Source organism: Rhamphochromis sp. 'chilingali' (assembly GCF_963969265.1).
Source record: "Rhamphochromis sp. 'chilingali' genome assembly, chromosome: 15".
Taxonomy (NCBI): Eukaryota; Metazoa; Chordata; class Actinopteri; order Cichliformes; family Cichlidae; genus Rhamphochromis; species Rhamphochromis sp. 'chilingali'.
In genome coordinates, this window is record NC_137942.1 from 14,517,976 (window position 1) to 14,590,064 (window position 72,089).

At 42.5% G+C, this 72,089-nt stretch overlaps 2 protein-coding genes across 6 annotated transcripts; both read right to left on the bottom strand.

The window, feature by feature from the left end:
• Positions 1-5,984: 5,984 nt before the first annotated feature.
• ccnf (cyclin F) lies at positions 5,985-17,013 on the bottom strand. The gene is made up of 17 exons (XM_080906144.1): positions 16,746-17,013; positions 15,758-15,912; positions 15,543-15,649; positions 15,391-15,458; positions 15,071-15,267; positions 14,751-14,804; positions 14,300-14,404; positions 13,998-14,075; positions 13,394-13,548; positions 12,872-13,036; positions 12,653-12,776; positions 12,363-12,543; positions 12,118-12,205; positions 8,767-8,866; positions 8,506-8,639; positions 7,801-7,979; positions 5,985-7,616 (listed from the first exon to the last, which is right to left on the bottom strand). The coding sequence occupies exons 1-17, from the start codon at positions 16,756-16,758 to the stop codon at positions 7,162-7,164; spliced, it is 2,358 nt and encodes a 785-aa protein (XP_080762270.1). The 5' UTR covers positions 16,759-17,013; the 3' UTR covers positions 5,985-7,161.
• A 9,780-nt stretch (positions 17,014-26,793) lies between these two features.
• tedc2 (tubulin epsilon and delta complex 2) lies at positions 26,794-33,902 on the bottom strand. 5 transcript variants are annotated; one of them, XM_080905615.1, is made up of 10 exons: positions 33,774-33,902; positions 33,490-33,628; positions 30,327-30,385; positions 29,597-30,191; positions 29,441-29,497; positions 29,261-29,339; positions 28,952-29,090; positions 28,562-28,657; positions 27,567-27,760; positions 26,794-27,462 (listed from the first exon to the last, which is right to left on the bottom strand). In XM_080905615.1, the coding sequence occupies exons 2-10, from the start codon at positions 33,591-33,593 to the stop codon at positions 27,313-27,315; spliced, it is 1,473 nt and encodes a 490-aa protein (XP_080761741.1). In that variant the 5' UTR covers positions 33,594-33,628; positions 33,774-33,902; the 3' UTR covers positions 26,794-27,312. The 5 variants fall into 5 exon arrangements, with proteins under 5 accessions (XP_080761741.1, XP_080761743.1, XP_080761740.1 ...); XM_080905617.1 differs by having other exon boundaries at positions 29,954-30,191; positions 33,490-33,876; XM_080905614.1 differs by having other exon boundaries at positions 33,490-33,876.
• Positions 33,903-72,089: the final 38,187 nt, after the last annotated feature.

Below are 72,089 nucleotides of genomic sequence, written 5' to 3' on the forward strand. Positions count from 1 at the left end.
TGGCCCTGGAGGCCGCAAACGCCGACGCAGAGGGAGAAGATCTGGCGTTCTGGTTCGACTGAGACGGCGCACTAACAGACCACCGTTACCCAGTTTATTACTGGCTAATGTGCAGTCTCTGGAGAACAAGCTGTGCGAGCTTCGGGCACGGATCTCATTCCAGCGAGAGATGCGGGACTGCTGCGTGATCTGCCTCACAGAAACCTGGCTATCGGACAAGGTACCGGACTCCGCAATACAACTACCGGGGTTCTCCGTGCATCGCGCGGACAGGTCACAGGATCTTACTGGGAAAAGCAGAGGCGGTGGTGTGTGTTTCATGATCAACAACAGCTGGTGTGATTATGTGAACGTGCACCCAGTCAAATCCTTCTGCTCACCGGACCTGGAGTACCTGATGATTAAGTGCCGGCCATTCTGGCTACCGAGGGAATTTACAGCAGTGATTATTATGGCTGTTTACATTCCCCCACAAGCCGACACTGACCGAGCACTCAGGGAACTGTACAGCGCGATCAGCAGCGAGGAAACCGCACACCCAGAGGCAGCGTTTATCACAGCCGGAGACTTTAATAAGGGAAACCTGAAGAAAGTCTCACCCAAACTCCACCAACACATCCATTTTAACACTCGTGGAGACCGGCTACTCGACCACTGCTACACCTCTTTCCGGGATGCGTACAAAGCCCTCCCCCACGCCCCATTCGGCCAATCAGATCACTGCTCCATCCTGCTCCTGCCCGCCTACAGGCAGAAGCTGAAACAGGAAGCTCCAACCCGGAGGGCGGTGCACTGTTGGACGGACCAATCGGAGTCTGCGCTGCGGGACTGTTTTGATCACGCGGACTGGGAAATGTTTCACGTGGCTGCTAGGGACATTGATGAGTACACAGACTCAGTCTGCGGATTTATCAGGAAATGCGTGGAAGATGTCGTCCCATCCAGAACAGTTAAATCCTTCCCAAATCAAAAACCCTGGATTAACGGAGATGTTCGCGCGGCACTGGCGGCACGGAGCACCGCCTTTGCCTCCGCGAACACATCGGACTACAAACACGCACATTACCAACTCCGGAAGACGATCAAAGCAGCCAAACGTGAGTACAGGGACAGGGTGGAGCAACAGTTTGACAACCCCGACAGACTTTAGAGGGAAAACCAGCACACCGCAGACCACAGCCTCTCTGTGTGAGGATCTAAACGTATTCTACGCTAGATTCGACACAGCGAACACCATGAGACCGGACAGTGTGCGCACCGCGGATGACGTCAGTGCGCACACTGTGTCTGAGGAGGATGTGCGGAAGTGCTTCAGGAAGGTGAACGCACGCAAAGCTACTGGTCCGGACGGGATTCCCGGCCGCGTCCTCAGGTCATGCGCGGCTCAGCTGGCTGGAGTGTTCACGCACATCTTCAACCTTTCCCTCTCTCTGTCTGTAGTCCCAGCCTGCTTCAAAATGGCCACCATCGTCCCTGTACCCAAATCCTCCACCATCTCCTCATTGAACGACTGGCGACCTGTAGCCCTGACCCCCATCGTAAGCAAATGCTTCGAGAAGCTGGTCAGGGACTTCATCTGCTCTGCACTACCCGACTCACTGGACCCTCTACAGTTTGCATACCGCCACAACAGGTCCACTGATGATGCCATAGCCCTGACACTACATACTGCCCTGTCACACCTGGAGAAGAGAGACACGTATGTGAGAATGCTGTTTGTAGATTACAGCTCAGCATTCAATAACATCGTTCCCTCGAAGCTGGACAGGAAACTCCAGGATCTAGGACTGAGCAGCTCCCTCTGCAGCTGGATCCTTAGCTTCCTGTCTGACAGACGCCAAGTGGTCAAAGTGGTCAGACTGGGCAGCATCACCTCATCCCCCATCACACTGAACACTGGTGCTCCACAGGGATGTGTACTGAGCCCTCTCCTGTACTCACTCTACACCTACGACTGCACAGCCACTAACAACTCCAACATCATTGTGAAGTTTGCGGACGACACTACAGTGGTGGGTCTTATCACCAACGGTGATGAGACGGCTTACAGGGAGGAGGTCAGCGCCCTGTCCCACTGGTGTCAAGACAACCATCTCACCCTCAACGTCGCAAAGACAAAGGAGTTGATAGTGGACTTCCGGAGGTGCAGAGAAGTACACACCCCCATCACCATCAACGGCGCTGCTGTGGAGAGAGTGAGCAGCTTCCGGTTCCTTGGCGTACATCTGGCTGAGGATCTTACGTGGTCAGTACACACAAACAAAACAGTGAAGAAGGCGCAGCAGCGCCTCTTCTTTCTCAGGAGACTGAAAAGATTCGGCATGAGCCCCCGCATCCTCAGGACCTTCTATTACTGTGCCATTGAGAGCATCCTCACTGGATGCATCACCACCTGGTATGGCAACAGCACCGCCTACAACTGCAAAGCTCTCCAGCGAGTAGTGCGGTGCTCTGAACGGATAATTGGAGGTGAGCTTCCCTCCCTCCAAGACATCTACAGGAAGCGCTGCCTGAGGAAAGCGGGGAGGATCATCAAGGACTCCAATCACCCCAGCCATAAACTGTTCAGACTGCTTCCATCAGGAAGGAGGTTCTGCAGCATCCGGTCCTGTACCAGCAGACTGAGAGACAGCTTCTTCCATCAGGCCATCAGACTGATGAACACGTCATAGACACCTCAGCTTCACTACTGGAACTTTAACATTATGCACTCCATACTGTACAGTAATGCCACTGTTTTGCACATGTCTCAACTCTGTATATTTTTATATATTTTATTTATTGTTTACTCTATTTAATTTGTAAAATATGTGTACACACACACACACACACACACACGTAGAAAAATATTTAGTATACACATCCAGAAATGCATATACTATTATATATTGTACATATATTTATTAGTTTCAGATGTAGCCATTCTTGTATTTTGCTTGTTTACATTATTGTATTTTGCACAACTCTGTTGCTTGTGAAGCTCACACACAAGAATTTCACTCACATGTGCTGTACCAATGTACCTGCACATGTGATGTGACAATAAAAGTGATTTGATCTTTAAAATACCAGAATAGGGAGGATGGTGTAGGTTTAAGTTTATTAGATTGATCAGTATTGCTGAACTATGAAATATTTTTTTTGCATACAGGTATAACAGAATAGCTTTAGTGTAGTTGTTGTTTTAAACTTGAGTATGAACTTATACAAAATGCAGCACGATATTTAAAAAAAACAGTTTTGTTGATTAAAAAACACTATATCAGATTCATATCGGTATCGCAGATATCCAAATTTATGATATCGGTATCGGTATCGGACATAAAAAAGTGGTATCGTGCCATCTCTAGTTGTAACACTTCCAATTTCTCCAATCAGGGCTAAGTTTCAAATGATGTGACTCATCCTGTGCATGCCCAATTCAGTTCTGCTATCACATGTGAAAAATCAGCACATTTTGTCAAACACAGACAATTTAACACGAAAAAAAGTAATTTGTATGCCAAAAAGTAAGTTTTTCTACTTTATTTCAATTTCTAATAGCATTATTTGCTTTTCAGTTAAACTCATCAAACTTAAATTGTGTTATTTGTATGTCTATGGGGATATATTCTGTGTAGGTCTTCAGTGCTAATGTTTTAGCCGTTGGCTGTAATGTTAGCTAGTTCATGGCTATAGGAGTCTGGGTCAGTTGTAACAGCAACAGTCTGGGTTATTTGTAACAATAATGCAGATGTTACAACTTACCACACTATTACTTTAACTTGTATTAAACAAGTTGGGGCAGTGACATCAGCAGAGAGAGGTTCACTGGTCGCTTTTGTATATGCGGTTAATGCCATTGACAACACAATTCCTCCACTGTTTGTGTTCCCACACATACATTATGCAGACCACTGTGTCAGAGATGGACCAGTAGGAAGTACTGGTAGTGGAAATAAGTCAGGATGGGTGTAAGAAACAGATTTCCTCATCTTTCTGAAGCACTTTGCAAACCACACCAAGGTAAGCCATGATAAAAAGTAATGGAATTGCGATGCTGGTGAATAACTACATTTTTTCAGCTTCATTGTTATGTTCAAAATTGGTGCACGAGTTGTAGGTTATAATGCCAACTTAGCCAATGAGGCCAAACTCAAGGAAGACCAACCAAAATTAATGAAATATTCAGTTGCAGAAAATTCCATAACTTGTCTTTTTTGGGCAGTTGGAATATGTTCAAAAGCTAAATTTCTGCATTCTGTCACACACACACAGAGCTACATAAATGGCTCTAAGTGCATTCATGTGTTGAATAAACAAAGATTACATGTTAATGTTTTGTTAGTACCCTTATTTCATTGTGTTACATTTCACCCCAGGATATGTTACAACTAACCCAGACTATGGGGTTAATTGTAACATTTCACTCTTTGTGTTTGAGACCATACCATGCAATGGGTAATTGTGCTGCAGAGAAAATAGCTGCACTATTTAATAGCCGAGACATGTAAATACTTTGCATTACATTTTGAATCCTACCTTAAAAGAACTCCAATTTACAAATAATCTTGACAACTCAACTTTTAGTAATAATTGAAGTTCTTCTTAGATCACCTGTAGTTTACACCTTAGGAGCTTTCAAAAAACAGCTATGATAAATATAATAATTACCTCATCACAAGAAAAGGGGCATAAAAAATAATCATGAGCACAAGCATCCTTGGCTCCATTACTAAGTGGGCTGCACCAATGTTTTTTCCTTAAATTCTTTCTGATGTACAGCCTGTTATGATTCAGTGTTATCAGTGTTTGTTTTATGTGTGACTATTCCCAAAAGAGGATGGCTGTGAGTTTTTTCCTTTTCTTTCATGGGGGTGGACACCTGGGCGTGCCTGCTGAGTTGTTGGGTGGAGGTTGTTCCTGCCCTGGGATTGGACAATTGGTTGATCACCTCCAGTATTTAACCACCAGATGACAACCACCTGACCCCTCTCTCCTAGCCTCCACCACCCCAACAAAGAGCCTGTGTTTTTGATTTGTTGTTACATAAAGTGTTTTTACCAATTGACTCGCAAGTTTAACCTCGTGTGTGTGTCTGGCGTTAGAGCTTTGATCTTGTAAATAAATTTGTAAAGAAGCATTTGTGTACCTTTTTTTCCACTGTGTATATATTGTTCACTGCAGCAGCCTGCTAGGCGTGAGAAGCCATTTTTTGTTGATTCAGTTTTCTCCTGTTTTTCTTTTAGAATGTTAGGTAAGTGAACTGTCTTTTGGTTTGATTTCTTTTGTATAGGGAAGCATAGGAACCTTTAGGGAGTTTTGTATATTCTTTTGGCATTGCTCACTGCTGAAGCAAATAAACGGCACTTTAAAGGGTGATCCTGTTTTTTCTTTCTTGAGTAGTGTGTGAGTGGGGGCCAATTTCTTTTGCGTTCAATGCGCACCTAGACTTAGAACGATACAAGCCTTATTACACTGTTATCTACCATCTTTTTTGCTGGGAGCTGGAGTGGGAAAGAATGCAGAACCAACCCAGATCTAGATAATGTGAAATAAGATTTTACTGTGCAAATGTGCAGTGCTTCAAAGGTGACACTTAGACGCGCCATGATGTCTTGATTTATTTGAAAAACAGAAAAAAAAAATAGTAAAAAAAAAAAAAAAAAAAAAGTAGTACATATTCACATCAAATGTCTACTGAGAACACACTAAAAACAATTTCACAAAGAAAACTGCCTTTTTTGGAATGAAGCAAATAAAATTTCAAGTAGTGGCATTTTCTTTGTTCTTTTTTCTCATTTATACATAAAAACACTATGTACATTAAAAAAAAACCAACAAAAAAACAACACAGGCTATAACCAGTCTGAAGTAACAGTTTAAAATGCATTTACAGTCAGTCACAATCCTTTCAACATCATGTACTGGTCCTCCTGAATGTGGGATGAAATTCAGTGAAAACCCCAGAAAGAAAAGACAAAAAACAAAAACTTGTTTAGTGTAAAAAAAACAACAACAAAAAAACAAAAAAAACAACTTCCATTTGCGTCAACGACAGAAACACTAATGCATTAAAAACCACTTTAGTACTGATTGTTCAAGCGTGGAAAGTTGTTACATTGATTGAACCACCCTCCCTTCTGTGATAATTAAAGTGCTAGACCTTATACAGATGGAGAAAGAAAGAAAAGTGAGTAAAGCACTTTTTCACATCATCTTAGAGTTCTGTGTTGCGCTGGGTGCTGTGTCAGGTCTGCGCAAAAATAAGTTACAACCACACAACACCAAACATTTGCACAATAGTTGTTCGGCTGGTGGTTCTTGGTCATTGGCAAAACTTCACAAATGTATAGTGTATGAAAAACCCAACATTTACCACCTGATGTGATTAGTGTGTTACAGGTCTTAACACTGATCAAAACATTAAAACAGAATAAAAATTTATACACAGCACAACTGGTGTATAGTTACAAGACTACAGAGGATGCAGTTCACCAAATGAGTCATTTCACAGCTCTGCTTCTCTGAAGGTAGATGCCCCTGAAACGAGTAAAACAGACACCACCACAGTACCTTTGGCAAAGAACAAAAGTGAACGTGAAGGCAAACAATCATTGACGATCCATTAAGTAGATGACAGTGGTCACCTATGTATGAAATTCACCAAAATACAAGCTTACTTCTTGTACAGACAGTGCATATCAGCAACCAAAACAATACACCCCCCCAAAAAACAAAACATATCCATGAGGTTTCACTTTTTACAACTATCCAGCGTGATCTGAGATAGGTCGTTGTAGGAGACTGTAAAAATAGCTGAAATGGCAACCATTGTACCAGGGTCCTGAGGAAAGGCAAGTTATTTTCCAGTGGTATCAGAGCTGAGTGTGAGTCTCTTTACTGGAGGTATTTAATTGCTGCAAGCCTGTAAACATGTAAATGAAATGTAACACAATAGAAGGCATGTTTCTATTCTATTCATATACAGACGTTCGTCTTTCCCTTACTTCTCCTTGAGCCAAGTCTCTAGATCTTGTGGTGATTGACAGACCAGTGCAGACTGACATGAGTCAGCCTGCAATATTGAAAAGTGCTGGAATTTAATTTTTTTTTTGTGTGTGTGTGTGTGTGTGTTTTCTTAAAGTGTGAAAAGTCTGAGGCCATCAAAATAACCATGGTCTATAGGCTCAGAAACCCTGCACTGGCAGAATACTCTTCTTCCTCCTCTTCTCTCTCCACCTCGCATCCACTGTGAGCCGCTGTGTTCTTCCTTTTTACTTGTTTGCTAGATGTGCCCCGAGGCCTCTGCATGGGAACTAAGAGGCGGAAGCCTGGCTGGGCATTGGAAGAAGCAGCACCCAGAGAAGTGGTAAAGGTCTTGAATGTGCAAGCCCTGAGAGACGATGAGTAGGAGGAGGAGGAGCATGTAGATGAGGGGCTTACGCTCTGGACTGAGGAATATCCTGAACTGTGAAGGTCTTTAGAGAGGGAAACGGGCTCTTGGCCTTGGGAATCCTTGTTCACCTCCCTCCTTGCTTCACAGAAGCTGTCCTCATCGCTGGATAGAGCTCGGCAGTGCTCCCCCCTTTCGCCTGCATCAGTAAGCGGATCCAGCTTGATGGATATCATGGAACCTATTGGGGGAAAAAAAGAAAAGTGCTGCTTAGTCATCTCCATTTAAATTATGTCTTACTCAAGATGAACTCAGGCATTATTCTCCTGTTCATATAGTTTAGCTCATTTAAATGCATTAAAGAATTTGAGCCTGCTGGTAATCAGCACTGCATTAAGCGTGCCCTACCCCTCCTTCATACTCACAGTCATCCTCTCTCTCTCCCTCGCTTTCTTCCTCCCTGTCCCCCTCATAACCCGAGCAGGAAGTGTCCAGGCTCCAATCCAGGATGTCGCCCAGCAGCTTCTCCTCCTGATTTGATAGTTCTGCAGTGGGCGTGGCCACAAAGCTGCCTCGGTGCGCCTGCATGCTGTCATCGCGTCTCCTTCGGAAAAACAGTGGGACAAGCAGAGGGGTTGCTGTGAGTCACGGGAACTTCTCGCAGATGGCACAAAAACAAACACCTTCTGGTCAAGATGCTTCACGAGTCAGTTCGCCACAGCACACAGGTGACTCAGCCACGATAAGAGCTGCTAAATGAGCAAGGAAAGAGGCGGGGTGTGTCTCAATTCTCCGCATGTCCTAAATCCCATCACACCAGCACTCTACTAAGCTTGTATTGATTTTCTATATACATCCTGCACATGATGCAAAACTGGGTGCTACACATGCCACATCATGTTACATACTGGAGCTTTAATAGGAACTGTTCCCTGGTCTTTGTTGATGTAGTCAGTACACTTATCTAAAATCATTTGATTGCTCGCACAGGGTACATTGCGCAGCAAATGTTTTTACTGAGTGGCCAATTAATACCGATTTTCACAGTCATAGAAAGAGAAAATAAATGCCACATTACTCACAATTATGTGAGCTAATGATGTGTCTCTACACATTCAGACCCTGCTTACTTCTTGCTATCGCTTGATGGAGAGGCCAGGAAGGTATGGATGTCCGCTGGCTGACCAGTGGGACTGGGAGGCTCCATCTGAGGCACCACCTCAGGAATCTCCAGGATCTGGCAGAGCTCTTTAAAATCCATCACCTTGTTGAAACCATGAAGGGGAGGAAAAAATTTCATTCAGAAAAACCACGGCAAGATATGCCTTAACCATGCCTAACCCTTTTTTATAAAATTAAGACAATTAATAATAATAATACTAGCGCAGTACCTTATCTTTACTGATGTGGTGGTAGGCCTCGTCTTCAAACCGTTGCTTGACACCAGTGAGAGAGACGTGCCTGTAATCTTTGGGAACATCTTGACTGAAACTGAAGACAGACAGGGAGGGGGAAGCAGAGGGGAAAAAAAAAACAAGACCTGAGTATGATCCAGTTTACTTGCAGCAACACTTCAATCATCTCTTGGGGACAAATCTTGTTACTTGTCCATTTGCGAATTACAGTTTGTTGATACGATGCTCACCTATCAAAGAGACTCACCCCGAGGCACGTTTCTGTGACTCAGTTGCTGATTCACTGGTCACCCACACACACACACACACACACACACCCACACACACACACACATCCAACCACCTCCACATCAATAGTCCAAATGCTTCCCTCTGTCTATAAGACTCTGGCACTCTCTCCACTTTGGTTTTGCTTTAAAACCCTCACGGCCAATCACTTTCTTTGGCCAGAGTCATCAATCAATTCTTGTTATCTTCCAATCGAGGAAAGCACAGTGAGGCAACAGGGAAATACATTTTTGGCTCATCTTCTCCAATGTAGGTTCTGTAAAACTGCTGAGCTGTAAATAAACAGCTGAACAGGCATTTGCTTTATTAATTTGTGAGATCCAATAATAGGAGAGAAACTGGTGAGATTATTGGCCATGGGAGCACGTCAATAGCAATTTTACAGTCTGCTTGTAGTTTTGGAGTTCCATCGACCAATCACGTTTGAGCAGGGTTTAGGTGAATGCAGGTAAATCTCTTTTCTCCGAACATGGACGAACTGTAACAACGAAACCACCAATTATCATAAGTGACAGCTGGGAAACAAAAAAAAAAAAAACAAACGCATTGATAAAGAATAACCCAAAGACAAAACAGGAAGTTTTTGTCATCTGCTTTCAGTCAGCCCATTAGCCCACTCCTTACTTTGCCAATGCTGATTCCCCCCCCCCGTTTTTCTTGACTTAGCGTTGCTTCTTGCTTTACCATAACAATTTCTTAAGTACATAAAGAGTTATAAGTCCCTCAGCCGAACAACCTGTAATTAACAACAAGCTACAAGCAAGACGCAGCCTCCAGGGCTGAAAAGTCAAGCCAATAAAGAAGTGCCAAATACTGCAATCCTTCTAATTGCCACTTAAGTATGACTCCAAAAAACAAGTCATTTCCCACAGGCTGCTCTTGTTAAAATATCACATTTTAAAGTTTAAAAGCAGATTTACTGCCCGCTACAAACTGTTATGGCCTCTATGGATAGTTTCTTCCTTCATCACAACCCTACTGTGGGGCGATTTATTAAAGAAAAAAAACAAAAGAAAGAAAAAAAACAAACAAACCCATCCTCCATGCTGGAGTTTGAGGCATAGCAGCAGCATTTGTTATACTAGGCTTCACCTCCACAAACTGCATCTATTAACTGGACTTCTGGACTGTGCTCCAAAAAGAGCATTTTAATAGAACTAACTGACTAAGAATATGGCTCACTATTTAAAAACAGGCCAAGCAAGAAATTTGTGCTTCAGTTTTTTGCGAGTAAGAGTATGATGCATTTAGAAATGCATTCATTCCTAAATGCAATGATGTGAAAACCTCAAAGCCATTAAAAAAAAAAAAAAAAAAAAAAAAAAAAAAAAAAGAAGAAAGATCCCGTGTGCACAGAGATTTCTCCAGATTCTCAGGATGTTTTGATATTGGATGATTATATGGATTATGATGTACATGGTGAGATATTTTTGAAGTCTCCACAATGTTAAACTGATGAACCTCTGCTCATCTTTACTCATGAGAAACTGTCTCTCAAAGACTCCCCCTTCTCAAACCCAGTCATATTACTGTCCAGATGCCAATTAGCATATTTAATTGTAAAATGTTTCTTTTAAGTACTACTTTAATCTCCAAGCCGTTTGTTGCCCTACATCCAAACTTTTTTGCGCCACGTTGCTGCCAAATTCAAAATGAGCTAATATTTCCATTAAAATTACGCTCCCTCTTTTCTGTGATCTATTCTGAATAAAATATGGGTTTATTTGATTTGAAAATAATTGCATTCTGTTTATTTACATTTTAAGTGCACAATTTTTGGAATTTTAGCAATTTCTGCATACTAAAACCATGATTATGCTGTCTATGCAGACAGGTGGCGCATAGACAGTATATAACATGAACATAGCTATTGTGATGTTACTCGTTGATTTCCGAAGTCCCGTTTTGAAGCCCAAAGGTGAGTATAAACTGTCTGTGAAGCATAAACTGTGCATCTATTGGCTGATGACTTGTTGTTGAAACCTCATTAGCCAATGAGTGTACAGTTTCACGCCATAAATAATCCTCGATTATGAAAGATGGTATGACCAAGATTTACAAAAAAAAACTTCCTTTTTTTTAAATTTAATATTATCCCAAAATGTATGACTGAGTCCATCAGACTTGTTTACAGAGGTCAAATCAGAAAGCTGTTTTTCTAGACTTTATTGGATCGAAAGTCTTTCTGCAACTTCAGCTATCACCATCTGGTGGCCTTCAAGCAGAATGCAAGTTTAAGGCATTTCTACATTGGTTTCATTTTTCTGACGTGGAAGCTACGTCCATGTTTTTTTTATTGTTTATTGAGCTGGAGACACGATGGCTAAGTAATCATTCCTGTTGTACTACTTTGTCCACCTACTCTGGTACACATGGGGTTAAGTGCATTGTACTGCTAAGTCTCTGTAATGCAAAGACCGAGCTGACTCAGACGTGCAAAGTATAATCAAGGCTTTAAGCAGATTGCTCCTGTGTCGGTGGGGTGAACCAGTAAAGTTTATGCAGTTACATCTGTAGTTCCAATTACATGGATACTAGATAATGCTAAGACTTAATCTGGTTTTATAATTTCAATGTGCACGAGTTCTCTTGGGTTCCTGGAATGTGGAGGGTCCAAGGCTTCAAAGAAGTATAACAGGAATGATAACTCTCATGTTGGGTCTCCAGTTGTCCGTGTCCGTAACCAAGTATAACCCAGGGTTTAGTAGGATCTGCGCTAAGTAACGACTAATCAAATACAGTAGGGTAAAGCAAACAGCACAAAATAGATATGCCCATTTTATATTTCTTATTACACTTGCAGCTTATGATCTGAAGCATTTAAGATGTGCAAGTCACGGCTGCTCTGATGTCATTTGATGTCACACTCTGTGAATCTAACATGGCGTGATGTGAGGGAGTTTAGTTTTGCGTACACACACACACACACACACACACACGCACGCACACACGCACGCACGCACACACGCACGCACGCACACACGCACGCACGCACACACGCACGCACACACGCACGCACGCACACACGCAGAAACGTACCATTTGACATAGAGCAGCACTGAAAGGGGAACAATGTCTTGCTTGGAAAAGCCTGTGTAATCTGCCAACAAGGTGGGCCAAAGAGGAGCTGCAGAGAGGAAGAACACAGACATAATTTAAGATGAAGGTAAACTTAACACGAAACTAAACCTGTACATTCTGCTTGTTTGAAAAGACTCTTGAGTTACAGCCTGTTGTTAAAAGGCTGGAACGTTGTACGAGTGTGTATGAGCGAGTGTGTTTACCATAGTGATGTAATGCCCGTGTGAGCAGCAGTGCGGCACAGGCCAGTTTAGCAGGTGGCGGTGTGGCTAGAGCAGAGTAAAGCAGGGACAGCTCGCAGATGTAGCTAAATAGGTGAGTGGTTCGCCTCTCCAGAGGGAGCAGAGAGAACAGGACCTCGCCGTAGTCCAGCAGTGTGGGGCTCTGCAAGAAAGCATAAGCATTAGTCTTTGCATTAAAGAAGGTCGGGAAATACTTCACTGGCACCAAATACTAAACAATACACTAAACAAACGATGCTTGTTGTATTCACCCTGATGTTTCCCTCCAGCACAGAGATGACCTCTCCCATCATTCGAACCAGGTCCTCATATTTGTAGGTGTTGTCTGTCAACCAAACTGCTTCACGTATGGTCAGGATTTCTTTGCTGATGTATCTGAAAAGGAAAAAAAAAAGTTACAAAACATTTGCCTTTTAGATAAATAAATAATTCAGAAACGAACAAAAACCATGGTATGTGTGCATCCTTACCTTGTGCAGATGACCATGCAGGCGATTCCTAATAACTGAAGACGAGCTTTGGGGACAGACCGCAAAGTCAAATAACGGTCCACGCAGCCTACAGTCACATGCAGCGTCTGGCTGGTGAAGTCCTTCATTGTGGTCACCTCCACAAGCCAGTCCACCAGGATGTACCTGGAGACAAGCAGACAAAAAATTTAAAATCAGGTGCATCAGGGCAGTGTGCCAAGTTTTAACCATGTAATAATAATCAATATCGTAAACCTTTTAAGAATATAAACTGGGTGGCTTTGGAAAGCAGAAAGTGGCGTTTCTAAAACTTGGTAACAACAATTCAAGTTAACTCAGGGCATCAGACTCGGTCACATCTACCTCAAGTCGATGTGGTAACTTTTATTGCCGGGGTGTGTCATCCCTTTACTAATGTCATTAAAGAAGGGGAGGATAATCAGCACGCAGTGAGTCATCACAGGGACTAGAGATATTCATCAAGAGACAGTAAAATCATGACGTTGCTTCTGTTCGATCTACCTCATGCTGTCCTTGATTCCTTGTTTCAAGATTTCCTGAGATGAGGGCCGTGATGCTGGATTACAGGAGCTGAAGAGCTGGGCGACTAAATCCGAGCAGGCCTTCGACTCCAAACCCAGCGGATTGCCACTGCTGCACACTTTGGCCAAGGACAACTAGGGGAAGAAGACAAAGCACTAAAATAATTACACAAGAAGGCTTGACATCTTGCTGCTATGTAACGCTAGAAAGGCAACAACAAAGTTTAGTACTGTATTAGTTTCCTGATATAATTACAGACCTTGGGATTTAGCTGAGTCATACTTTTGTGATTCAGTGGGGCGAAAAAAAAAGAAAAAAAAGAAAGAGAGAACGTCAACATCTGTCAAGCCCTCTTGACTTTAGTTGATAGCATTTCAATAAGCAACTCCAACTCTGGAGAAATGTAGGCCCGGGTAATAAAAAACTAGAAATGAGAGCTGAAAGGCTTTCAAAAGAAAAGCCATTTGCTGCTTTTTTGTATCACCGCAGGGGAGTACAAAGAGAGAACAAAGCTACAGATTGACAGAGAAAACCGATCACAAGAAACCAACTGAAAGTTGGTGAATTGTCCTCAATCACGCACCTGTGCCTCCCAACATCCTTTCCCAGCATAGTCCCTGAGGGTTCGCACACACTGCAGGTACCTTCCTGGATCTGCGATCTGAAACACATACACCAAAAAAACCGAAAACAAAACCGTAAGCTCATGATTGGAGTCAACGTGAGAATCTTTCTAGAATCTGTAAAGCATTTACTATGTTAGCTGGTTATGTTTGACTGACTGTGTAAATAAGAAATAAATCCCAAACAAACAGCTGTCTTCACCAAAGGCGCATGCTTCTGAGAGTAAATCTCGAAACACGGTAATGAGAGAACCTGACTCACAGCTGCCTTACGGCTGTGCTGCCACATCAGGTATGAGCTCTGTAGACAGCCAGCCTGTGACGACTCCTCCAGCATGGATATGGCTTCTGAACGCTTCTCATCATCCTGGACAAATGAAACACAGTTCCTTAAGGTTAATGATAGCAGTAAAGGTAAACTGTCTGCCGTATGCTGTCTCTGCAACATATGAAGGCTCGTGACATAGTTCTGCTTTGTCACATTGGTAAATAACAAAGCATACTGAAGCTGTGAGTAAGAAGAAACAACAAGGCCTGTAAGACAACAGAAGCTGCATGACAGGGACTTATTCCATCTGTGGTGCTAATGACCAACTGGTCCAACAGCCCCTGTGACATCAGCTCAGTTTTAGGTTTTGGTGAAGGGGTGGGGGTAATAGAAACTGGTCTAACCACACCTGGATTGAGATACAGCCCCCCACAGTCTCACTCACCTCAAACAGCTGCAAAACTTTGGCCAAACAATGCAACAGGGGACCCCTCCTCTCCTGCAGAGAAATCACAAAAGCAGATTGGTAAACAGTTTTGCACATGCAGTGTATGGCACTGTAAATCATAGTCAACTAAGAAGAACAGAAGCCAAGCTTTAGGGACAGGGTGTTCAGGCAGCCTTCCAAATATTACATTTTTATGTAATATTTTGTCTGAATTAATGATTTAAGAGAAACCCCAACTTAATACTTTAAGACCAAATCAGACATCAATGGAGATTAAATTTGCACCCCAGCTGGTCAAACAGGAACTCTGAGCCTACCATGTTGTTAGCGCACTCAGCCTTGAGGTGATCAAACACCACGGCCTTGCAGCAGCTGCCGGTGGGCGACCACGGTGGACGGATGAACACCCAGATGAAGGGATCTGCTGTGTGGGAGCGCAGGCTCTCTGCGAGGCTAAAGAAGTGGGAAGCCTTTCGACCACACACATCTGCTCGGCCCTCGTCACTTAACAATGCTGAAGGCGAGAGAGGATGCACATTTTTAATCAATTAGTTCAATTATTTAAAGGGTTTTCTGTTATCTGTGTTTATATATGACTCCCCATTTAATCTCTGACATGAACCAACCAACAACTTACGTCCTTCATTGTATAAATATGCAATTCCAAGCTTCACAGCAGCTTCAAAATTCCCTTTGTCAGCAGCTCTAAAGGAAGACAAAATTTAAAGTAAAGACTCAAATTGACAAACAACATATATATAAGTACACTTTTGACAGTAGGTGATGTACCTTTCAAAAAGCCATAATGTGTTTGGGGATGGCCACGTGTCTCTGAAACTGACCCTGGCCCAAACACTAGAGTGGTTGTCAACAATGTCCCGCAGCTGAGAGTGAACCTGAAACAGGCATTTAAACAAATAAATAAAAATAATTAGAACCCCAGCAGAGGAGAAATCTCAGGTAATAAAGAGTTTAGCTGTGTCAGAGTGTGCACTTTTACTCACAGCTCGGATAGACAGGAGATCCTCTGCAGAGAGATACTGGAGCACACAGAGAAGAACCTCCTCAGGAAGAGACAGCAAGGTGATCCCAGAAGATCGCTTACGTACCCGCTTCCGTGCTGGAACCGAGTAGCATTTTGAACAACGGCAGTGGACAACTGAAAGAAAAAAAGCAAAGAGGAACTGCATATATTACACATCAAATGTTTTGAATACTTGAGCATCTTTCCCATATTCACCCTGCAAGCAACAGCACTGGGAGGAATGCTTTAAGTGTACACAATCAAAATCACAAATCACTTAAAATTCCACACCTAAGTGCAAGATTGGCTAACTAATTCTCACATTAATGACAAACTAATATTTGCCTTTCATTGAAAGCAGGTCAAGTTGATTTAGACATACAGTGATGCACTCCAAGATGAAGGTTGCATGGCTCCACATTCAAAACTACTAACGTAAGGCATCTACGGGTGGTCTACTCAAACTCTCTGTGAGTGAGTGGGAAAATGTTTAAATTAATGGAAAGATCATCACCTTAAAAGTATTAAAACACATAAAAAGCTAATGTTTTTTTTCTGCAGATGTTAAAAATCTAACGGCGGTGAACTGAGCAGCTGAAGGAGGAAAGTCAAAGTCGATGAGCGCCCAAATTTCCCTCCTGTAAGTTCCACGGCAGTAGTAACGATGAGTTTCAATTAGGTTTCAAATTCGAACTAGTCTAACGCTAAGTATTTATTTTTCAATGACCACAAAATGCTCACAAAGTTAAAAGAAGAGACGTTTTACCTGCATAGATATATTGCCAATATGATTTACCATTACTTCCCGGAGGCTATACCAGTTAACGTTTGTGGTGAGCAGCAGCTAATCACCAATGCTAACTGTGTCAAACTTTAGTGCTCTGAAGTAAGACCGCAAACACTTGTTGCATATTATAGTAATTTCCATATATCGGTGTTATCAAGAACAAGTTGAAAAAAGTACTTACCGCCTGCTTTCATTGCAAGTACAGGGATCACTCCTCAAACAGCGATGTCTTACTGTAGATGCAACTCTTGAGTAGCGATTTATATACGAGACGATGTTGGCTAATGTTACTCACATTCAAATGCTCACACTAATTACTAGAAAACGAAATAGGCAGTGTTACAGTGTTGTTTCCTGTGTCTGTTTTGCTGTGATAGTTGACTAATGTCTCCGTAAGTTGTTAGCTATTGCCTGAATTCAAATCCAAGCACGCGTCCTCACTTATTGGACCCGCCCCAAAAGATGCTCTCTAGGACCGCCCGCGCTCACCGTTTAAACTATACGTTCAATCTGATTGGTCCTCACTGATGATGCCTTTATTTAACATTTTAGCCATTTGATTGGTCAGCGCGAAAAACGCTCGCGACGATTGGTCAGACGGTATAAAACTGTAACATATTAAACGCTCATTGGAGAACGTAACGACATTTCGAAGTACGCGCTCGTTAGTGAAGGTATATAATTGGCTGACCCGATTTAGAAGCATGCCCACCGAACAACCTTTAAACAGTGGACTGTGGGAAATGTAGTTGGATAGAGAATATTTTTTAAAGGTACGGTGTTTAAAGGGACAGGTGCGTAGCGTCAGCTTTGAAGGATGTCAAAAGACATCCCCCAAACACATTGTTAGCCATGGGACTTCATTGTAACTTTTTAATCATCTTCTGTTGTATATATATATATATATATATATATATATATATATATATATATATATATATATATATATATATATATATATATATATATATATATATATATATATGTGTGTGTGTGTGTGTGTGTGTGTGTGTACATTAAGCTAGATGTTTCTTTACGTCCTGATATGTAAAATATTTGAAATGACAGAAGATGCCAAGTCAAATCAAAGTTTATTTTTATAGGACATTTAGAACAACCTCAGTTGACCAAAATGTATGGGTCCATATAGGTGTATAGGTTATGCGAAATATTATATAATTAACATTAAACCAGCTCACTAATAAATACACTAATATACACAATAAACTCAATAAAACATCATGAGATAAATCTCAATAGACATAAATAAGACCAACTGTAATAAAAAAAAATGCAATACCCTGCTCAGCAAGAATAAGCAGGCTTTAATGTGTGTTTTAAAATGACTGAGAGTTTGTAATATGATATGTAATATGATTATATTTGTTTGCTAAAACAGAGATGTAACTAAAAGAAATTAGCGACTGGTTCAGCTTCTGAAGCAGCTGCCTTTAATTAGATGACACCCTGATTGTAATTATGATTATTATGTCCCCACTGTTATTTGCTATACTGTCTCAGTTCAATAGTATCTCTTCATTGCTTGTCTTTCTGAAAAGGGTCTTAAGGGAGCAGCGTAACCTCCCAAGAGTAATCATGTGTTCCTTTCAGGCTCTCTATTGATCCACACATCACCTGCTCATCCAATCTAATCATCACTAACAATAGCCAGTGCTCAACATTGCCTCTTACACTCAGTAGGTTCCTTTAAAAAAAAAAAAAAGAGGAAAATGCCTAAATAAGTTTACATGAAACTTTTATGTAATTCACAAAAGCATTAAGACAACACATCTAGGCATTCTTCTTCTATAATCATGAGCTTACAAGTGTTTAAATTGCTCATTTGCTCATTCTTAGGCTATTTAAAACTGGAGGTGCAGGATGATCAAATTATCTTGTAGCGGAGTGACCTCAGAGAGGGCAGGGGCTGTAACATCCACAACTAGATGCAGCAGTTTCCATAGAAACTCAGAGTAATCTTAACCGTTTTCTCAGTAAAACACAAAGTAACCAGGGAGAGGAGATCCAGTGGTGCTTTGAACCTTAACAAAAATAATTAAAGCTAAAGCTCAGTGTGCTCAGAAAACTGCAAGATCTGTCATTTTTATTGGTAGTAAAAAAGTTTATTTATATATGGGAAGTAAATGGGAGATGACTTCACATTTCAGTGACTTAATTTGCAAGCTTTATTGATGAGAAAAAGATTGCTACTATCTGTTTGTAATTTCCAGTGTTGATGATGCCCATACAGAAATACCTAAAACTAAGAACCAGCATTTAGTTTGTGTCACTGTTGGATTATTAAAGTATTCTCAAGTCTTTGAGTGATTAAGCCCAATGTCTTCTCGTCACATTTGTTTCTGTTGCAATAGCTACACACAGACTGCAGCTTAATGTCATTTTGCTTGTGATTTAATCTGACCGTCTGGCCAGGCATGTGTAATTTCATCTACAACTGTCTCCAAAACAGCTCCCATAATATCTGGAGATGAACTGAAATGTAACTCCCTCCTGCTACAAAGGTATTATGTGGAACCAGCCTTAGTCGCTGGCTAATTAAATACACCCAGATTTGTCTTTTGAACAGATGGTGTTGATCCGAAATTTGAATAAAGTATAAATAAAGTCATGGGACACGAGATGTCTCTTTAATGTGTCAAATTGTGCTGTTTGCTTCTTTTTTCTGTTTTGTATATATTAAACTGAGTTTTATATAATTCAAAGTCTGATAAGGAGCCAAATAGTGCTGAATGTTTTGGTTTGAGGCCAAGTTCTGGATAAAAAGAGGCGGACGACTTGTTTCCGTCTGGTTTCCTGTAATCCGTGCTGACCCTAGCAATCCAGCTGACCACTTCCACCTCGTCTGTACTTTGCCCCTCAATGGCCTACCCACCCTTTTATCAAGACCTAAGCACTGTTCCCTCCACACCCACGCTTTACCAGCTGTAATTTAATTTGATGAAATATGTTTATACCCAGAAATATAAAATTAATTCCTGCAGAACTGTGACTTAATAACAAGTGAGAGTACTTGGCCTACTTTATTCTACTGCCAGTAGGTGGTGTCATTTATTCTGATTGATGTTGGCCAGTCTGTTTTCTTAACAACCAGATTCCTCATCCCCGGGTATCTGAACAAGTCATCCTAGCTGGCAGGGCAACACATGACAGCGCGTCTAAATACAGCATCGAAATTTCAAGCGAAGGCTGTCAACTGAAGACAGGTTTTGCGTTTTGTGAAAAAACAGAGCGACGGTTGTAATTATTGCTCACACTGTTCGAAATAGAGCCAAAACAATGTTGTTCTCCTTTGTATCCACTGTCCACTCTCCACTTGTCTTCTGTATTTTTAGCCCTGTCAGAGATTCTTCCAGATTGACCAGGACAGAGTTGAATGGTGTGACGGTTCACACTATTCTAAATTATTTTCCAAAGCAAACAAGTACAAAGACATACAATGAATGCATAAAGGTTCTTTCTTTTTACCTTTAGGCTATCACAAACAAAGGTGCTTATGTGACATTTGTTTAATACAGTGCTTACATGAACAATTCAAATTTACATATGAGTAGAAATATACAGTACAAATAGAAAAATAATTGTATATACAGCACCAAATATTAGTGGGCACACAAACCAACGTATTTTGTGTCACTCGCTGGAGTGACAAAAAGCATAGGCTGACAGCATGGCTGTCTTCTGGGAGAGGGACATTTTTCCCCGCAGCAGAGAGAGGTAGGTTTTCCCTTTAATCTTTCAGAAGGCAGAAGGGAAATCACTTCACATCTCCAAGAAACAAGAAACAATTTCTGGTCACCTTCCATCATTTTTTTGTTTTTGTTTGTTTGTTTAGTGTCAATATACTGGCACGATATAGCTTTAAAATGAACAACAATGCGGCCAAAGTGTACTACATATATAATGTGGACTATACAGAGGCGAGAGTATAAGCGTATACACGTTACCTATCTTGTTTTTGGCATCCTTTGTTTCCCACAGTAAACTGACGAATAACCATCTTTTTTTCCTCTCTGTGCCACCAAACATCCTTCTCTTCCACATCTGTGACAGGTCCACCACATCTGTCCACAACTCATGCCCATCATTGTTAGAGCAAACCCTAATCCGGGTGAACGGATCTGATAGCAAAGCGAGACAGCCCGTGTAATGTAAATCTTAACTTGTCTTGATCAGAGGATACTAAAACAATGGCCCACCTATAAATACTTTTATGAGCTTTGTGCATTTGACATTTACCTTAAAAAAAATTATAAATGCTTGCAGTATGCCGGTGTTTGCAAACACACTGATCTAAGGTTCAGAGAAGACTTATTCCTCTCCTATTCAATTTAAATTCTCGCCATGGATTCCAGTAATGCATCATGTTCCTCGACAATATTACTGCTTTGTTCAGGATGGCTGATCCTAATCTAACTGCTGGGGCAACTACTCACTGCCACATGTAGTGAAAGGAATGACTTCCCAGGTTCCTTGTTTTTCTCCATTACCTCCTAACTATATTTCTCTTCCTTCATTAGCATGCAAGACAACATCTAAATGCACACTGAGCCGCAAAACATGTCAAAAGAAAAGGGGCCGACTCTTTGCAAGTGTACTGAGGTTGGGCAGGATGACAGATGCAGCCTTGAATTTGGCAAGTTGGCCTTCAAAAGGTCCTCGGTGGGATTGGCATTCGATGTTAACTGTTACCCCTGGGTATACAGACACATTTTCCTTAGCAAGCTTGACTAAACCAGTGGAGACAATCAATGCAACAGTGATCTATAGTAGCTCTCAAAGGTAAAGAAGTGTCACTAAAGTCCTTCGCGTGGAGACAAATTGTCTTCTCTGAAATTGCTATACATTGTATACATTGCACTTACTCCCTGCGGGAGTTACGTTTTGAACCTCATGTTACATTCAGTCACACAAAAGAGAATGATTAAGACAGAGTAAAATGCCATTGTTTATCTCATCCTGTGAGAAAGCACCTATTCACAGATGTGGCGCTGAGCGCAGCTACATTCACTCACTCTTCCTAAAAGAAAATGTGAAGGAAAAGGAAACCCCAGAGCCACTTAGAGCCTACCTATTACTCAATTTTCACTAGAGAACAGCCTTGTATCCTATTTTCACACAGGATTTTGCGACTCACTTTTAATCAACATTTTTTCCACAGCTGGGGGAAAAAATTAAAACAACCAATTCCTTTGGCACAGATAGATAAAGACTGCATGAATGTCTGCGGACTGTGAGGTTGTCGTGTAAGTGTGTGTCTTAATTTGAGCATAATAAGTCTGTCCACACATCTCCTGGGCTATACAACAATGGAAAATGAGTGTGATTAAGTCAGAAGCTGGCAGTGTACAATGAGAAACAGATTTGAAGAGTCCTGTTGGGTAAAGAGAGAAAGCAAAGGGGGGTAACTCTTGGAGTGGGGGAATGTGGCAGAGCTTTTTTCCATGAGTGGTTGCTCAAGGCACCAAACGGGAGGGGCCCTAGGGGAGCAGGATCAGTCAAAGTGTCCCTGCCGTGGCATGTCCCCTATGGCAGTGTCCTTCAATAATCCTGGACTCCTTTGTATGGAGTTGAGGTGTCCCACAAAGACATAGGGCTGAGTGTAAATGCTCACTTATTGAAAAGAAAGGCAATCAAGTCAGTCATAATTAGGTCCCCAGTCCTTTGTAATGCGAAGCTGAAGCTACAAAAGGCCTTTCAGGGTATGTCGCTTTACTTAAAATGCTTTCTTGTTTGCCATGGACATGGCCATATGTGCAAATCTCTTTTTCCTTCATTGTGAGGACCAAATTCCAAAAGTCTCTCAGTTGACCTGGATCTTAATTTGAGCACACACAAACACTTTGCACTCCTCCAGCAGGTCCTCTACCCTCTCCAACTGATCGTCCACACAGATGCCAGTAAGATCCAGCAGGACTCAAGTTCCAATCTCTCATTGCGCAAAAAAAAGCCCCCAACACATTGCTGTAGTGTCACAGGACGAGTGAATGACGTTGGCCGCTGACGTGGGTGCGTTGCTTTTTCGGCTGGGTATCAGGTTGCCGTCTTTGGCCCGTTTGTGGCCTCTTGGAGAGTCACCTGTCCTGATACAAGGAATGCTGTGACTGACGTGCCTAGTGACGCCAGCACTGACTCCAGCAGCAGCTCTGCATAGCGTGTTAGGTGTCTGTGTGAGCTCCCGCTGTAACTGCTCGTGCGTAAGTCATCAAAGGCCTGTTAGTGTGTGTAAATATGCATGCAGTGTCCAATGCATATTTTGCACATCTCCTCGGAGGTTGTTTTGACACCGGACACCTGCTGTCTGATGATAAAAGAGCGTGTGAGGCACTGGTGATCTCTCATTGCCAATCCAAAAAAATCTGATGCAGACCTCACAGACTAAACAGATCTTCGGCGTTTATCTGTCCTTTTGACCCAAGCTATCTCCAACATGATTTGAATTCAACTTTGTAACTTCAGAGAATGGAGGGACGTTGCATTGGGAGGTGAAGTGAAGAATTTCTGGCCAAACCTTGAGCTCCCAGCTCTAGGCATGTTCCTCTATCATACCCCTGTGTTCACTCACAGGGGACACTGCTCAGACGTGAATGAGCCCCCCTCTTTCTTTTTCCTTCTCTTCTTCTTGTGGACAGTCCAACAAGCAGTTGCCATCATTAACAGCAAAATACCCATGACGAGTAGCACAACTGACACCACTTTAGTCTGAGGCAGGTCATTATAAGTGTAGGTCACTCCTGTTCCTGCTACACCGATAACTAAAGAGATGATTCCAAATGGAAAGATGCAGCGGTACCAGGACTTCTCCATTCCTCCAGTAGCCTGAGATAGACGCTCCAGAGAGGAGAGCACCTCGGGCACTTTGGCCCCACCAGTCTCTAGCGATTGACCCTCCTGCCCCAAGTTGGTCTGCGGCTGTGGTTGGCAAGCCAAATGGCCTGTTGTACAGCCCATCCTGACTGTGTGGGCTGGCGTATCCTGACAGGATCAGCAGCGTTGGCTTCTGGGATCCTACTTGTAGGTAGCTCTGGCCTGGAGAGACAGAACGAGACAAACGGAGGCGGAAAAAAGGAGAGGAAGGAGAAGGAGGTCTGTATGAGACCAAAGAAACGACTTGAGCAGGTATGGCTTGAACATGTCCGATGAAATCTTCTAAAATCAGCTGAAATCCACTCACACTTTCCTCTTCTCTGCCTCCCTCTCTTGCTGTTTCTCTGTACACTGTCTGCCGGCTCTCTAGTAGCACATTGTACACTCTGCAGAACGTAGTGAGGGGGGCATATATATATATAAAGGCTTAAGGAAAGAGGAGGGGCTAGGGAGGAAAAACTGGGAAGTCCAAGTGCTACGATTCGTTAGCTCATTGGTGACATCAAACACTGAAGTAGGGAGAACATGGGTTGACGAAACACAGGAAGGGGGAGGGGAGGAGAGTTAACTGCTCTCTCTATTCTTCATGCTCCCATCACTGCCTCTCAAATGCAGCATCTTTGTTTTCCTGCAGTATAAAACGTTCCCCATGGGAACGCAGAAGCCTAGTGTTGACTTGAAATTAGACGCGAATGGGAAATCCTTATTTATCTCTATGTTTACTGAAAAAAGAAAAGGGACATTCCCCATATAGATCGCTACAGATGTGTCATCTCTTCATGGGAATCACACAGTCACAGTGATTCCATCCCCATCACGTCAACATGAGTCAGTCATCAATTTATATATATATATATATATATATATATATATATATATATATATATATATATATATATATATATATATGTATGTATGTATGTATGTATATATATATATATATATATATATATATATATATATATATATATATATATATATATATATATATATATATATATATATATATATATATATATATATATATATGTATGTATGTATGTATGTATGTATGTATATATATATATATATATATATATATATATATATATATATATATATATATATATATATATATATATATATATATATATATATATATATATATATATATATATATATAGGGCCTCTATTAATGTAAATACAATGATGAAAATATTGACTCGTGGCAGAAATACTCATAAAAAAATACAGGCAGCCTCCACCTTCCCTCCCACACACACATGCACACACACGGCTGGAGCCAGTTCTTTCTGAATGGAAAGCAGCCTAAGTAGTAGTTAATCCCCTTGTATGCTCGCTCTTCCACAAAAAAAAAGAATTAAATAAAATCAATCTAGACACCTTTCATGTCCAACGTTTGCTAATCTTCCTCCTCCACATTTATAAAGCTACGTTTGTGAAGGACACACAAATCTGATTGTCTGTTTTATCTTCAGGCATTACTGGGTTTTCTACGACAGCATGTTAGCCTTTTAATGCTTCCAAGATTTATTTTTTTTATCAGCTCAACTTATTCTTGATAATATGATAATCAGAGATTTTACCAGAATAGAAAATACGTCATGCTCCCTTATAAATGCCAAACAGGCTTCCTTCTGTACAGGACAGCTGCTGTTAAGACCGTGTATGGGTTGTCTTGACAGAAAAATTCAACTTGACTGCCTGATCAGTGGGGGGAAATCAAAAAATATACCCTAATGTTGCCTAACTGATGACTACATTGACTTAACAATCTCGGCTGTAGCTCAATCAGCAACAGCTATTTAGAACAGCCAAAGAGAAATAAAAGAGGGGAAGTGAGGAATGTCTTTGTGAGGAGTGGGGGCGCAGTAGAAAAGAGACGTTCAAGCGCAATGGGCATTTGAAGGACAGAAGTGGATTCTTGGTAGCTCTGTTGGGTTTCTGGGGATTTGTGCTTAGACTCCAGTAAGCGATTAAAAGTGAGATGACTGGAGGAAAAGAAAAAAAAGAGTGGAAGCTCCAAAGTATTTGAACTTTTCCCCTCTGTAAGTGTGTGTGTATGCGTGGCATATGGCAGTAATTTCCATGAAGTTTCACCCACGGACAGTAAAACTGTCTTGCATCTTCCATTATGTGTCACAAAGAGGCGTGAGAAAAATGGGATAAAGGCGTGAGGCATGCATAACCTTGGGAGGACCGGGCCATGCTGGAAGAGTGGAAGAGCTCTGCTGGTGACAGGCAAAGCCAGGCAGCAGCTGATGCATGCAGGTCACAGGAAGGCTGAGCTGCATGAGCACCACTCCCACTAGGAACTATGTACAGTGTTGACCCAAGGATACTTCCATGCCTCCTTTTTTTACCTCCCTCACACACATAGACAAACACAGATCTAAGACTATGTGAGGCCATAAACCAGCAGCACTCTGATCCAGTGCCCTGCAGATGACTGCAATCCAAAAGTAGTTGGACATTTCTGTGTGAACAGGTCTTGTAAACCTGCAAATGTATTCTTCTTTGAACCCAGGAACAGACGTTCAAACCATCAGGCCCTTGTTCTTTTGGACTCATCCAGCCATCTGAGGCTGAAATACTCCTCCTTTGTTCATATAATCATTTTTTTGTCCCTCTCCTCAGGGAAACATGCCATTTCCAGCTTGCAGCATGCTGCGATGCCAGGCACACCTTCTTTATGACTCAGCCGGCTCTGGGTGTGCATGTCTCCCTGTTTGTGTGCGTGCGCATGAAGGGCCGGTGCAGCAGGGCTTCAACACCCACGTCCTGCTGCGAGAACCCAGCGCCACCTGTCGCCCAGTCTGGCACAGCTCCTGCCATCCACCCGTCATCTGTGGGCACGAGCCTCTAAGGCTCCTCCAGGCGCTCCTGAATCTCACGTACAGCCTCATAGCACATTTGATCGTGAATACCATATCACAGAAACACAGTGATGGCCCCATATATGCGATCTAGCAGATGTATGTATGAAAGATTATGCTGGCTCAATATGGGGGATCAAAAACATATGGAAAAACAGTATGGAAGTGTGTGTGTGTGGTGGTGGCACATTTCTTCTTTCTTTTTTATTTAAACACTGAAAATGAATGATATGAAGTGAAACACACAGGTAAACTTGCAAGGGCATCTTTGATTAAAATGTAATTTGGACTCTTTTTTTTCTGTGAATTGAGTGCCACCTGCTGGCAAAATTCACCGAGTGACTATTACACTTCTGAGGCATCAGTTACGATGTGTCAGAATTTAGCAAAAAGGAAAAATTAGAAACAACTCAAACATATAATTTAACCTACAGCTTACATCACAAATACACACACTTAAAGTCACTGTAATATTATGTATCTTTTATTACGTTACTCTGATCAATGGTGATACTTAAAATTGTGCCTGAGGCATTTATTCAGAAGCTGCGTTTAAGAGACAGGATTAATGATCACAGTTTTATACAGTTGTGACATGACATGAGACACTGACATAACACAGCGATGCCACTATTAAAAACAGATTCTTCAAAATAATCATTCGTGATGTTTCAGTTACCATTTTATTAGGTACACCTGTTTATCCATCCATTAATATTTCCATGATATCTTTAGGATCACGAGGTGTAACACAGAGCATCGAACCCCTCCAGCAGAACCTCCTGAACCACAGCTGCCCTCTGAGGCTGTTCACTCAATTCAGTTCCCCCCTTTGTTTTTTTTTAACCATGTCCTTGTTTTGACTATGTCAGAGGGGTTTGATTTCATCAGTGTTGCACCAGATTGCAGCATACCACGAGGCCTTTAATGTATTCATACCTGTTTCTAAACTTACAAACCTATAAGTCAATTTAATGTGCTCATTAGTCATGCAGGCTCAGAGTCCAGGACTATAGCTGGGAAACGTTCCCCTCCTTCACCCAGCAGGGAGTACATGTCTCTGAGTACACTGGGGCTCAGACGTTCAGGCCCAGGTACGACAGCCGAAAACTGAGGGGACAGGGTGTCCAACAGAGCCTGTGGGACATCAGAAAAGACTGTCAGCCAGTTCCTAGCTTCTACTAAAAAAGAACATGCAGGTATGTAAAACTCACGAGGTGCTTTCAGAACACGTCACCTACCTGTTCAAGATCAACCTCTTGTTGCAGCAATGCCACCCTCATCCGCAGCTGCTCAAGCTCTTGCAGCTCTGCCTCTGTTGCATATGTTATAGTCAGGGGCAGGGGTGAAGTTCTCCCATCTCCCTGCACACCATTTGCCCCAGTGGGGCAAAAACAACCTCCCTCTGGCCTCCATCGATCCCATGCTTTCCACTCTGACGGAAAAAAAGGTTATTTTTAGAGCGCGAGCAACCATACCCCTAAAACTTTTTTCTTTCTGCTCTGTTGCCTCAGCTTTAAATAGCTAGGCCCTTGCTTAGTGGCATCAGGACAGACAGCTTTAAAACCCCATCGTCATGGGGACGAGGGGGTGAGGGGGGTCTGTTGAGGCCAAGGAAAGGACTGAGCTGGCGCTGAGGGTTCACGGCAGCTCTGCTTTCATTTTCCATACGCCAAGATGGAGAGGCTCCATTAGCGCGTTAGCACGCTGCACTCACCATAATCATTTTCTAAATGCTGTTAAAAAGCAATAAAAGATAATTCCCTCCCTGGATATTACAACGCGGTGAAATAAAAATACTAACGTGAGATGCTAGATTGGATGACACCAGACGTGTGGACCTATTCATTACTGGAAACTTCTGTGAATGGAAAATCTCTCGTCATTCAGGTTCTTTATAACTGCATCAGTGGAGGAAATGGAAATGCTGCTGTGCATATTGTAGGTACAGACTCAAACTGGGATGCCCATAGACGATGATCCACATGGAAAAGAAATCGCAAAATGTATGTAACACTGGTTAAACACAGCCAAAAACCATGTCATGATGTCTCCACCAGCATCTCCTTTAGGAAAGTCAGTGCAAAGGAATAAATATTTTTGATAAGGTGTCTTCCAGCTAATGACCACCTGTCTACAAACAAAGATCAATGATCTGCAATTAATGCTGGAGAAACAATTATTTTACAGAAAGGTTTATGATGTTTATTATGCTGCGTACAAACAGGATTCTTACCTTGTTTCACTTGATCTGCAAAATTCTTGAGCTCAGCTGCTGTGAGCTGCAGCCTTTCCAGCGACATACAGGAATCATACTTGTCGCCTGTACTAACTGTAAGAAAGCACATTAAAAAAAGAGAGTTATAATAGAAGCTTACTGAGAAGCAAGTGGAGTTGCATTAAAAGTGTGTTTACAGTCACTCTTAGCGCATGAAAGTTGTTACAGTTATAGAAAAACGTCAACTTCCTGATGGTTCCTGGCAAAGGAAAGTCTTGATTTGTATCAGTCGAAATAGCTCGCACAGTCACTTCCTGCCAACTCCCACATTGTTATTTTGTCACCCACTGACTTATGGAATCAGTCCCTTTCATTTCTCCCGAATTCACATAAAAGCTTCTCTATTACCCAGTCTTAATGTTATCTCTGGCATCTGTTTGGTTAGAGGCTCCCCGCAGAGCTGTTTCAAGTCTTGAGCTTGGTGAATCAACCTGTCCAGCAGAGCCCTGGTCTCATACGGGCTGCCAAATGGCCAATTCCTGGGAAACTAAACAAAGCAAAGGAAAAATGGTGTACAATGAAACACAGGGGTTGTTTAGAGAAATTAATGTATATTAGCTAGAATTTCTCATTAATACACTTGGCTGGTTTTCTAAATTAGAGCATAAATTCCAGTTTAACATGACATCATGGCTGACCCCAGCTGATCCATTTTACCGTAGCTCTCATTCTCTCCATGAAGTGACTCTTCCCAGGCCCAGGGTTCGTCTGTAGGGCAACGGCTTTATCCCACAGTCTGAAGATAATGTACAGAAGGAAACTTTGTGAATAAAGGAAAAATGTACAAGGAGGAATTTTGTTTTTATATTTTTTTGCATTACAATGCATTGTAGGCACCTGCTCTGCTTGCTCTTTAAAGATTTCCATTTTGTTGTTTGCTCAGAAAATATCCTGCTGAAGCAAAGTCAAACAGAATGATTATAATATTACAGAACATGTTTTTGTTTTTTACAAAGCATGGTTATTTTCATAGTGTAATTCTAAAAAACATGCCCATTCTGTTGAGGGAAACTGCATGCTCCTGGCTCATTTGTTTGTGAAGAGGACACTACGTTATTTGAAGAATTTGCAGCGACAGGTGCAGCTTTCCTCAGGTCATCACCACTCAACATATTGCTTCTGATAGTCTTGTTTTTAGAGAGCAAGCTTGTGATGTGATCAGGAGAGACAGACGGCATGACAGCCTGCTGCAGTTTCCTATAAGCCTGGTGATGCAAAGCGCCAGCTGATGAGGCAGGATGGTTTTGGATCGTGTTTCTATTATCTGTTCTTTTGGTCTGTCCGGGGTCGGCGCTAGCTAAAGGTCCCGAGGCTAGTGAGGAGCATACTGATAATCCAGGCCGTCCGTACCCTTTTCTGTCAAGGCTGGCAGATTTAGTGGATGACCTTATCGTTCTTTGGCTTCCTCTAGATGCTGCAGATGAATGTGTGATATCCACAGGCCTAGCACCTAAAGTCCCCGTTTCCTTTCCAGGTTTGGGTATTTTGGATTCTTTTTTAGAAGGTTCTGAGCTGGTGCGCACACGGAGGGCTTTCTCTAGAGCCTTCTCAAGCAGTTCTATGTCTTCCTTATCACATGGGGAGACACCTGTTTATGAAAATAGCAACATGCAAATATGTGGTTACTACTTGGCAAGAGAAAAGAAATGTAAATAAACAAATAGGCTATTTTGTTTTAACTATCAGCACCTTGACAGACAAATAAAAGCTATTTTTTAACTACCTGTAGGAGCAGCACCTGCCAATTCTGTTTCCTCAAAGCTCACCTCGGGTTGGGGTGTTCTGTGGGAAAATACTTCATGTGAACACACACTAAAATTAAAATAAAAGTTTTAAAGTCTTTAAACATTCCAGGACAAAAATGATGTGACACAACAGATGAGCATCAGCCACTGCCATTTTTAAATGTCATCTCATTTGCAGAAAGGCCGCTGGCAGTCAGAATGGATGCTTCATTCATACAGTATATTGCATTGGTGATCTCTGGCAGACATAACTGCTTAATGATGAAACACACTGTTAAAAAAATAGAAGTCCTAGTGTATCTAGGTATGTGCAACTCTCAGAATCTAGTGTAATAGTGCACAAAATTAAAGAGGTTTTACAGGGAGTGCAGAATTATTAGGCAAGTTGTATTTTTGAGGAATAATTTTATTATTGAACAACAACCATGTTCTCAATGAACCCAAAAAACTCATTAATATCAAAGCTGAATGTTTTTGGAAGTAGTTTTTAGTTTGTTTTTAGTTTGAGCTATTTTAGGGGGATATCTGTGTGTGCAGGTGACTATTACTGTGCATAATTATTAGGCAACTTAACAAAAAACAAATATATACCCATTTCAATTATTTATTTTTACCAGTGAAACCAATATAACATCTCCACATTCACAAATATACATTTCTGACATTCAAAAACAAAACAAAAACAAATCAGCGACCAATATAGCCACCTTTCTTTGCAAGGACACTCAAAAGCCTGCCATCCATGGATTCTGTCAGTGTTTTGATCTGTTCACCATCAACATTGCGTGCAGCAGCAACCACAGCCTCCCAGACACTGTTCAGAGAGGTGTACTGTTTTCCCTCCTTGTAAATCTCACATTTGATGATGGACCACAGGTTCTCAATGGGGTTCAGATCAGGTGAACAAGGAGGCCATGTCATTAGTTTTTCTTCTTTTATACCCTTTCTTGCCAGCCACGCTGTGGAGTACTTGGACGCGTGTGATGGAGCATTGTCCTGCATGAAAATCATGTTTTTCTTGAAGGATGCAGACTTCTTCCTGTACCACTGCTTGAAGAAGGTGTCTTCCAGAAACTGGCAGTAGGACTGGGAGTTGAGCTTGACACCATCCTCAACCCGAAAAGGCCCCACAAGCTCATCTTTGATGATACCAGCCCAAACCAGTACTCCACCTCCACCTTGCTGGCGTCTGAGTCGGACTGGAGCTCTCTGCCCTTTACCAATCCAGCCACGGGCCCATCAAGACTCACTCTCATGTCATCAGTCCATAAAACCTTAGAAAAACCAGTCTTGAGATATTTCTTGGCCCAGTCTTGACGTTTCAGCTTGTGTGTCTTGTTCAGTGGTGGTCGTCTTTCAGCCTTTCTTACCTTGGCCATGTCTCTGAGTATTGCACACCTTGTGCTTTTGGGCACTCCAGTGATGTTGCAGCTCTGAAATATGGCCAAACTGGTGGCAAGTGGCATCTTGGCAGCTGCACGCTTGACTTTTCTCAGTTCATGGGCAGTTATTTTGCGCCTTGGTTTTTCCACACGCTTCTTGCGACCCTGTTGACTATTTTGAATGAAACGCTTGATTGTTCGATGATCACGCTTCAGAAGCTTTGCAATTTTGAGACTGCTGCATCCCTCTGCAAGATATCTCACTATTTTTGACTTTTCTGAGCCTGTCAAGTCCTTCTTTTGACCCATTTTGCCAAAGGAAAGGACGTTGCCTAATAATTATGCACACCTGATATAGGGTGTTGATGTCATTAGACCACACCCCTTCTCATTACAGAGTTGCACATCACCTAATATGCTTAATTGGTAGTAGGCTTTCGAGCCTATACAGCTTGGAGTAAGACAACATGCGTGAAGAGGATGATGTGGACAAAATACTCATTTGCCTAATAATTCTGCACTCCCTGTATGTCAAATATGACTTTATATTAATCACTTATTTTCCATATGTCTTACTGGCTTTAGGTGTAGGGAAACCCATATGGAAAAGAAATAGGAAAAACTTATAAAAGACTTGCATCAGCTTTAGCTTGCTTCATATAGTGAATCATATAAGGCTTATATGATTTACTCATGAAAGTGGCCACTTTCTCATTACTTTCATAAAGTATCCAAAACATACAAGTTCCATTTATATTATTTTTCAAGGGATCTTATATTTGTTTTCACTCTTGTATGCTTTTCAAACAAGTTTCACACAAGACAGACACAAACTTTATAAGATTTATATATATCTTTTCCATATGGGAATATTAATATTCATTACACAAAAAAGGCATACAAATGATAACAAACCATATTGCGAGTCAACAAAGCCATTATTTAGTCAGTACATTATGATATAATTCAAAGCAAACAATCAACAATTACCGCTTGATATCCAGATGCTGTTTAAAATGAAAGATGACATACACCGATTAAGATTAAATGATATTTTTAAAAACAAAAGATTAGGACCAGTATAAAATGTTGTGTAGCTGTTATGGGTATATGCAGAGATGCTTCAGATGCTTACAGCTCATTTGTAGATGGAATTGACATAAATTGTTTATTGTTTCTTATTTCTTATCTCATTACTTAATATTTATTTTGTCGTTATTCTGAATGAAATGAGTTTAACTATGTAGTTGATTTGATATGCGTTGTTGGGGCAGGTGTCATATAAGCTCATTTACAACAGTAAATAAGTCATGAACTCATTTAGTGTTCTTGAATAGTCCAACAAAACTAAAGAAAAATCAACCAACACACATTTTGAGATAATGTAGAGTAGCTAATACACACACACAGCCGTCTCGTGTAGCAAAAGGCACTGCTGGGATTCGAACCCAGGATCTCCTGTTTACTAGACAGGCGCTTTAACCAACTAAGCCACAGCGCCGGATGGTTAACCAGATCTGTATATAGCCTACGTAAAGAGTCACTCAACTACCGAAGGATTCCCCTACAGATTACTACAAGTGGCACACAAACATCACAATACTTTGGACCTATGTAACTTAAGAGGATTTTTCATAAATGTTTATAGAGAGTCAAAAATCCAGGATACAAACTTCAGACATCGCAGAAACTGGATTTGTTTTTAAATTTGTTATAAGAAGAAAACAGCTTGGGGGGAAAAAGTCAAGCGTGTACTTACAGGCTCTTTAATAATTCTCTGTAGAGTTGAATGCGGTGATTAACCTTAGCTTGTTCCACTTTGCATGACCTGACAGCTTCCTCGACTGCGCACAGCATCGACATTATCGTGTCTGGGTGTATAGCGGTGGTGACCTTCTCTGCCACGACAACACGAAAAACAAAACGTTCACGTACTTGTTTAACACTGATTAATGACTTATTAGAAACAGTAAGACTTGGTCAAAAAGTGCAGAATACGTCGTTGTTAGATCCTCTTTATAATGAAAGCTTTTTTGTACAGACCCGCGAAACACTCGAACCCGACGGATGCGGAAGTCACATTTCTCCCCCTCTGACTAAAGAAGGTCACCGATTAGTAAATATTCAGTAGGTAATCAATGCGATGAAACCTAAGTGACTTTAGGTGAATAGCTAAAGTTTATATATATATATATATATATATATATATATATATATATATATATATATATATATATATATATATATATATATATATATATATATAAACCTGTCAGGCAGAAAAAGAAACTTTGAGCATTCGTAGAAACAACGGACTCGCTACTTCTCGCGAGAAGTGTGATGGTTACCAGGGACGCTGTTGTCATCTATACTGCCTATCCGGTTGTTAAGTGATGACGTGACGACTCCTACTTCCGGGCCTAAAGTAGTCTGTTTAATATGGCTTTTGTGTTGTTAACATGTTTAATGTTTTGTATTTTCTTCTATTTAATCTCAAAAAGCTCCTAAAACAGTCAGTGATCACTGTTGACCTCCCTCGGCTTTTATTACCACTAATCATTTATTTAAGCTCAGTTTTTAAAACCTTAGGATGTAACTACAGCCCAGCCCATGCAGCAGTATATGAATGACTAACCTTGTATTGTGGATGGATTATCTGAGTTGTTCTCCTGGCTGAAGTTTGGTCCTTTTACAGCATCCTGCCATGCGATTACATTTGTTCCTGACCACCGAGAACACTCACGTTTGAGTGGAAAAATTTTAGCTTGTTTATTATGCTAACATAGCTGTGTCGCTAGCGGTCACGTAGCACATCATTATATACCAGCTAGCCCAACTTCAGTAACCCTACAAACATCACCGCTGTTTAGTTTTCTGTCTTCGTTTATGCTGGAAGTGATAGCAGAGCTGTACGTTTTAATTTGTTTCCAAAACCCCGCAGTCAGGACATGCTATATTGTATTTAGATAGAAGCTAGCGAGCTAACTCCCTGCTAACTTCTAACTCCGTTAAATGTCATAAATTCCGTTTTCATGGATGCCTGGATGTTAAACTCAATTGTTACACCTGGTAAAGCAGAACGCTGATCATTTTATTTAAGATGAAAGACTTTAGACAGTTTTTCAACTCTCAGTAATGCCATAGTGATGTTTGGACCTGCAGCGGAGTTTAGGTCCAGACACGGCTAGTGACGTCAGACTGAACGACCGGATTAGATTATTGAATTCTTTATTACCACGTTTCTATTCAACAGTACTCACCCAGTCTTAATTTCTCATTTGGTACTCATACAGTTGACTCATAAACATGTCATAATATATGAAAGTTTCAAAAATAAAGAACACTGCTGATTATTTCTGATAACCACAACCATTAAACGTTCCAGTAACATTCCCAAGTAACCTGCTTACACTTACAGCTGTCAGTCTGAGTGAGCCTCATGAGAAATGTCTGGAAAGCAGGTGTAAACAGAGGCAGATTATGAGTAACTGTTGGATAATTTGCTGCTTATGAAGTAAAAATACACATATGAGAACTGAGACATTAAGCACAATCAGATGTTGTTGGAGCCAATAATTCCTCTCATAAAACGTTTATCAAGCTTTGGTGGATTTCATTTATATTTACCAGGTTTGCAGTATTGCGCGTTCTGTTGTAAGGGCATGAATGTCATTACTTGTTTAATTTTTGTTAGTCTATAATACACAATCTTTTGCCACTTTATTAGGTAGAAATATTGTATCAGTGGATGCTTGTGGTGGTGGTTTAATGCTGTGGGACTCATTGAAAGTCTCATTAAAAATCTCTTTCAAGAGAGTCATGGCCAAGAGTGCGATTAGAAATGAGAACATAACACAAAATAATATAATAAGTAAGAAGGAAATGAAACTGACATTCAGTACAAGTGGACACAAATATGTAAGTCATATGCAATAACACATCAAGAGCAACATCAAAAACAGTCACACTGACCAAAAGAGCTACTTTCTCACTCCTTTTAAATGGACTTAAACTCCCCCACTGTAACCAGTTCTGGAAATTTCAGAACCAAGTGAAGATTATTCCAAACGTTTTCCTGCTCTGACTCTTGGGGCAAACATTTAAAATATTGTGAGAACATATACTGTACTACTTGTATTTTTTGCACACATAAATATTCACAAATAACAAGGCATTAGCCCAAGCAAAAAGTTATATACAAAAACCAACTAATGAGGAAGTCTCCAGACATACAGAGATACCTATTTAGCACCAGTATACAGAGAACTTTGATGTGCCAGATTTTCATGGCCTGCAGTAAAACATACAGCACAATGGTAGATGGTATCCAACCTCTTTAGGTACTGGCCACATAAATTCATAATCCAATAAAGGAACAAAAACGTTGCATATACGAAGTGTTTCCTCAAGTGGAGTGACAAACATTTAAAGATGTGACCTTTAAATGATAAATTCTGACCTATAATGATGCCTAAATACTTTTGTGGCCATTTCAATTTCAGCTCCTTCAGTGGTTTTGATTTCAGGAAGTCTGAGCCCTTTAGTACCAACTGAACCTTCTGTGGCATCCATTTATGGCCGCCATCCTCTGATGGTTGCTCCCAGCAGGATAATGCACCAAGTAATAAAGCTCGAATCATCTCAAGCTGGTTTGTTGACCATGACAGGGAGGTCTTTGTCTTAAAAAGCTACCCACGGTCACCAAATCTTAGTCCAATAGGGCACCTCTGGGATGCGGCTCTATTCACATCACAGATGGGCAGCCAATCAATCTGCAGCAATCTGATGCTATCATGTCAACATAAACAAAAGTCTCTGAGGAATGTTTCCAGCACCATGATGAATCTATGACTTAAAGAATTAAGGTATAATTAAGGTTCTTAAGGCTAAAAGAAGGTCTAACCTGGTACTAGGAAGACGTACCTAGTGAAGGGGCTGGTGAGCAGCTGCACCAATACAATATCCCCAGCAATAGAAAAATGAAGAGAAACTTCCAGGAATAGACACTACTTTAAATTCATTTATTCCCCTTGTTTGACAGTTATTGTTGCCACTTTACTGACTGAGGAAACTCAGTGAATTTAATTGAACTTTAAAAAGACGCTCATTAGTTTGTAAGTTAAACTTTTTAATAGAGGTCCTAATGAGTGAAAGGAATGGGCTTTTTCTTTTGATTTGATTGACATGTCTTCTTGGTGCGCACCACATTGTTTTTCTTGCTTTTAAAAGCCTGCGCTTGATGTTCCCAGCATGACATTTCACTTTCCGATTAAGTCATGCTCATTTAAATCCCAACAGTTGTGTTATTCTTTTTCTATACTGATCCCAAATTAAGGGGCTTCACACTTCTCTTCATTAACAGGCAGTTTGCCTCGTTAATGCAGGGAAGGAACTAAGAAAACCTAATGATGACTGACAAAGTACGTCCTCATCAAAGAAGGCCATTTTTACTTATTTTTCCCCCACGTATGTCATTGACATGTGAAGCAATGCAGATGTAATGTTTCATTTTTCTGTATTGTTGCCATTTTTAGGACAAACTTAGTAAGTTTTTTAATGTGTGGCAGCCATTTTTAGATCATGCATTAAAACAAATTCCTCTTTGATCGATAATTCAGTCTACCACCCTAGCATTTCATTTTTGTATCTTGCCAGTGTTGAAGTAGGATCTTTGTTGATGCAGTGTGATTTTTTGCCTTTTTTTTTTTGCCCTTGCTGTTGTGTTGTCTGTTTTGTTTTGTTTTCTTTATATCAAAAATCTTAATAAACATATTTTTAAAAAAATAAATAAATAAAAATCAGATCCCAGCAGGTACCATGTCAGATAGTGGTAGGGTAAAATGGACTGCGTGCTATATCTCAACCACAAAGGGAATGCACAGGAAAGCAGAGTAGCAAACAAAACTAAGTAGCCGTGAAACAGGCTGAGAGACTTATCAAGCTGTCAGTGCAAAGAAATGTTATGGTTTGTGTGGAAAAATCAGCTTTAAAGCTAACATTTCTTCTTTTAAACTGATCCCCCCCCTCCGCTCTGAACGGTATCAGTAGCTCAAAAGCACTTCCCAAAGCAATTTCATCTAATGGCAACAGCTTTGTGGCCCCATTGCAGGGAAGTGAATCATCTTGTTATCCTCCCCACCAGGCTCCTGTGGCTCAGCAGCAGAATGAGGGGGAGAGGCACTCAACTGCCCCCCTGCCAGCCACACATCTGACAATGCAGCCGGCTTGCCAGACTAATATTAGGCTCTGACAATCACATTTGGACAAAAGCACACACACACGTACGTGCCCTCACAGCTACAACATGCAAGTGGGCTTTTAGCCCTTTACTAATGGATCAATCTTCCAGGCAACATTAACAATCACTTTGTACACTGGACCACTGCTACACTACGGTCAAGGACGGCTACAAGGCACAATCCCGCCCCCCGTTTGGCAAATCTGATCACGCCGCCATCTTCCTCATGCCAAAATACAAACAAAGGCTGAAACAGGAAGTTCCGGTTCAGAGGAAGGTCGCGCGCTGGACGGATCAATCGGTGGCCGCGTTACAGGACGCACTCGATGACGCAGACTGGGGCATGTTCAGAAACAGCTCCGACGATGATGTCAACGTGTTTACGGAAGCGGTTGTGGGATTCATCGGGAAACTAGCGGATGATACCGTGGAGACAAAGACTATCACAACGTTTCCCAACCAGAAGCCGTGGGTGGATAAAACCATCCGCGACGCTCTGAGATCCCGCACCGCTGCCTACAACACGGGACTCATGACGGGGGACATGGACCCGTACAAAGCCGCGTCATATAACGTGCGGAGGGCGGTGAAAGAGGCGAAGCAGCGCTACGGGAGGAAACTAGAGTCACAACTCCAACAGAGTGACTCTAGGAGCCTGTGGCGGGGACTAAGGACAATAACGGACTATAAAGCACCAACAACCGGTATGACGAACGCGGCCGTGACTCTGGCAGACGAGCTGAACACTTTCTATGCTCGCTTCGAGGCTGCAGCTAAGGTCTCCAACAATGCTAGTGTTAGCGGCGCTAACGGCTGCAGACAGGAAGATACTGCCAGCACCGGAAACGTGCTCGTCATCTCCGAGCATGAAGTAAGGAGAGCCTTCAAGAGAGTGAACACCAGGAAAGCAGCAGGACCAGACGGCATCCCAGGTCGTATCCTAAGAGACTGCGCATACCAGCTAGCTCCTGTGTTCACTGAGATATTCAACATCTCTTTATCTCAGTCGGTGATCCCCACATGCTTCAAAGAGTCCATCATTGTTCCTGTCCCGAAGAAACCCCACCCTGCTTCTCTCAACGACTATCGCCCTGTAGCCCTCACCTCAGTAGTGATGAAGTGCTTTGAACGCCTGGTCAGAGACTTCATCATTTCTTCACTACCAGACACACTGGACCCACTACAGTTCGCTTACCGTCCAAATCGTTCCACAGACGATGCCATCTCTCATCTCCTCCACACATCACTCACTCACTTGGACACTAGAAGGGGGAATTATGTTAAAATGCTCTTCATAGACTACAGCTCTGCATTTAACACCATAATTCCCTCCACACTCACCACCAAGCTGGAGCATCTGGGACTCAGCTCATCTATGTGTCAGTGGATCTCCAACTTCCTAACTGGCAGACCACAGGCAGTAAGGATGGGCGGACATGTCTCAGCCTCCACCACTCTCAGCACTGGAGCCCCCCAGGGGTGTGTTCTGAGCCCCCTGCTGTACTCTTTGTACACATATGACTGTGTGGCCACTACCAGCTCCACCACCATCATCAAGTTTGCTGACGACACCGTCGTGGTGGGCCTGATCTCTGATAACAACAAGACGGCCTACCTGAAGGAGATTAGGAATCTGGAGAACTGGTGCCAGAGGAACAACCTCCTTCTAAACGTCAGTAAGACAAAGGAGCTGATAGTGGACTTCAGCACTAAGCAGGAGAGGAACTACCAGACCCCCGTCATCAACGAGTGCCCAGTGGAGAGAGTGGACAGCTTCAAATACCTCGGAGTTCACATCACGCAGGACCTGTCATGGTCCTGTCACATCAACACCGTGGTGAAAAAGGCCCGACAGCGTCTCTACCACCTCAGATGCTTGAGAGACTTCCAACTGCCCTCCAAGGTGCTCAGGAACTTTTACTCGTGCACCATAGAGAGCATCCTGGCGGGAAACATCTTAACCTGGTTCGGGAACAGCACCATGCAGGACAGACGAGCTCTACAGAGGGTTGTGCGGTCAGCTGAGCGCACCATCCGCTCCGAGCTCCCTGACCTGCACTCAATCTACAGCAGGCGGTGCCGGACCAAGGCCAGGAAGATCGTGAAGGACCTCAGCCATCCCAACAACAGACTGTTCTCTCTGTTGAGGTCAGGAAAGCGATTCCGCTCCCTGAAGACCAACACAGAGAGACTGAGGAGGAGCTTCTTCCCGCAGGCGATACGGTCTCTCAATCACACCACCACACAGTACTGACCCACACATATGGTTCTTACACACACACTGGACTTTCTGGACTTTGGTTTTGCACAACACTGGTCACTATATTCTTCATTTCCGGTTAATACTTGTACAGCTGCTGTTATTGTGTATATATTTATTTATATTTAGATTTCTTCATACATTCTTATATAGTTCTATATTGTGTATTTTGTTGTACAGTTATTTTATTTTCAACTTTAATTTATATATTTTATCTTATTCTTCCCAGTTAAATTTACCCTTCATTCTAATTTGTGTTGTACAGTTATTTCATTTTTAACCTTAATTAGGGCCCGAGCACTGATAGTGCGAAGGCCCTATTGTAATTGCTCTGTTTATTATTAGGGCCCGAGCACTGACAGTGCGAAGGCCCTATTGTAATTGCTCTGTTTATTATTAGGGCCCGAGCACTGACAGTGCGAAGGCCCTATTGTAATTGCTCTGTTTATTATTAGGGCCCGAGCACTGACAGTGCGAAGGCCCTATTGTAATTGCTCTGTTTATTATTATTATTATTATTATTATTTCGGCAAATGAATTGGCCGTTTGAGGGCCTAAACATGCTCGAAAACTCATGAAATTTTGCACACGCGTCAGGTCTGGTGAAAATTTACGTATTTTAATGTTCCCAGACATGGCCAGGGAAAATTAGCTCAGTAGCGCCACCTAGAAAAATGAAAAACGCGAGCCCCCGATATGGGTATGACCTACATGTTTGAAAGTCGGCACACCTATATAACGTTCAGAGTCGAACAAAAAAGTCTATTATGGCAATGTCCTAAACCCAACAGGAAGTCCGCCATTTTGGATTGAAGGTGACATTTTGGCTCTGATTTTACCGTTTCCATGCCTCGAACTTTAACGAACTCCTCCTTGGGGTTTGATTTCATAACCTTCATATTTGGTCAGTGCCAACTACACCCTTGTGCCATGTTAAATTGCGGAGCTTTTGAGTTTTCACAATACCATGAGGCCGTGGCGCCACGGCGAATTTCGATGACTCGCCATGAAAATCTTATTGCCTCTCATTTTGTCATACATTTTCTGACCTTGACCAAAGTGAACACATATGATAAGGCTCCACCCCTGAACATATTTCAACTGCCATATTTGACATCAAGGACAGCGCCACCTAGTGGGAACAGGAAATGTCATGTTTTACACTTTGGGGTACAGTATTGTGATGGGTGACATCTGCAGCCTCAAATTTCTCCAGGAAAGCCTTAAGGAGTTGGTCTTGGGTTACAGTGAAAACTGTGACTTTTCGCCAAAGGGTGTGACCCCAGCAGCATGGCGAACTTTGATGTCACGCCATGAAGAAACAAATTAGTATAACTCAATGAAATCCAGTCTGATTAGTACCAGACTTTACAGGCATGATGTCTCACCCGCCCTGAACAGATTGATGTGCCCATTGTCAGGAATATGAAGAGCGCCACCTAGTGGGAAGAGGAAATGTCATGTCTTACACTTTGTTGTACTGATTTTCACAGGTTCATAGTGGCCACCTCAAAAGCGGTGAATATCACCATCAGTCCCTCGTGATGCTTCAGTGCAAAAATTGTGACTTTAAACTGAACGGCGCACCCTGGTGGCAACGCGGTTCATCATGAAAGATGAAGTGGCTTTTGAGGGGCTTGGAAAGTTTATAGAGGCTTGAAATTTGGCACACACCTCCAAATGCATGAAGGCATTGTTGTTATGTAACCATTTTCCTTGAATAGCGCAAAATGGCTCCACAGCGCCCCCTACAATATTTCAAAACATCAGCCCCTGCTCTGTGTTTTATCTATGAGTCTGAAACTTGGTAAGCGTATAGGAGATATCAAGATCTGCAAAAAAGTCTCTTGGAGCAATATCCCAAATCCAACAGGGAGTCAGTCATTTTAAAATTAATGTGTAATTTTGGCGACATTTTCTCCTCTTTTCAGGCCTCATACTTTCACGAACACCTCCAAGGGATTTCATCAGATTGAACTATTCTTCAGTGTGTGGAATCTAAAGACCTTTGTGATGTTAAATTGCGAAGCTTTTTACGTCCAGGGAAACGGGGTGGTTATGGCGGCACTTAGAGTTTGAATCACTCGCCAAAAAGCAGTAATCTGCTGTCACTCAAAAACACAAAGTCCAATCTCTCCCAAACGTCTCAGGTGTGATTAGACTCGAGCTCGGAAGTGTTTGTTATGCCATTTGTACATAATGGTTAGAGCGCCACCTAGTGGAACGACTAACTAATCATGAATGAATGAGTTGAAATGTTAGCTGGTGGTTAAATGCATGAATTCCATCAATGTGACATCAGATCGGACGTGCTGGTTTTAGGTGTTGGGCGTGGCTCGACGCGCCGGGGGTGCGAGGGCCCTCATAACGCTGCTTGCAGCTTTAATTAGGGCCCGAGCACTGACAGTGCGAAGGCCCTATTGTAATTGCTCTGTTTATTATTATTATTATTATTATTATTATTATTATTATTATTATTCCGGCAAATGAATCGGCCTTTTGAGGGCCTAAACATGCTCGAAAACTCATGAAATTTTGCACACGCGTCAGGTCTGGTGAAAATTTACGTATTTTAATGTTCTCAGACATGGCCAGGGAAAATTAGCTCAGTAGCGCCACCTAGAAAAATGAAAAAGGCGAGCCCCCGGTATGGGTATGGCCTACATGTTTGAAAGTCGGTACACCTATATAACGTTCAGAGTCGAACAAAAAAGTCTATTATGGCAATGTCCTAAACCCAACAGGAAGTCCGCCATTTTGGATTGAAGGTGACATTTTGGCTCTGATTTTACCGTTTCCATGCCTTGTACTTTAACGAACTCCTCCTTGGGATTTGGTCCTATAAACTTCAAATTTGGACAGTGTCAACTACACCCTTGTGCCATGTTAAATTGCGGAGCTTTTGAGTTTTCACAATACTATGAGGCCGTGGCGCCATGGCGAATTTCGATGACTCGCCATGAAAATCTTATTGCCTCTCATTTTGTCATACATTTTCTGACCTTGACCAAAGTGAACACATATGATAAGGCTCCACCCCTGAACATATTTCAACTGCCATATTTGACCTCAAGGACAGCGCCACCTAGTGGGAACAGGAAATGTCATGTTTTACACTTTGTGGTACAGTATAGTGATGGTTGACATCTGCAGCCTCAAATTTCTCCAGGAAAGCCTTAAGGAGTTGGTCTTGGGTTACAGTGAAAACTGTGAGTTTTCGCGATAGGGTGTGACCCCAGCAGCATGGCGAACTTTGATGTCACGCCATGAAGAAACAAATTAGTATAACTCAATGAAATCCAGTCTGATCAGTACCAGACTTTACAGGCATGATGTCAGACCCGCCCTGAACAGATTGATGTGCCCATTGTCGGAAATACGGACAGCGCCACCTAGTGGCAACAGGAAATGTCATGGCTTTAATTTTGTTGTACTGATTTTCACAGGTTGATCGTGGCCACCTCAAAAGCGGTGAATATCACCATCAGTCCCTTGTGATGCTTCAGTGCAAAAATTGTGACTTTAAACTGAACGCCGCACCCTGGTGGCAACGCGGTTCACCATGAAAGATGAAGTGGCTTTTAAGGGGCTTGGAAAGTTTAAAAAGTCTTGAAATTTGGCGCACACCTCCAATGTGGTTAAGGCTTTGTTGTTATGTGATCATTTTCATTGAATATCCCAAAATGGCTCCTCAGCGCCCCCTACAAAATTTCAAAATCACAGCCCCAGCTCTGTGTTTTATGTATGAGTCTGAAACCTGGTAAGCTTATAGGAGATATCAAGATGTACAAAAAAGTCTCTTGGAGCAATATCCCAAATCCAACAGGAAGTCAGCCATTTTAAAATTAATGTGCAATTTTGGCAACATTTTCCCCTCTTTTCAGGCATCGTTCTTTGACAAACTCCTCCAAGGGATTTCATCAGATTGCACTATTCTTCAGTGTGTGGAATCCAAAGACCTTTGTGTTGTTAAATTGCGAAGATTTTTACGTTCAGGGAAACGGGGTGGTTATGGCGGCACGTAGACTCTCAATCACTCGCCAAAACGCAGTAATCTGCTGTTACTCAAAATCAAAATGTCCAATATGTCCCAAAGGTCGCAGGTGTGATGAGACTCGAGCTCGGAAATGTTTGTTATGTCATTTGTCAGTAATGGTTAGAGCGCCACCTAGTGGGACGACTATAATCATGATTGAATGAGATGAAATGTTAGCTGGTGGTTGAATGCATGAATTTCATCAATGTGACATCAGATCGGACGTGCTGGTTGTAGGTGTTGGGCGTAGCTCGACGCGATGGGGTGCGAGGGCCCTCATAACGCTGCTTGCAGCTTTAATTAGGGCCCGAGCACTGACAGTGCGAAGGCCCTATTGTAATTGCTCTGTTTATTAGGGCCCGAGCACTGACAGTGCGAAGGCCCTATTGTAATTGCTCTGTTTATTATTATTATTATTATTATTATTATTTCGGCAAATGAATTGGCCGTTTGAGGGCCTAAACATGCTCGAAAACTCATGAAATTTTGCACACGCGTCAGGTCTGGTGAAAATTTACGTATTTTAATGTTCTCAGACATGGCCAGGGAAAATTAGCTCAGTAGCGCCACCTAGAAAAATGAAAAACGCGAGCCCCCGGTATGGGTATGACCTACATGTTTGAAAGTTGGTACACCTATATAACGTTCAGAGTCGAACAAAAAAGTCTATTATGGCAATGTCCTAAACCCAACAGGAAGTCAGCCATTTTGGATTGAAGGTGACATTTTGGGTCTGATTTTACCGTTTCCATGCCTTGTACTTTAACGAACTCCTCCTTGGGATTTGGTCCTATAAACTTCAAATTTGGACAGTGTCAACTACACCCTTGTGCCATGTTAAATTGCGGAGCTTTTGAGTTTTCACAATACTATGAGGCCGTGGCGCCATGGCGAATTTTGATGACTCGCCATGAAAATCTTATTGCCTCTCATTCTGTCATACATGTTCCGATCTGGACCAAAGAGCACACATATGATAAGGCTCCACCCCTGAACATATTTCAACTGCCATATTTGACATCAAGGACAGCGCCACCTAGTGGGAACAGGAAATGTCATGTTTTACACTTTGGGGTACAGTATAGTGATGGGTGACATCTGCAGCCTCAAATTTCTCCAGGAAAGCCTTAAGGAGTTGGTCTTGGGTTACAGTGAAAACTGTGACTTTTCGCAAAAGGGTGTGACCCCAGCAGCATGGCGAACTTTGATGTCACGCCATGAAGAAACAAATTAGTATAACTCAATGAAATCCAGTCTGATCAGTACCAGACTTTACAGGCATGATGTCAGACCCGCCCTGAACAGATTGATGTGCCCATTGTCGGGAATACGGACAGCGCCACCTAGTGGCAACAGGAAATGTCATGGCTTTAATTTTGTTGTACTGATTTTCACAGGTTCATCGTGGCCACCTCAAAAGCGGTGAATATCACCATCAGTCCCTCGTGATGCTTCAGTGCAAAAATTGTGACTTTAAACTGAACGGCGCACCCTGGTGGCAACGCTGTTCAACATGAAACATGAAGTGGCTTTTGAGGGTCTTGGCAAGTTTATAGAGGCTTGAAATTTGGCACACACCTCCAAATGGATGAAGGCTTTGTTGGCATGTGATCATTTTCATTGAATAGCGCGAAATTGCTCCACAGCGCCCCCTACAAAATTTCAAAACCACAGCCCCTGCTCTGTGTTTTATGTATGATTCTGAAACCTGGTAAGCTTATAGGAGATATCAAGATGTACAAAAAAGTCTCTTGGAGCAATATCCCAAATCCAACAGGAAGTCAGCCATTTTAAAATTAATGTGCAATTTTGGCAACATTTTCCCCTCTTTTCAGGCACCGTTCTTTGACGTACTCCTCCAAGGGATTTCATCAGATTGATGCAATCTCCTGTGTGTGGAATCTAAAGACCTTTGTGATGTTAAATTGCGAAGCTTTTTACATTAAGGGAAATGGGTTGGTTATGGCGGCACGTGGAGTTTCAATCACTCGCCAAAAAGCAGTAATCTGCTGTCACTCAAAATCAAAATGTTCAATCTCTCCCAAAGGTCACAGGCGTGATGAGACTCGAGCTAGGAAATGTTTGTTATGCCATTTGTCAGTAATGGTTAGAGCGCCACCTAGTGGGACAACTATAATCATGATTGAATGAGATGAATTGTTAGCTGGTGGTTAAATGCATGAATTCCATCAATGTGACATCAGATCGGAGGTGCTGGTTTTAGGTGTTGGGCGTGGCTCGACGTGCCGGGGGTGCGAGGGCCCTCATAACGCTGCTTGCAGCTTTAATTATTATTATTATTATTATTTCGGCAAATGAATTGGCCGTTTGAGGGCCTAAACATGCTCGAAAACTCATGAAATTTTGCACACGCGTCAGGTCTGGTGAAAATTTACGTATTTTAATGTTCCCAGACATGGCCAGGGAAAATTAGCTCAGTAGCGCCACCTAGAAAAATGAAAAACGCGAGCCCCCGGTATGGGTATGACCTACACATTTGAAAGTCGGTACACCTATATAACGTTCAGAGTCGAACAAAAAAGTCTATTATGGCAATGTCCTAAACCCAACAGGAAGTCCGCCATTTTGGATTGAAGGTGACATTTTGGCTCTGATTTTACCGTTTCCATGCCTCGAACTTTAACGAACTCCTCCTTGGGGTTTGATTTCATAACCTTCATATTTGGTCAGTGCCAACTACACCCTTGTGCCATGTTAAATTGCGGAGCTTTTGAGTTTTCACAATACCATGAGGCCGTGGCGCCACGGCGAATTTCGATGACTCGCCATGAAAATCTTATTGCCTCTCATTTTGTCATACATTTTCTGACCTTGACCAAAGTGAACACATATGATAAGGCTCCACCCCTGAACATATTTCAACTGCCATATTTGACATCAAGGACAGCGCCACCTAGTGGGAACAGGAAATGTCATGTTTTACACTTTGGGGTACAGTATAGTGATGGGTGACATCTGCAGCCTCAAATTTCTCCAGGAAAGCCTTAAGGAGTTGGTCTTGGGGTACAGTGAAAACTGTGGCTTTTCACGAAAGGGTGTGACCTCAGCAGCATGGCGAACTTTGATATCTTGCCATGAAGAAACAAATTAGTATAACTCCATGAAATCCAGTCTGATTAGTACCAGACTTTACAGGCATGATGTCACACCCGCCCTGAACAGATTGATGTGCCCATTGTCAGGAATATGAAGAGCGCCACCTAGTGGGAACAGGAAATGTCATGTCTTACACTTTGTTGTACTGATTTTCACAGGTTCATAGTGGCCACCTCAAAAGCGGTGAATATCACCATCAGTCCTTGATGATGCTTTAGTGCAAAAATTGTGACTTTAAACTGAACGGCGCACCCTGGTGGCAACGCTGTTCACCGTGAAAAATGAAGTGGCTTTTGAGGGGCTTGGAAAGTTTATAGAGGCTTGAAATTTGGCGCACACCTCCATTGTGCTTAAGGCTTTGTTGTTATGTGATCATTTTCATTGAATAGCGCAAAATGGCTCCACAGCGCCCCCTACAAAATTTCAAAACATCAGCCCCAGCTCTGTGTTTTATGTATGAGTCTGAAACCTGGTAAGCTTATAGGAGATATCAAGATGTACAAAAAAGTCTCTTGGAGCAATATCCCAAATCTAACAGGAAGTCAGCCATTTTAAAATTAATGTGTAATTTTTGTGACATTTTCCCCTCTTTCCAGGCACCGTTCTTTGACGAACTCCTCCAAGGGATTTCATCATATTGAACCAATCTCCAGTGTGTGGAATCTAAAGACCTTTGTGATGTTAAATTGCGAAGCTTTTTACGTCCAGGGAAACGGGGTGGTTATGGCGGCACTTAGAGTTTGAATCACTCGCCAAAAAGCAGTAATCTGCTGTCACTCAAAAACACAATGTCCAATCTCTCCCAAACGTCTCAGGTGTGATGAGACTCGAGCTCGGAAATGTTTGTTATGCCATTTGTACATAATGGTTAGAGCGCCACCTAGTGGAACGACTAACTAATCATGAATGAATGAGTTGAAATGTTAGCTGGTGGTTAAATGCATGAATTCCATCAATGTGACATCAGATCGGACGTGCTGGTTTTAGGTGTTGGGCGTGGCTCGACGCGCCGGGGGTGCGAGGGCCCTCATAACGCTGCTTGCAGCTTTAATTATTATTAGGGCCCGAGCACTGACAGTGCGAAGGCCCTATTGTAATTGCTCTGTTTATTATTATTATTATTATTATTTCGGCAAATGAATTGGCCGTTTGAGGGCCTAAACATGCTCGAAAACTCATGAAATTTTGCACACATGCCAGGTCTGGTGAAAAATTTTGTATTTTAATGGTTTTACATATGAGCACTGGGAAATGGCTCTACAGCGCCACCTATGCCTTGTTAAATGCAGCCCTACGACCACATCGTTTCAGCTACATGTATGAAATTTGGCACACATGTGTATCATGCCGAGTCGAACAAAAAAGTCTGTGGGCCCATTGATGCAAACCCAACAGGAAGTCCGCCATTTGGAAGAGAAGGTGACATTTTGGCTCTAATTTTGCCATTTCCATGCCTCGAACTTTTGCGAACTCCTCCTTGGGATTTGGTTGTATAAGCTTCATCTTTGGTCAGTGTCAACTACACACCTGGGCCATGTTAAATTGCGGAGCTTTTGAGTTTTCACAATACTATGAGGCCGTGGCGCCATGGCGAATTTCGATGACTCGCCATGAAAATCTTATTGCCTCTCATTTTGTCATACATTTTCTGACCTTGACCAAAGTGAACACATATGATAAGGCTCCACCCCTGAACATATTTCAACTGCCATATTTGACACCAGGGACAGCGCCACCTAGTGGGAACAGGAAATGTCATGTTTTACACTTTGGGGTACAGTATTGTGATGGGTGACACCTGCAGCCTCAAATTTCTCCAGGAAAGCCTTAAGGAGTTGGTCTTGGGTTACAGTGAAAACTGTGACTTTTCGCAAAAGGGTGTGACCCCAGCAGCATGGCGAACTTTAATGTCACGCCATGAAGAAACAAATTAGTATAACTCAATGAAATCCAGTCTGTTCAGTACCAGACTTTACAGGCATGATGTCAGACCTGCCCTGAACAGATTGATGTGCCCATTGTCGGGAATACGTACAGCGCCACCTAGTGGCAACAGGAAATGTCATGGCTTTAATTTTGTTGTACTGATTTTCACAGGTTCATCGTGGCCACCTCAAAAGCGGTGAATATCAACATCAGTCCCTCGTGATGCTTCAGTGCAAAAATTGTGACTTTAAACTGAACGGCGCACCCTGGTGGCAACGCGGTCCACCATGAAAGATGAAGTGGCTTTTGAGGGGCTTGGAAAGTATATAGAGGCTTTAAATTTAGCACACCCCTCCAAATGGATGAAGGCTTTGTTGTCATGTGATCATTTTTATTGAATAGCGCGAAATGGCTCCACAGCGCCCCCTACAAAATTTCAAAACCACAGCCCCAGCTCTGTGTTTTATGTATGAGTCTGAAACCTGGTAAGCTTATAGGAGATATCAAGATGTACAAAAAAGTCTCTTGGAGCAATATCCAAAATCCAACAGGAAGTCAGCCATTTTAAAATTAATGTGCAATTTTGGCGACATTTTCCCCTCTTTTCAGGCTTCATACTTTGACGAACTCCTCCAAGGGATTTCATCATATTGAACCATTCTCCAGTGTGTGGAATCTAAAGACCTTTGTGATGTTAAATTGCGAAGCTTTTTACGTTCAAGGAAACGGGGTGGTCATGGCGGCACGTGGAGTTTCAATCACTCGCCAAAAAGCAGTAATCTGCTGTCACTCAAAAACACAATGTCCAATCTCTCCCAAACGTCTCAGGTGTGATGAGACTCGAGCTTGGAAATGTTTGTTATGCCATTTGTGCATAAGGGTTAGAGCGCCACCTAGTGGAACGACTAACAAATCATGAATGAATGAGTTGAAATGTTAGCTGGTGGTTAAATGCATGAATTCCATCAATGTGACATCACATCGGATGTGCTGGTTTTAGGTGTTGGGCGTGGCTCGACACGCCGGGGGTGCGAGGGCCCTCATAACGCTGCTTGCAGCTTTAATTAGGGCCCGAGCACTGACAGTGCGAAGGCCCTATTGTAATTGCTCTGTTTATTATTATTATTATTATTATTATTATTATTATTCCGGCAAATGAATCGGCCTTTTGAGGGCCTAAACATGCTCGAAAACTCATGAAATTTTGCACACGCGTCAGGTCTGGTGAAAATTTACGTATTTTAATGTTCTCAGACATGGCCAGGGAAAATTAGCTCAGTAGCGCCACCTAGAAAAATGAAAAAGGCGAGCCCCCGGTATGAGTATGGCCTACATGTTTGAAAGTAGGTACACTTATATAACGTTCAGAGTCGAACAAAAAAGTCTATTATGGCAATGTCCTAAACCCAACAGGAAGTCCGCCATTTTGGATTGAAGGTGACATTTTGGCTCTAATTTTACCGTTTCCATGCCTTGTACTTTAACGAACTCCTCCTTGGGATTTGGTCCTATAAACTTCAAATTTGGACAGTGTCAACTACACCCTGGTGCCATGTTAAATTGCGGAGCTTTTGAGTTTTCACAATACTATGAGGCCGTGGCGCCATGGCGAATTTCGATGACTCGCCATGAAAATCTTATTGCCTCTCATTTTGTCATACATTTTCTGACCTTGACCAAAGTGAACACATATGATAAGGCTCCACCCCTGAACATATTTCAACTGCCATATTTGACATCAAGGACAGCGCCACCTAGTGGGAACAGGAAATGTCATGTTTTACACTTTGGGGTACAGTATTGTGATGGGTGACATCTGCAGCCTCAAATTTCTCAAGGAAAGCCTTAAGGAGTTGGTCTTGGGTTACAGTGAAAACTGTGACTTTTCGCAAAAGGGTGTGACCCCAGCAGCATGGCGAACTTTGATGTCACGCCATGAAGAAACAAATTAGTATAACTCAATGAAATCCAGTCTGATCAGTACCAGACTTTACAGGCATGATGTCAGACCCGCCCTGAACAGATTGATGTGCCCATTGTCGGAAATACGGACAGCGCCACCTAGTGGCAACAGGAAATGTCATGGCTTTAATTTTGTTGTACTGATTTTCACAGGTTCATCGTGGCCACCTCAAAAGCGGTGAATATCACCATCAGTCCCTCGTGATGCTTCAGTGCAAAAATTGTGACTTTAAACTGAACGGCGCACCCTGGTGGCAACGCTGTTCACCATGAAAGATGAAGTGACTTTTGAGGGTCTTGGCAAGTTTATAGAGATTTGAAATTTGGCACACACCTCCAAATGGATGAAGGCTTTGTTGGCATGTGATCATTTTCATTGAATAGTGCGAAATTGCTCCACAGCGCCCCCTACAAAATTTCAAAACCACAGCCCCTGCTCTGTGTTCTATGTATGATTCTGAAACCTGGTAAGCTTATAGGAGATATCAAGATGTACAAAAAAGTCTCTTGGTGCAATATCCCAAATCCAACAGGAAGTCAGCCATTTTAAAATGAATGTGCAATTTTGGCAACATTTTGCCCTCTTTCCAGGCACCGTTCTTTGACGAACTCCTCCAAGGGATTTCATCAGATTGATGCAATCTCCTGTGTGTGGAATCTAAAGACCTTTGTGATGTTAAATTGCGAAGCTTTTTACATTCAGGGAAACGGGGTGGTCATGGCGGCACGTAGAGTTTCAATCACTCGCCAAAAAGCAGTAATCTGCTGTCACTCAAAAACACAATGTCCAATCTCTCCCAAAGCTCATAGGCGTGATGAGACTCGAGCTAGGAAATGTTTGTTATGCCATTTGTCAGTGATGGTTAGAGCACCACCTAGTGGGACAACTATAATCATGATTGAATGAGATGAATTGTTAGCTGGTGGTTAAATGCATGAATTCCATCAATGTGACATCAGATCGGAGGTGCTGGTTTTAGGTGTTGGGCGTGGTTCGACGCGCCGGGGGTGCGAGGGCCCTCATAACGCTGCTTGCAGCTTTAATTATTATTATTATTATTATTTCGGCAAATGAATTGGCCATTTGAGGGCCTAAACATGCTCGAAAACTCATGAAATTTTGCACACGCGTCAGGTCTGGTGAAAATTTACGTATTTTAATGTTCTCAGACATGGCCAGGGAAAATTAGCTCAGTAGCGCCACCTAGAAAAATGAAAAACGCGAGCCCCCGGTATGGGTATTGCCTACAAGTTTGAAAGTCGGTACACCTATATAACGTTCAGAGTCGAACAAAAAAGTCTATTATGGCAATGTCCTAAACCCAACAGGAAGTCCGCCATTTTGGATTGAAGGTGACATTTTGGGTCTGATTTTACCGTTTCCATGCCTTGTACTTTAACGAACTCCTCCTTGGGATTTGGTCCTATAAACTTCAAATTTGGACAGTGTCAACTACACCCTTGTGCCATGTTAAATTGCGGAGCTTTTGAGTTTTCACAATACTATGAGGCCGTGGCGCCATGGCGAATTTCGATGACTCGCCATGAAAATCTTATTGCCTCTCATTCTGTCATACATGTTCCGATCTGGACCAAAGAGCACACATATGATAAGGCTCCACCCCTGAACATATTTCAACTGCCATATTTGACATCAAGGACAGCGCCACCTAGTGGGAACAGGAAATGTCATGTTTTACACTTTGGGGTACAGTATAGTGATGGGTGACATCTGCAGCCTCAAATTTCTCCAGGAAAGCCTTAAGGAGTTGGTCTTGGGTTACAGTGAAAACTGTGACTTTTCGCAAAAGGGTGTGACCCCAGCAGCATGGCGAACTTTGATGTCACGCCATGAAGAAACAAATTAGTATAACTCAATGAAATCCAGTCTGATCAGTACCAGACTTTACAGGCATGATGTCAGACCCGCCCTGAACAGATTGATGTGCCCATTGTCGGAAATACGGACAGCGCCACCTAGTGGGAACAGGAAATGTCATGGCTTTAATTTTGTTGTACTGATTTTCACAGGTTCATCTTGGCCACCTCAAAAGCGGTGAATATCACCATCAGTCCCTCGTGATGCTTCAGTGCAAAAATTGTGAGTTTAAACTGAACGGTGCACCCTGGTGGCAACGCTGTTCAACATGAAAGATGAAGTGGCTTTTGAGGGTCTTGGCAAGTTTATAGAGGCTTGAAATTTGGCACACACCTCCAAATGGATGAACGCTTTGTTGGCATGTGATCATTTTCATTGAATAGCGCGAAGTGGCTCCACAGCGCCCCCTACAAAATTTCAAAACCACAGCCCCTGCTCTGTGTTCTATGTATGATTCTGAAACCTGGTAAGCTTATAGGAGATATCAAGATGTACAAAAAAGTCTCTTGGTGCAATATCCCAAATCCAACAGGAAGTCAGCCATTTTAAAATTAATGTGTAATTTTGGCAACATTTTCCCCTCTTTCCAGGCACCGTTCTTTGACGAACTCCTCCAAGGGATTTCATCATATTGAACCAATCTCCAGTGTGTGGAATCTAAAGACCTTTGTGATGTTAAATTGCGAAGCTTTTTACGTTCAGTGAAACGGGGTGGTTATGGCGGCACGTAGAGTTTGAATCACTCGCCAAAAAGCAGTAATCTGCTGTCACTCAAAAACACAATGTCCAATCTCTCCCAAACGTCTCAGGTGTGATGAGACTCGAGCTTGGAAGTGTTTGTTATGCCATTTGTACATAATGGTTAGAGCGCCACCTAGTGGAACGACTAACTAATCATGAATGAATGACTTGAAATGTTAGCTGGTGGTTAAATGCATGAATTCCATCAATGTGACATCAGATCGGACGTGCTGGTTTTAGGTGTTGGGCGTGGCTCGACGCGCCGGGGGTGCGAGGGCCCTCATAACGCTGCTTGCAGCTTTAATTATTATTATTATTATTATTATTATTATTATTATTATTATTTCGGCAAATGAATTGGCCGTTTGAGGGCCTAAACATGCTCGAAAACTCATGAAATTTTGCACACGCGTCAGGTCTGGTGAAAATTTACGTATTTTAATGTTCTCAGACATGGCCAGGGAAAATTAGCTCAGTAGCGCCACCTAGAAAAATGAAAAACGCGAGCCCCCAGTATGGGTATGACCTACATGTTTGAAAGTCGGTACACCTATAAAATGTTCAGAGTCGAACAAAAAAGTCTATTATGGCAATGTCCTAAACCAAACAGGAAGTCCGCCATTTTGCATTGAAGGTGACATTTTGGCTCTGATTTTACCATTTCCATGCCTCGAACTTTAACGAACTCCTCCTTGGGGTTTGATTTCATAACCTTCATATTTGGTCAGTGCCAACTACACCCTTGTGCCATGTTAAATTGCGGAGCTTTTGAGTTTTCACAATACTATGAGGCCGTGGCGCCATGGCGAATTTCGATGACTCGCCATGAAAATCTTATTGCCTCTCATTCAGTCATAGATTTTCTGACCTTGACCAAAGTGAACACATATGATAAGGCTCCATCCCTGAACATATTTCAACTGCCATATTTGACATCAAGGACAGCGCCACCTAGTGGGAACAGGAAATGTCATGTTTTACACTTTGGGGTACAGTATTGTGATGGGTGACATCTGCAGCCTCAAATTTCTCCAGGAAAGCCTTAAGGAGTTGGTCTTGGGTTACAGTGAAAACTGTGACTTTTCGCAAAAGGCTGTGACCCCAGCGGCATGGCGAACTTTGATGTCACGCCATGAAGAAACAAATTAGTATAACTCAATGAAATCCAGTCTGATTAGTACCAGACTTTACAGGCATGATGTCAGACGCGCCCTGAACAGATTGATGTGCCCATTGTCGGGAATACGCACAGCGCCACCTAGTGGCAACAGGAAATGTCATGGCTTTAATTTTGTTGTACTGATTTTCACAGGTTCATCGTGGCCACCTCAAAAGCGGTGAATATCACCATCAGTCCCTCGTGATGCTTCAGTGCAAAAATTGTGACTTTAAACTGAACGGCGCACCCTGGTGGCAACGCTGTTCAACATGAAAGATGAAGTGGCTTTTGAGGGTCTTGGCAAGTTTATAGAGGCTTGAAATTTGGCACACACCTCCAAATGGATGAAGGCTTTGTTGGCATGTGATCATTTTCATTGAATAGTGCGAAATTGCTCCACAGCGCCCCCTACAAAATTTCAAAACCACAGCCCCTGCTCTGTGTTCTATGTATGATTCTGAAACCTGGTAAGCTTATAGGAGATATCAAGATGTACAAAAAAGTCTCTTGGTGCAATATCCCAAATCCAACAGGAAGTCAGCCATTTTAAAGTTAATGTGTAATTTTGGCGACATTTTCCCCTCTTTTCAGGCTTCATACTTTGACGAACTCCTCCAAGGGATTTCATCATATTGAACCATTCTCCAGTGTGTGGAATCTAAAGACCTTTGTGATGTTAAATTGCGAAGCTTTTTACGTCCAGGGAAACGGGGTGGTTATGGCGGCACTTAGAGTTTCAATCACTCGCCAAAAAGCAGTAATCTGCTGTCACTCAAAAACACAATGTCCAATCTCTCCCAAACGTCTCAGGTGTGATGAGACTCGAGCTTGGAAGTGTTTGTTATGCCATTTGTACATAATGGTTAGAGCGCCACCTAGTGGAACGACTAACTAATCATGAATGAATGAGTTGAAATGTTAGCTGTTGGTTAAATGCATGAATTCCATCAATGTGACATCAGATCGGACGTGCTGGTTTTAGGTGTTGGGCGTGGCTCGACGCGCCGGGGGTGCGAGGGCCCTCATAACGCTGCTTGCAGCTTTAATTATTATTATTATTATTATTATTATTTCGGCAAATGAATTGGCCGTTTGAGGGCCTAAACATGCTCGAAAACTCATGAAATTTTGCACACGCGTCAGGTCTGGTGAAAATTTACGTATTTTAATGTTCTCAGACATGGCCAGGGAAAATTAGCTCAGTAGCGCCACCTAGAAAAATGAAAAACGCGAGCCCCCGGTATGGGTATGACCTACATGTTTGAAAGTCGGTACACCTATATAATGTTCAGAGTCGAACAAAAAAGTCTATTATGGCAATGTCCTAAACCCAACAGGAAGTCCGCCATTTTGGATTGAAGGTGACATTTTGGCTCTGATTTTACCATTTCCATGCCTCGAACTTTGACGAACTCCTCCTTGGGGTTTGATTTCATAACCTTCATATTTGGTCAGTGCCAACTACACCCTTGTGCCATGTTAAATTGCGGAGCTTTTGAGTTTTCACAATACTATGAGGCCGTGGCGCCATGGCGAATTTCGATGACTCGCCATGAAAATCTTATTGCCTCTCATTTTGTCATACATGTTCTGATCTGGACCAAAGAGCACACATATGATAAGGCTCCACCCCTGAACATATTTCAACTGCCATATTTGACATCAAGGACAGCGCCACCTAGTGGGAACAGGAAATGTCATGTTTTACACTTTGGGGTACAGTATAGTGATGGGTGACACCTGCAGCCTCAAATTTCTCCAGGAAAGCCTTAAGGAGTTGGTCTTGGGTTACAGTGAAAACTGTGACTTTTCGCAAAAGGGTGTGACCCCAGCGGCATGGCGAACTTTGATGTCACGCCATGAAGAAACAAATTAGTATAACTCAATGAAATCCAGTCTGATCAGTACCAGACTTTACAGGCATGATGTCAGACCCACCCTGAACAGATTGATGTGCCCATTGTCAGGAATATGAAGAGCGCCACCTAGTGGCAACAGGAAATGTTATGTCTTACACTTTGTTGTACTGATTTTCACAGGTTCATTGTGGCCACCTCAAAAGCGATGAATATCACCATCAGTCCTTCTTGATGCTGCAGTGCGAAAATTGTGACTTTAAACTGAACGGCGCACCCTGGTGGCAACGCTGTTCACCATGAAAAATGAAGTGGCTTTTAAGGGGCTTGGAAAGTTTATAGAGGCTTGAAATTTGGCGCACACCTCCAATGTGCATAAGGCTTTGTTGTTATGTGATCATTTTCATTGAATAGCGCAAAATGGCTCCACAGCGCCCCCTACAAAATTTCAAAACAACAGCCCCTGCTCTGTGTTTCATCTATGAGTCTGAAACCTGGTAAGCTTATGGAAAATATCAAGATGTACAAAAAAGTCTCTTGGAGCAATATCCCAAATCCAACAGGAAGTCAGCCATTTTAAAATTAATGTGTAATTTTGGCGACATTTTCCCCTCTTTTCAGGCTTCATACTTTGACGAACTCCTCCAAGGGATTTCATCATATTGAACCATTCTCCAGTGTGTGGAATCTAAAGACCTTTGTGATGTTAAATTGCGAAGCTTTTTACGTTCAAGGAAACGGGGTGGTCATGGCGGCACGTGGAGTTTCAATCACTCGCCAAAAAGCAGTAATATGCTGTCACTCAAAGACACAAAGTCCAATCTCTCCCAAAGGTCACAGGCGTGATGAGACTCGAGCTCGGAAATGTTTGTTATGCCCTTTGTCTATAATGGTTAGAGAGCCACCTAGTGGGACGACTATACTCATGGTTGAACCAAATGAAATGTTAACTGGTGGTTAAATGCATGAATTCCATCAATGTGACATCAGATCGGACATGCTGGTTTCAGGTGTTGGGCGTGGCTCGACACGCCGGGGGTGCGAGGGCCCTCATAACGCTGCTTGCAGCTTTAATTAGGGCCCGAGCACTGACAGTGCGAAGGCCCTATTGTAATTGCTCTGTTTATTATTAGGGCCCGAGCACCGAGAGTGCGAAGGCCCTATTGTATCTGCTCCGTTTCTTATTATTATTATTATTATTAGGGCCCGAGCACTGACAGTGCGAAGGCCCTATTGTATCTGCTCCGTTTCTTTTTATTATTATTATTCACCCCAAACAAGGGCCTTTTTGAGGGCCTAAACATGCTCAAAAACTCATGAAATTTTGCACACATGCCAGGTCTGGTGAAAAATTTTGTTTTTTAATGGTTTTACATATGAGCACTGGGAAATGGCTCTAGAGCGCCACCTATGCCTTGTTAAATGCAGCCCTACGACCACATCGTTTGGGCTACATGTATGAAATTTGGCACACATGTGTATCATGCCAAGACGAACAAAAAAGTCAGTGGGCCCATTGACGCAAACCCAACAGGAAGTCCGCCATTTGGACGTGAAGGTGACATTTTGGCTCTAATTTTGCCATTTCCATGCCTCGAACTTTTTCGAACTCCTCCTTGGGATTTGGTTGTATAAGCTTCATCTTTGGACAGTGTCAACTACACACCTGGGCCATGTTAAATTGCGGAGCTTTTGAGTTTTCACAATACTATGAGGCCGTGGCGCCATGGCGAATTTCGATGACTCGCCATGAAAATCTTATTGCCTCTCATTTTGTCATACATTTTCTGACCTTGACCAAAGTGAACACATATGATAAGGCTCCACCCCTGAACATATTTCAACTGCCATATTTGACACCAGGGACAGCGCCACCTAGTGGGAACAGGAAATGTCATGTTTTACACTTTGTGGTACAGTATAGTGATGGGTGACACCTGCAGCCTCAAATTTCTCCAGGAAAGCCTTAAGGAGTTGGTCTTGGGTTACAGTGAAAACTGTGACTTTTCGCAAAAGGGTGTGACCCCAGCAGCATGGCGAACTTTGATGTCACGCCATGAAGAAACAAATTAGTATAACTCAATGAAATCCAGTCTGTTCAGTACCAGACTTTACAGGCATGATGTCAGACCCGCCCTGAACAGATTGATGTGCCCATTGTCGGGAATACGTACAGCGCCACCTAGTGGCAACAGGAAATGTCATGGCTTTAATTTTGTTGTACTGATTTTCACAGGTTCATCGTGGCCACCTCAAAAGCGGTGAATATCAACATCAGTCCCTCGTGATGCTTCAGTGCAAAAATTGTGACTTTAAACTGAACGGCGCACCCTGGTGGCAACGCTGTTCAACATGAAAGATGAAGTGGCTTTTGAGGGGCTTGCAAGTTTATAGAGGCTTGAAATTTGGCCCACACCTCCAAATGGATGAAGGCTTTGTTGTCATGTGATCATTTTCATTGAATAGCGCGAAATTGCTCCACAGCGCCCCCTACAAAATTTCAAAACAACAGCCCCTGCTCTGTGTTTCATCTATGAGTCTGAAACCTGGTAAGCTTATGGAAAATATCAAGATGTACAAAAAAGTCTCTTGGAGCAATATCCCAAATCCAACAGGAAGTCAGCCATTTTAAAATTAATGTGCAATTTTGGCGACATTTTCCCCTCTTTTCAGGCTTCATACTTTGACGAACTCCTCCAAGGGATTTCATCATATTGAACCATTCTCCAGTGTGTGGAATCTAAAGACCTTTGTGATGTTAAATTGCGAAGCTTTTTACGTTCAAGGAAACGGGGTGGTCATGGCGGCACGTGGAGTTTCAATCACTGGCCAAAAAGCAGTAATATGCTGTCACTCAAAGACACAAAGTCCAATCTCTCCCAAAGGTCGCAGGCGTGATGAGACTCGAGCTCGGAAATGTTTGTTATGCCCTTTGTCTATAATGGTTAGAGCGCCACCTAGTGGGACGACTATACTCATGGTTGAACCAAATGAAATGTTAGCTGGTGGTTAAATGCATGAATTCCATCAATGTGACATCACATCGGACGTGCTGGTTTTAGGTGTTGGGCGTGGCTCGACACGCCAGGGTGCGAGGGCCCTCATAACGCTGCTTGCAGCTTTAATTATTATTATTATTATTATTATTCAGGCGAAACAAGGGCCTTTTTGAGGGCCTAAACATGCTCAAAAACTCATGAAATTTTGCACACATGCCAGGTCTGGTGAAAAATTTTGTATTTTAATGGTTTTACATATGAGCACTGGGAAATGGCTCTAGAGCGCCACCTATGCCTTGTTAAATGCAGCCCTACGACCACATGGTTTGAGCTACATGTATGAAATTTGGCACACATGTGTATCATGCCAAGACGAACAAAAAAGTCTGTGGGCCCATTGACGCAAACCCAACAGGAAGTCCGCCATTTGGAAGAGAAGGTGACATTTTGGCTCTAATTTTGCCATTTCCATGCCTCGAACTTTTGCGAACTCCTCCTTGGGGTTTGATTTCATAACCTTCATATTTGGTCAGTGTCAACTACACCCTTGTGCCATGTTAAATTGCGGAGCTTTTGAGTTTTCACAATACGGTGACGCCGTGGCGCCATGGCGAATTTCGATGACTCGCCATGAAAATCTTATTGCCTCTCATTTTGTCATACATTTTCTGACCTTGACCAAAGTGAACACATATGATAAGACTCCACCCCTGAACATATTTCAAGTGCCATATTTGACATCAAGGACAGCGCCACCTAGTGGGAACAGGAAATGTCATGTTTTACACTTTGGGGTACAGTATTGTGATGGGTGACACCTGCAGCCTCAAATTTCTCCAGGAAAGCCTTAAGGAGTTGGTCTTGGGTTACAGTGAAAACTGTGACTTTTCGCAAAAGGGTGTGACCCCAGCAGCATGGCGAACTTTGATGTCACGCCATGAAGAAACAAATTAGTATAACTCAATGAAATCCAGTCTGTTCAGTACCAGACTTTACAGGCATGATGTCAGACCCACCCTGAACAGATTGATGTGCCCATTGTCGGGAATACGGACAGCGCCACCTAGTGGCAACAGGAAATGTCATGGCTTTAATTTTGTTGTACTGATTTTCACAGGTTCATCGTGGCCACCTCAAAAGCGGTGAATATCAACATCAGTCCCTCGTGATGCTTCAGTGCAAAAATTGTGACTTTAAACTGAACGGCGCACCCTGGTGGCAACGCGGTTCACCATGAAAGATGAAGTGGCTTTTGAGGGACTTGGAAAGTTTATAGAGGCTTGAAATTTGGCACACACCTCCAAATGGATGTAGGCTTTGTTGTCATGTGATCATTTTCATTGAATAGCTCGAAATTGCTCCACAGCGCCCCCTACAAAATTTCAAAACAACAGCCCCTGCTCTGTGTTTCATCTATGAGTCTGAAACCTGGTAAGCTTATGGAAAATATCAAGATGTACAAAAAAGTCTCTTGGAGCAATATCCCAAATCCAACAGGAAGTCAGCCATTTTAAAATTAATGTGTAATTTTGGCGACATTTTCCCCTCTTTTCAGGCTTCATACTTTGACGAACTCCTCCAAGGGATTTCATCATATTGAACCATTCTCCAGTGTGTGGAATCTAAAGACCTTTGTGATGTTAAATTGCGAAGCTTTTTACGTTCAAGGAAACGGGGTGGTCATGGCGGCACGTGGAGTTTCAATCACTGGCCAAAAAGCAGTAATCTGCTGTCACTCAAAGACACAAAGTCCAATCTCTCCCAAAGGTCGCAGGCGTGATGAGACTCGAGCTCGGAAATGTTTGTTATGCCCTTTGTCTATAATGGTTAGAGCGCCACCTAGTGGGACGACTATACTCATGGTTGAACCAAATGAAATGTTAACTGGTGGTTAAATGCATGAATTCCATCAATGTGACATCAGATCGGACGTGCTGGTTTCAGGTGTTGGGCATGGCTCGACACGCCGGGGGTGCGAGGGCCCTCTTAACGCTGCTTGCAGCTTTAATTATTATTATTAGGGCCCGAGCACTGATAGTGCGAAGGCCCTATTGTAATTGCTCTGTTTATTATTATTATTATTATTATTATTAGGGCCCGAGCACTGATAGTGCGAAGGCCCTATTGTAATTGCTCTGTTTATTATTATTATTATTATTATTATTATTTCGGCAAATGAATTGGCCGTTTGAGGGCCTAAACATGCTCGAAAACTCATGAAATTTTGCACACGCGTCAGGTCTGGTGAAAATTTACGTATTTTAATGTTCTCAGACATGGCCAGGGAAAATTAGCTCAGTAGCGCCACCTAGAAAAATGAAAAACGCGAGCCCCCGGTATGGGTATGACCTACATGTTTGAAAGTCGGTACACCTATATAATGTTCAGAGTCGAACAAAAAAGTCTATTATGGCAATGTCCTAAACCCAACAGGAAGTCCGCCATTTTGGATTGAAGGTGACATTTTGGCTCTGATTTTACCATTTCCATGCCTCGAACTTTGACGAACTCCTCCTTGGGGTTTGATTTCATAACCTTCATATTTGGTCAGTGCCAACTACACCCTTGTGCCATGTTAAATTGCGGAGCTTTTGAGTTTTCACAATACTATGAGGCCGTGGCGCCATGGCGAATTTCGATGACTCGCCATGAAAATCTTATTGCCTCTCATTTTGTCATACATGTTCTGATCTGGACCAAAGAGCACACATATGATAAGGCTCCACCCCTGAACATATTTCAACTGCCATATTTGACATCAAGGACAGCGCCACCTAGTGGGAACAGGAAATGTCATGTTTTACACTTTGGGGTACAGTATAGTGATGGGTGACACCTGCAGCCTCAAATTTCTCCAGGAAAGCCTTAAGGAGTTGGTCTTGGGTTACAGTGAAAACTGTGACTTTTCGCAAAAGGGTGTGACCCCAGCGGCATGGCGAACTTTGATGTCACGCCATGAAGAAACAAATTAGTATAACTCAATGAAATCCAGTCTGATCAGTACCAGACTTTACAGGCATGATGTCAGACCCACCCTGAACAGATTGATGTGCCCATTGTCAGGAATATGAAGAGCGCCACCTAGTGGCAACAGGAAATGTTATGTCTTACACTTTGTTGTACTGATTTTCACAGGTTCATTGTGGCCACCTCAAAAGCGATGAATATCACCATCAGTCCTTCTTGATGCTGCAGTGCGAAAATTGTGACTTTAAACTGAACGGCGCACCCTGGTGGCAACGCTGTTCACCATGAAAAATGAAGTGGCTTTTAAGGGGCTTGGAAAGCTTATAGAGGCTTGAAATTTGGCGCACACCTCCAATGTGCATAAGGCTTTGTTGTTATGTGATCATTTTCATTGAATAGCGCAAAATGGCTCCACAGCGCCCCCTACAAAATTTCAAAACAACAGCCCCTGCTCTGTGTTTCATCTATGAGTCTGAAACCTGGTAAGCTTATGGAAAATATCAAGATGTACAAAAAAGTCTCTTGGAGCAATATCCCAAATCCAACAGGAAGTCAGCCATTTTAAAATTAATGTGTAATTTTGGCGACATTTTCCCCTCTTTTCAGGCTTCATACTTTGACGAACTCCTCCAAGGGATTTCATCATATTGAACCATTCTCCAGTGTGTGGAATCTAAAGACCTTTGTGATGTTAAATTGCGAAGCTTTTTACGTTCAAGGAAACGGGGTGGTCATGGCGGCACGTGGAGTTTCAATCACTCGCCAAAAAGCAGTAATATGCTGTCACTCAAAGACACAAAGTCCAATCTCTCCCAAAGGTCACAGGCGTGATGAGACTCGAGCTCGGAAATGTTTGTTATGCCCTTTGTCTATAATGGTTAGAGAGCCACCTAGTGGGACGACTATACTCATGGTTGAACCAAATGAAATGTTAACTGGTGGTTAAATGCATGAATTCCATCAATGTGACATCAGATCGGACATGCTGGTTTCAGGTGTTGGGCGTGGCTCGACACGCCGGGGGTGCGAGGGCCCTCATAACGCTGCTTGCAGCTTTAATTATTATTATTATTATTATTTCGGCAAATGAATTGGCCGTTTGAGGGCCTAAACATGCTCGAAAACTCATGAAATTTTGCACACGCGTCAGGTCTGGTGAAAATTTACGTATTTTAATGTTCTCAGACATGGCCAGGGAAAATTAGCTCAGTAGCGCCACCTAGAAAAATGAAAAACGCGAGCCCCCGGTATGGGTATGACCTACACGTTTGAAAGTCGGTACACCTATATAACGTTCAGAGTCGAACAAAAAAGTCTATTATGGCAATGTCCTAAACCCAACAGGAAGTCCGCCATTTTGGATTGAAGGTGACATTTTGGCTCTGATTTTACAGTTTCCATGCCTTGTACTTTAACGAACTCCTCCTTGGGATTTGGTCCTATAAACTTCAAATTTGGACAGTGTCAACTACACCCTTGTGCCATGTTAAATTGCGGAGCTTTTGAGTTTTCACAATACTATGAGGCTGTGGCGCCATGGCGAATTTCGATGACTCGCCATCAAAATCTTATTGCCTCTCATTTTGTCATACATTTTCTGACCTTGACCAAAGTGAACACATATGATAAGGCTCCACCCCTAAACATATTTCAACTGCCATATTTGACATCAAGGACAGCGCCACCTAGTGGGAACAGGAAATGTCATGTTTTACACTTTGGGGTACAGTATAGTGATGGGTGACATCTGCAGCCTCAAATTTCTCCAGGAAAGCCTTAAGGAGTTGGTCTTGGGTTACAGTGAAAACTGTGAGTTTTCGCAAAAGGGTGTGACCCCAGCAGCATGGCGAACTTTGATGTCACGCCGTGAAGAAACAAATTAGTATAACTCAATGAAATCCAGTCTGATCAGTACCAGACTTTACAGGCATGATGTCAGACCCACCCTGAACAGATTGATGTGTCCATTGTCGGAAATACGGACAGCGCCACCTAGTGGCAACAGGAAATGTCATGGCTTTAATTTTGTTGTACTGATTTTCACAGGTTCACCGTGGCCACCTCAAAAGCGGTGAATATCAACATCAGTCCCTCGTGATGCTTCAGTGCAAAAATTGTGACTTTAAACTGAACGGCGCACCCTGGTGGCAACGCGGTTCACCATGAAAGATGAAGTGGCTTTTGAGGGGCTTGGAAAGTTTATAGAGGCTTGAAATTTGGCACACACCTCCAAATGGATGTAGGCTTTGTTGTTATGTGATCATTTTCATTGAATAGCGCAAAATGGCTCCACAGCGCCCCCTACAAAATTTCAAAACAACAGCCCCTGCTCTGTGTTTCATCTATGAGTCTGAAACCTGGTAAGCTTATGGAAAATATCAAGATGTACAAAAAAGTCTCTTGGAGCAATATCCCAAATCCAACAGGAAGTCAGCCATTTTAAAATTAATGTGTAATTTTGGCGACATTTTCCCCTCTTTTCAGGCTTCATACTTTGACGAACTCCTCCAAGGGATTTCATCATATTGAACCATTCTCCAGTGTGTGGAATCTAAAGACCTTTGTGATGTTAAATTGCGAAGCTTTTTACGTTCAAGGAAACGGGGTGGTCATGGCGGCACGTGGAGTTTCAATCACTGGCCAAAAAGCAGTAATATGCTGTCACTCAAAGACACAAAGTCCAATCTCTCCCAAAGGTCGCAGGCGTGATGAGACTCGAGCTCGGAAATGTTTGTTATTCCCTTTGTCTATAATGGTTAGAGCGCCACCTAGTGGGACGACTATAATGATGACTGAATGAGATGAAATGTTAGCTGGTGGTTACATGCATGAATTCCATCAATGTGACATCAGATCGGACGTGCTGGTTGTAGGTGTTGGGCGTGGCTCGACACGCCGGGGGTGCGAGGGCCCTCATAACGCTGCTTGCAGCTTTAATTATTATTATTTCGGCAAATGAATTGGCCTTTTGAGGGCCTAAACATGCTCGAAAACTCATGAAATTTTGCACACGCGTCAGGTCTGGTGAAAATTTACGTATTTTAATGTTCTCAGACATGGCCAGGGAAAATTAGCTCAGTAGCGCCACCTAGAAAAATGAAAAACGCGAGCCCCCGGTATGGGTATGACCTACATGTTTGAAAGTCGGTACACCTATATAACGTTCAGAGTCGAACAAAAAAGTCTATTATGGCAATGTCCTAAACCCAACAGGAAGTCCGCCATTTTGGATTGAAGGTGACATTTTGGCTCTGATTTTACCGTTTCCATGCCTCGAACTTTAACGAACTCCTCCTTGGGGTTTGATTTCATAACCTTCAAATTTGGACAGTGTCAACTACACCCTTGTGCCATGTTAAATTGCGGAGCTTTTGAGTTTTCACAATACCATGAGGCCGTGGCGCCATGGCGAATTTCGATGACTCGCCAAGAAAATCTTATTGCCTCTCATTTTGTCATACATTTTCTGACCTTGACCAAAGAGCACACATATGATAAGGCTCCACCCCTGAACATATTTCAAGTGCCATATTTGACATAAGGGCCAGCGCCACCTAGTGGGAACAGGAAATGTCATGTTTTACACTTTGGGGTACAGTATTGTGATGGGTGACATCTGCAGCCTCATATTTCTCCAGGAAAGCCTTAAGGAGTTGGTCTTGGGGTACAGTGAAAACTGTGAGTTTTCGCGAAAGGGTGTGACCCCAGCAGCATGGCGAACTTCGATGTCTCGCCATGAAGAAACAAATTAGTATAACTCAATGAAATCCAATCTGATCAGTACCAGACTTTACAGGCATGATGTCAGACCCGCCCTGAACAGATTGATGTGCCCATTGTCAGGAATATGAAGAGCGCCACCTAGTGGGAACAGGAAATGTCATGTCTTACACTTTGTTGTACTGATTTTCACAGGTTCATCGTGGCCACCTCAAAAGCGGTGAATATCAACATCAGTCCCTCGTGATGCTTCAGTGCAAAAATTGTGACTTTAAACTGAACGGCGCACCCTGGTGGAAACGCGGTTCACCATGAAAGATGAAGTGGCTTTTGAGGGGCTTGGAAAGTTTATAGAGGCTTGAAATTTGGCACACACCTCCAAATGGATGCAGGCTTTGTTGTCATGTGATCATTTTCATTGAATAGCGCGAAATTGCTCCACAGCGCCCCCTTCAAAATTTCAAAACATCAGCCCCTGCTCTGTGTTTCATCTATGAGTCTGAAACCTGGTAAGCTTATGGAAAATATCAAGATGTACAAAAAAGTCTCTTGGAGCAATATCCCAAATCCAACAGGAAGTCAGCCATTTTAAAATTAATGTGTAATTTTGGCGGCATTTTCCCCTCTTTTCAGGCTTCATACTTTGACGAACTCCTCCAAGGGATTTCATCATATTGAACCATTCTCCAGTGTGTGGAATCTAAAGACCTTTGTGATGTTAAATTGCGAAGCTTTTTACGTTCAAGGAAACGGGGTGGTCATGGCGGCATGTGGAGTTTCAGTCACTCGCCAAAAAGCAGTAATCTGCTGTCACTCAAAATCAAAATGTCTAATATGTCCCAAAGGTCGCAGGCGTGATGAGACTCGAGCTCGGAAATGTTTGTTATGCCCTTTCTCTATAATGGTTAGAGCGCCACCTAGTGGGACGACTATACTCATGGTTGAACCAAATGAAATGTTAACTGGTGGTTAAATGCATGAATTCCATCAATGTGACATCAGATCGGACGTGCTGGTTTCAGGTGTTGGGCATGGCTCGACACGCCGGGGGTGCGAGGGCCCTCATAACGCTGCTTGCAGCTTTAATTATTATTAGGGCCCGAGCACTGACAGTGCGAAGGCCCTATTGTAATTGCTCTGTTTATTATTATTATTATTATTATTATTATTATTTCGGCAAATGAATTGGCCATTTGAGAGCCTAAACATGCTCGAAAACTCATGAAATTTTGCACACGCGTCAGGTCTGGTGAAAATTTACGTATTTTAATGTTCTCAGACATGGCCAGGGAAAATTAGCTCAGTAGCGCCACCTAAAAAAATGAAAAACGCGAGCCCCCGGTATGGGTATGACCTACATGTTTGAAAGTCGGTACACCTATATAATGTTCAGAGTCGAACAAAAAAGTCTATTATGGCAATGTCCTAAACCCAACAGGAAGTCCGCCATTTTGGATTGAAGGTGACATTTTGGCTCTGATTTTACCATTTCCATGCCTCGAACTTTGACGAACTCCTCCTTGGGGTTTGATTTCATAACCTTCATATTTGGTCAGTGCCAACTACACCCTTATGCCATGTTAAATTGCGGAGCTTTTGAGTTTTCACAATACCATGAGGCCGTGGCGCCATGGCGAATTTCGATGACTCGCCATGAAAATCTTATTGCCTCTCCTTTTGTCTTAGATTTTCTGTCCTTGACCAAAGTGAACACATATGATAAGGCTCCACCCCTGAACATATTTCAACTGCCATATTTGACACCAGGGATAGCGCCACCTAGTGGGAACAGGAAATGTCATGTGTTACACTTTGGGGTACAGTATAGTGATGGGTGACATCTGCAGCCTCAAATTTCTCCAGGAAAGCCTTAAGGAGTTGGTCTTGGGTTACAGTGAAAACTGTGACTTTTCGCGAAAGGGTGTGACCCCAGCAGCATGGCGAACTTTGATGTCACGCCATGAAGAAACAAATTAGTATAACTCAATGAAATCCAGTCTGATCAGTACCAGACTTTACAGGCATGATGTCAGATCCACCCTGAACAGATTGATGTGCCCATTGTCGGAAATACGGACAGCGCCACCTAGTGGCAACAGGAAATGTCATGGCTTACACTTTGTTGTACTGATTTTCACAGGTTCATCGTGGCCACCTCAAAAGCGGTGAATATCAACATCAGTCCCTCGTGATGTTTCAGTGCAAAAATTGTGACTTTAAACTGAACGGCGCACCCTGGTGGCAACGCTGTTCACCATGAAAGATGAAGTGGCTTTTGAGGGTCTTGGCAAGTTTATAGAGGCTTGAAATTTGGCACACACCTCCAATGTGATGAAGGCTTTGTTGTCATGTGATCATTTTCATTGAATATCCCAAAATGGCTCCACAGCGCCCCCTAAAAAATTTCAAAACCACAGCCCCAGCTCTGTGTTTTATATATGAATCTGAAACCTGGTAGGCTTATAGGAGATATCAAGATGTACAAAAAAGTCTCTTGGAGCAATATCCCAAATCTAACAGGAAGTCAGCCATTTTAAAATTAATGTGCAATTTTGGCAACATTTTCCCCTCTTTTCAGGCACCGTGCTTTGACGTACTCCTCCAAGGGATTTCATCAGATTGATGCAATCTCCTGTGTGTGGAATCTAAAGACCTTTGTGATGTTAAATTGCGAAGCTTTTTACATTCAGGGAAACGGGGTGGTCATGGCGGCACGTAGAGTTTCAATCACTCGCAAAAAGCAGTAATCTGCTGTCACTCTAAAACACAATGTCCAATCTCTCCCAAAGCTCATAGGCGTGATGAGACTCGAGCTCGGAAATGTTTGTTATGCCATTTGTACATAATGGTTAGAGCGCCACCTAGTGGAATGACTAACTAATCACGAATGAATGAGTTGAAATGTTAGCTGGTGGTTAAATGCATGAATTCCATCAATGTGACATCAGATCGGAGGTGCTGGTTTTAGGTGTTGGGCGTGGCTCGACGCGCCGGGGGTGCGAGGGCCCTCATAACGCTGCTTGCAGCTTTAATTATTATTATTATTATTATTTCGGCAAATGAATTGGCCGTTTGAGGGCCTAAACATGCTCGAAAACTCATGAAATTTTGCACACGCGTCAGGTCTGGTGAAAATTTACGTATTTTAATGTTCCCAGACATGGCCAGGGAAAATTAGCTCAGTAGCGCCACCTAGAAAAATGAAAAACGCGAGCCCCCGATATGGGTATGACCTACATGTTTGAAAGTCGGTACACCTATATAACGTTCAGAGTCGAACAAAAAAGTCTATTATGGCAATGTCCTAAACCCAACAGGAAGTCCGCCATTTTGGATTGAAGGTGACATTTTGGCTCTGATTTTACCGTTTCCATGCCTCGAACTTTAACGAACTCCTCCTTGGGGTTTGATTTCATAACCTTCATATTTGGTCAGTGCCAACTACACCCTTGTGCCATGTTAAATTGCGGAGCTTTTGAGTTTTCACAATACCATGAGGCCGTGGCGCCACGGCGAATTTCGATGACTCGCCATGAAAATCTTATTGCCTCTCATTTTGTCATACATTTTCTGACCTTGACCAAAGTGAACACATATGATAAGGCTCCACCCCTGAACATATTTCAACTGCCATATTTAACATCAAGGACAGCGCCACCTAGTGGGAACAGGAAATGTCATGTTTTACACTTTGGGGTACAGTATAGTGATGGGTGACATCTGCAGCCTCAAATTTCTCCAGGAAAGCCTTAAGGAGTTGGTCTTGGGTTACAGTGAAAACTGTGAGTTTTCGCGAAAGGGTGTGACCCCAGCAGCATGGCGAACTTTGATGTCATGCCATGAAGAAACAAATTAGTATAACTCAATGAAATCCAGTCTGATCAGTACCAGACTTTACAGGCATGATGTCAGACCCGCCCTGAACAGATTGATGTGCCCATTGTCGGAAATACGGACAGCGCCACCTAGTGGCAACAGGAAATGTCATGGCTTTAATTTTGTTGTACTGATTTTCACAGGTTCATCGTGGCCACCTCAAAAGCGGTGAATATCAACATCAGTCCCTCGTGATGCTTCAGTGCAAAAATTGTGACTTTAAACTGAACGGCGCACCCTGGTGGCAACGCGGTTCACCATGAAAGATGAAGTGGCTTTTGAGGGGCTTGGAAAGTTTATAGAGGCTTGAAATTTGGCACACACCTCCAAATGGATGTAGGCTTTGTTGTTATGTGATCATTTTCATTGAATAGCGCGAAATTGCTCCACAGCGCCCCCTACAAAATTTCAAAAAGTCAGCCCCAGCTCTGTGTTTCATCTATGAGTCTGAAACCTGGTAAGCTTATGGAAAATATCAAGATGTACAAAAAAGTCTCTTGGAGCAATATCCCAAATCCAACAGGAAGTCAGCCATTTTAAAATTAATGTGTAATTTTGGCGACATTTTCCCCTCTTTTCAGGCTTCATACTTTGACGAACTCCTCCAAGGGATTTCATCATATTGAACCATTCTCCAGTGTGTGGAATCTAAAGACCTTTGTGATGTTAAATTGCGAAGCTTTTTACGTTCAAGGAAACGGGGTGGTTATGGCGGCACGTAGACTCTCAATCACTCGCCAAAACGCAATAATCTGCTGTTACTCAAAAACACAATGTCCAATCTCACCCAAAGGTCGCAGGCATAATGAGACTCGAGTTCGGAAGTGTTTGTTATGCCATTTGTACATAATGGTTAGAGTGCCACCTAGTGGAACGACTAGCTAATCATGAATGAATGAGTTGAAATGTTAGCTGGTGGTTAAATGCATGAATTTCATCAATGTGACATCAGATTGGAGGTGCTGGTTGTAGGTGTTGGGCGTGGCTCGACGCGCCGGGGGTGCGAGGGCCCTCATAACGCTGCTTGCAGCTTTAATTAGGGCCCGAGCACTGAGAGTGCGAAGGCCCTATTGTATCTGCTCCGTTTCTTATTATTATTAGGGCCCGAGCACTGACAGTGCGAAGGCCCTATTGTAATTGCTCTGTTTATTATTATTATTATTATTATTATTATTTCGGCAAATGAATTGGCCGTTTGAGGGCCTAAACATGCTCGAAAACTCATGAAATTTTGCACACGCGTCAGGTCTGGTGAAAATTTACGTACTTTAATGTTCTCAGACATGGCCAGGGAAAATTAGCTCAGTAGCGCCACCTAGAAAAATGAAAAACGCGAGCCCCCGATATGGGTATGACCTACATGTTTGAAAGTCGGTACACCTATATAACGTTCAGAGTCGAACAAAAAAGTCTATTATGGCAATGTCCTAAACCCAACAGGAAGTCCGCCATTTTGGATTGAAGGTGACATTTTGGCTCTGATTTTGCCATTTCCATGCCTCGAACTTTTGCGAACTCCTCCTTGGGGTTTCATTTCATAACCTTCAAATTTGGACAGTGTCAACTACACCCTTGTGCCATGTTAAATTGCGGAGCTTTTGAGTTTTCACAATACTATGAGGC

Excerpts from the sequence above, each read along its gene's own strand:
- tedc2 (XM_080905615.1), bottom strand. The coding sequence starts at position 33,593 with ATGTCGATGCTGTGCGCAGTCGAGGAAGCTGTCAGGTCATGCAAAGTG. Across the intron at positions 30,192-30,326 it reads GGCAGGTGCTGCTCCTACAG|GTGTCTCCCCATGTGATAAG; the intron begins GTAGTTAAAAAA and ends TTTCATAAACAG. Across the intron at positions 29,091-29,260 it reads TGGAGAGAATGAGAGCTACG|TTTCCCAGGAATTGGCCATT; the intron begins GTAAAATGGATC and ends TGCTTTGTTTAG.
- ccnf (XM_080906144.1), bottom strand. Across the intron at positions 15,268-15,390 it reads ATATTTATACAATGAAGGAC|CATTGTTAAGTGACGAGGGC; the intron begins GTAAGTTGTTGG and ends TCTCGCCTTCAG. Across the intron at positions 8,867-12,117 it reads GTGCTGCTCTATGTCAAATG|TTTCAGTCAAGATGTTCCCA; the intron begins GTACGTTTCTGC and ends GTCTGTCTTCAG.